General features: G+C 44.7%; 1 protein-coding gene across 1 annotated transcript; it reads left to right on the top strand.

The window, feature by feature from the left end:
- Positions 1 to 23,450: 23,450 nt before the first annotated feature.
- On the top strand, positions 23,451 to 28,674 carry LOC125520678 (SEC12-like protein 1). Its single transcript, XM_048685641.1, has 10 exons — positions 23,451 to 23,797; positions 23,929 to 24,029; positions 26,039 to 26,171; positions 26,515 to 26,606; positions 26,826 to 26,925; positions 27,011 to 27,083; positions 27,163 to 27,283; positions 27,636 to 27,755; positions 27,869 to 27,939; positions 28,021 to 28,674. The coding sequence occupies exons 1-10, from the start codon at positions 23,639 to 23,641 to the stop codon at positions 28,161 to 28,163; spliced, it is 1,113 nt and encodes a 370-aa protein (XP_048541598.1). The 5' UTR covers positions 23,451 to 23,638; the 3' UTR covers positions 28,164 to 28,674.
- Positions 28,675 to 67,898: the final 39,224 nt, after the last annotated feature.

The following is a 67,898-nucleotide window of genomic DNA, read 5'->3' as shown; positions in this document are numbered from 1 at the left end:
GATTAGTGTTGAACCTAAATAAGTGTTATTTGGTGTTTGCGTTGAGCATGAATATGATTTGATCATGTTTATTGCAATACGGTTATTCATTTAAGTAAGATAATAAATTGTTGTTCTGTTTACATGAATAAAACCTTATATGGTTACACACCCAATGAAAATGGTTCGTTGGATCTCGATGGTAGTGATACACATATTCATAATATTGAAACCAAAAGATGCAAAGTCAATAATGATAGTGCAACTTATTTGTGGCACTGCCGTTTAGGTCACATTGGTGTAAAGCGCATGAAGAAAATCCATGTTGATGGGCTTTTGGAATCACTTGATTATAAATCAGTTGATGCTTGCGAACCATGCCTCATGGGCAAGATGACTAAGGCTCCATTCTCCGGAACAATGGAGCAAGCAACAGATTTGTTGGAAATCATACATACTGATGTATGTGGTCCGATGAGTATTGAGGCTCGCGGCAGGTATCATTATTTTATGATCTTCATAGATGATTTGAGCAGATATGAGTATATCTACTTGATGAAACACAAGTATGAAACATTTGAAAAGTTCGAAGAATTTCAGAGTGAAGTGGAGAATCATCATAACAAAAATAAAAGTTTCTACGATATGATCGCAGAAGGAAAATATTTGAGTTACGAGTTTGGCCTTCAGTTAAAACAATGTGAAATAGTTTCACTACTCATGCCACCTGGAATACCACAGTGTAATGGTGTGTCTGAACGTCGTAACCGTACTTTATTAGATATGGTGCAATCTATGATGTCTCTTACTGATTTACCACTATCGTTTTGGGGTTATGCATTAGAGACAGCTACATTCACATTAAATAGGGCACCATCTAAATCCATTGAGACGGCACTGTATGAACTATGGTTTGGCAAGAAACCTAAGCTATCGTTTCTTAAAGTTTGAGGTTGCAATGCTTATGTGAAAAAGTTTCAACCTGATAAGCTCAAACCCAAATCGGAGAAGTGCATCTTCATAGGATACCCAAAAGAAAATGTTGGGTACACCTTCTATCACAGATCCGAAGGCAAGATATTCATTGTTGAGAATGGATCCTTTCTAGAGAAGGAGTTTCTCTCAAAAGAAGTGAGTGGGAGGAAAGTAGAACTTGATGAGGTAATTGTACCTGCTCCCTTATTGGAAAGTAGTTCATCATAGAAATTTGTTCCTGTGACTACTACACCAATTAGTGAGGAAGCTAATGATGATGATCATGTAACTTCATATCAAGTTACTACCGAACCTCGTAGGTAAACCAGAGTGGTACGGTAATCCTGTTCTGGAGGTCATGTTACTTGACCATGATGAGCCTATGAACTATGAGGAAGCGATGATGAGCCCAGATTCCGCGAAATGGCTTGAGGCCATGAAATCTGAGATGAGATCCATGTATGAGAACAAAGTATGGACTTTGATTGACTTGCCCATTGATCGGCGAGCCATTGAGATTAAATGGATCTTCAAGAGGAAAACGGACACTGATATTAGTGTTACTATCTACAAAGCTAGAATTGTCGCAAAAAGGTTTTCGACAAGTTCAAGGTGTTGACTACGATGAGAGTTTCTCACTCGTATCTATGCTTAAGTCTGTCCGAATCATGTTAGCAATTGCCGCATTTTATGAAATCTGGCAAATGGATAAACAAAACCGCATTCCTTAATGGATTTATTAAAGAAGAGTTGTATATGATGCAACCAGAAGGTTTGGTCAATCCTAAAGGTACTAACAAAATATGCAAGCTCCAGCGATCCATCTATGGACTGGTGCAAGCATCTCGGAGTTGGAATATACGCTTTGATAAGTTGATCAACGCATATAGTTTTATACAGACTTGTGGTGAAGCCTGTATTTACAAGAAAGTGAGTGGGAGCACTACAGCATTTCTGTAAGTATATGTGAATGACATATTGTTGATCGGAGATAATGTAGAATTATTCTGCAAAGCATAAAGGAAGTTTTGAAAGGAGTTTTTCAAAGAAAGACCTCGGTGAAGCTGCTTACATATTGAGCATCAAGATCTATAGAGATAAATCAAGACGCTTGATAAGTTTTTCAATGAGTACATACCTTGAAAAGATTTTGAAGTAGTTCAAAATGGAATAGTCAAAGAAGGAGTTCTTGCCTGTGTTACAAGGTGTGAAGTTGAGTAAGACTCAAAACCCGACCACGGCAGAAGATAGAGAGAGAATGAAAGTCATTCCCTATGCCTCAGCCATAGGTTCTATAAAGTATGCCATGCTGTGTACCAGACCTATTGTATACCCTGCCCTGAGTTTGGCAAGGCAGTACAATAGTGATCTAGGAGTAGATCACTAGACAACGGTCAAAATTATCCTTAGTGGAATAAGGATATGTTTCTCGATTATGGAGGTGACAAAAAGGTTCGTCGTAAAGGGTTACATCGATGCAAATTTTGACACTGATCCAGATGACTCTAAATCTCAATCTGGATACATATTGAAAGTGGGAGCAATTAGCTAGAGTAGCTCCGTGCAGAGCATTGTTGACATAGAAATTTGCAAAATACTTAAGGATCTGAATGTGGCAAACCCGTTGACTAAACTTCTCTCACAAGCAAAACATGATCACACCTTAGTACTCTTTGGGTGTTAATCACATAGCGATGTGAACTAGATTATTGAATCTAGTAAACACTTTGGGTGTTGGTCACATGTTGATGTGAACTATGGGTGTTAATCACATGGTGGTGTGAACTATTGGTATTAAATCACATGGCGATGTGAACTAGATTATTGACTCTAGTGCAAGTGGGAGACTGAAGGAAATATGCCCTAGAGGCAATAATAAAGTTATTATCTATTTCCTTATATCATGATAAATGTTTATTATTCATGCTAGAATTGTATTAACCGGAAACATAATACATGTGTGAATACATAGACAAATAAAGTGTCACTAGTATGCCTCTACTTGACTAGCTCGTTGATCAAAGATGGTTATGTTTCCTAACCATAGACATGAGTTGTCATTTGATTAACGGGATCACATCATTAGGAGAATGATGTGGTTGACTTGACCCATTCCGTTAGCATAGCACTTGATCGTTTAGTTTGTTGCTATTGCTTTCTTCATGACTTATACATGTTCCTATGACTATGAGATTATGCAACTCCCGTTTACCAGAGGAACACTTTGTGTGCTACCAAACGTCACAACGTAACTGGGTGATTATAAAGGTGCTCTACAGGTGTCTCCAAAGGTACTTATTGGGTTGGCGTATTTCGAGATTAGGATTTGTCACTCCGATTGTCGGAGAGGTATCTCTGGGCCCACTCGGTAATGCACATCACTATAAGCCTTGCAAGCATTGCAACTAATGAGTTAGTTGTGGGATGATGTATTACGGAATGAATAAAGAGACTTGCCGGTAACGAGATTGAACTAGGTATTGAGATACCGACGATCGAATCTCGGGCAAGTAACATACCGATGACAAAGGGAACAACGTATGTTGTTATGCGGTCTGACCGATAAAGATCTTCGTAGAATATGTAGGAGCCAATATGAGCATCCAGGTTCCGCTATTGGTTATTGACCGGAGACGTGTCTCGGTCATGTCTACATAGTTCTCGAACCCGTAGGGTCCGCATGCTTAAAGTTCGATGACGGTTATATTATGAGTTTATGTTTTTTGATGTACCGAAGGAGTTCGGAGTCCCGGATGAGATCGGGGACATGACGAGGAGCCTCGAAATGGTCGAGACGTAAAGATCGATATACTGGACGACTATATTCGGACATCGTAAAGGTTCCGAGTGATTCAGCTATTTTCGGGAGTACCGGGGAGTTACGGGAATTTGTATTGGGCCTTAATGGGCCATACGGGAAAGGAGAGAAAGGCCTCAAAGGGTGGTCGCACCCCTCCCCATGGGCTGGTTCAAATTGGACTAGGGAGGGGGGGCGCACCCTTCCTTCCTTCTCCTTTTCCCTTCCCTTTCCTTCTCTCCTACTCCTACTACTTGGAAGGGCTCCTAGTTCTACTAGGAAAGGGGGAATCCTACTCCCGGTGGGAGTAGGACTCCCCTAGGGCGCGCCATAGAGAGGGCCGGCCGTCCCCTCCTCCACTCCTTTATATACGTGGCCAGGGGCACCCCATAGACACAACAATTGATCTCTTGATCTCTTAGCCGTGTGCGGTGCCCCCCTCCACCATAATCCACCTCGGTCATATAGTAGCGGTGCTTAGGCGAAGCCCTCGTCGGTAGAACATCATCATCGTCACCACGCCGTCGTGCTGACGAAACTCTCCCTCAACACTCGGCTGGATCGGAGTTCGAGGGACGTCATCGAGTTGAATGTGTGCAGAACTCGGAGGTGTCGTGCGTTCGGTACTTGATCGGTTGGATCGTGAAGACGTACGACTACATCAACCGCGTTGTGCTAACGCTTCCGCTTTTGGTCTACGAGGGTACGTGGACACACTCTCCCCTCTCGTTGCTATACATGACCATGATCTTGCATGTGCGTAGGAATTTTTTTGAAATTACTACGTTCCCCAACAAAATTCTCATAAACTTGATTTTAGCCTTTTTAGTATTTGGATCCAAACATGGGTGAGGCTAGCATGTTTTAGTCCCACTACTTATAGTCATGGGACTAAAACGTATCCAAGCACCCTCTTAGTTTTATTTGAGGGGTGGGTTGTGCTGGACACCATTATTGTGACTAGCCTTTTTAATAGTACTTTATGCATAATTTGGCGACGAGCGCTCTCTATATGTACCACCTTTTTTTAATTTCAAGTTTTGCTCCATGGCGCAATCCATCGATACTACTGCTGTACAAAAGTATAAATTTTTTAAAAGGCTAGAGGGCGGGGCAGTCTAGCTTGGTCGGTTTCACAAGAGGCGAGGGACTTTGTGATTTGACGGCTCATTACTGCTGGAAGGCGGGGCCTTGTGATTTGACTGCTCGTATAAATGCGCCGATGACCTGATCGAGGAGGAGCAAAGAACCGTGCGGTATACTCAAGTTTTCCACTGGAGTAGTACTGCGACGGAGGAGCACGAAACACGGCAGCCCAGTGCCATATGGCGATAAAAAATGATCTAATTTGCTAGTCATCTCATTGTTAGCATTGTTCTATTCATTCCCTAAAAAAAACATTGTTCTATTCATGCCTCGCAGAGAACGTGACACGTGCGGTGAAACACCCAAAGCAAAAGATGAAACACAGGAGCAAAAGAAGAAGGAAGATTATCACCCCAAATGATCTAATTCGCCGCGGAGTCATAACTGCTTCTTCATCGACTCCACGACCTCCATCTCCTTGCGCGTCTCCTCCGCCATCTTCGTCATTGTGTCCATGACACGGCATTTCTCGACGCGAGCCTTCATCATCTATTCCACGGCCATATTACGTACCTTGACAGCAGCCGGGTGCTCGATGCGGAGCTTCGCCAACTCTTCCTTCTGTTCCATGGCGAGGGCCTGCAGCATCTTCATCGAGGAACTACTATTCTCATGCAGCTTCTTCCAGCCGGCGTTCTTCTCCTTCAACAGGTTGATCTCGTGGCAGAGCTTCGCATTGTCCTCCCGAAGTCGTAGGATTTCGCCGGTCGCCTTCTTCTCTGAGGCAATGCTCTTCTTCAGCAGCATCACCAAGCCGGCGGTCAACTCCCCCTGCTGATTGAGCTCAGCGGGCATGTCGTCGAGGCTCTCCTTCAGCAACTCCATCAAGCCTTGGATGAACTCCTTCTGCTTATTGAGCGGATCGGGCATGCCGTCGAGGGATAACGACTCCAGCTCCGCCAGCTCGGCATGTTCGCCTCCGCGGCTAGGGCGCTCCTGGGAGCCATCGCCTGCCAGTGAGAGATCTTTCGAGGTCTCTGCGTGGTGGCGAGCCCTCTCTTTTTTTCTGCAGCCTTGGTTGCCGCTCCCTTGTTATGAGTAGTTCTCGACCTAGAGCTCTGCTCACCGGCCATGGCAACGACGGATGAAAAAAAAGCACTAATGAGGAGGAAAGGTAGAGTGATTTTCGGTTAGGTAGTTCCCCTTTTTATAACCTAAGTACTAGCACTAGTACTAATACCTGCATAGTGGGAACACGTTCAGGTTTGGTACATACTACTAGTAGGTGTGAGCAGGCTTTCGAATGTGATGGGAACAAGGTAAAGATTAATTGATGGTTTTGGTTTCGAGGCCCGAAACGGCTCCCGATGAGTTTAGCGGAACATAAATTTCAAGTACTACACTACTCAAATGCGTAAATATTATGTTACTGTCAAAAATTGGTACAAAATACGAAGGAGACCAATGGAAGTACTACTAGCAACCCACGATTTAACTACTTGCATGCGCACAGTGGAGTAATAATGTCTTTCTTCCGCCCTCACGTCCACTCAATTTGCATGCGCTGTATTAATTGACCATCAATGAAGTGAACGACTTTACACGCGTCAAATTATCACATGGGGTGGATCTTGGTAAAAAATTGCGTCCGCCCATGTACCCGCGTGTGCGTGCGAGGAATGAGTGTGTGCATGGAGTGCGTGCACATCTTCGCTTCGTGCATGTACCGCCAGTATGGCTCAGGGAGGACGAGTACATTCTTCTGGAACCAGCAGCACGTCATTGTGATCAATCCACGCAAGGAGGTCGCGACAACGCCTACACATGTGCCACATGGCTTCATGAACTGTAAGAGAGACACTGTGTAGCGTGCCATTGGTATTCTAATTTACGTATTTTTCACATACTCGAAGTACTAGTAAGGTACACGTGCATTGCACGCATCAGATTTTGCAACCAAATTATGAATAAATACCACACTATAGCATGTAAGCTCTGAGTCATATATGCCTGATGTAGCCCTTCGTTTAATTCTTATAGTTCATCTCATTCAAAATCAATTAGTTTTTATAAAAATGCTAAGAACGCGGGAATAGGAAAAACATGGGATTATAGTGGAATGTCGTCTTGAATCCTACGGGATTGTACGAGTGTTTGATTGTGCATAGAAAAAACGCAGAATTCTTTCAAAGAGATTTGAGTGAATGGGATGTTCCCTATGAAATCTAGTGCAAATGAATCATATGGAAAAATTCCTATGGTTTACAATCCTATGAATCAAACAACCAAGATAGGAAAAATTCCTAATGATTAGAATCCTCCAAAATTCCTTTGAGAATCCTTTGAATCAAAAAAGCCCTTAATCTATTTTATGATTCATGGAATTGTGTGTTGTAAAGCATAAAGTAAAAAACAAAGAATGGCAATTCAACTAGAAAAAAGTTTGGGAAGTAATGATACGGAAGATTCTAAAACAAAAGAGAACCACTGTTGTTTTGAGGTTTGTGCATTATGCTTAAGTTCAACCATGGAGTATGCTAGATTGTACATGTGGCAAAATCCGGTGGGGGCTAGAAGATGGTGCGAGGGGCCGAGTGGAGGGAGACTATGAAGGAATGCACAAGTGCGAGATCGATATTTAGAGAGAGGGCGGACACGTGCGCTGATGCGCGCAGTGGCGGAGCCATGAAAAATAAATGAGCTAGGGGGCCAAGCATTGCTAATCCTTTATGAGGAGGGTCAATTCATGAACTTAAACCATTTTTAGTAGCAATTGTCTAATGATCACATTCATATTAGCCTTGATATATAGTGATGTTAGGGGGGAGGGGGGCAGGGCCCTTACTGCCCCCTGTCTTCGCCATTGTGCACGCGTCTGAGAGATGAAGCGGAAGGCATGGATGATGAGAGGGGGGCGTTGGATACATAATTAATGTGGGTGTATTAGCTATATATGTTAATCCTATATAGAGAGGTATAGATTGATCGATGTGGACGTGGGAAAGAGGGTGAGACCTCACTGGATATATCGATTGATCGGTTTGTGTGGAAAACTATGAAAGACCTAGCTATATACACACATACATAGAGGAACATCGATTGTTGCGCATGCACGCGTGAGAGATAAAGAATGCCCGATATGATGGAGAGGGGGATGTGTGTTGGTGTGTGACTTCATGGGAGACCGACCTGAAGAAAAAGATTGCATGCATGCGATGGATAATGCCAACTGGTAGTGTGTGTGCATGCATGCGCGAGAGAAAGTTAGTGGTACAATTATAAAGAGACTACTATGTGGGTGTAAAAGAATAGCTGAATAGGTGAGGTCACAATCAATATAAAGTTGAATTCAAATATTTGAATAAGAGATCCTGATGTTTGAAACCCATGCATGCATGAATATAACGGAGATCTGCGCGGTGTGGTTTGGAAACGAGTATGTTGTAATGTATACACATTGAACAAGGTCAGACTGATTTGAATTTGAGATACCGATGGCAGACATCATTTGGCCACGTCACATCCGTGCATGGACACACTATTCTAATTGGAGATGATGGGCAGTATATATATATATTATATTGTGTGCGGGTAACTTTAACTTTGAAAGATGGTCGTTGGATGAGGCGAATCCGATGGTCCAAAGATGGCAAATTTGAGCACTACTGGCCGTTGGATATCATCTAGATTCCACCAGATTTCGCCACATGTATAATCTAGAAGACTCCATGGTTGAACTTAAGCATAATGCACAAACATCAAAACACAAGCACTTCTTATTTGTTCTAGAATCTTCCATATCAGAATTGCCCAAATGTTTTTTACATGATTTGCCATTATTTGTTTTTACTTTATGTCTTACGACGCACAATTCCATGAATCTTAAAATAGATTAGCTTTCTTATAAAAACTAGATGATTTTGAATGAAATGAACTATAAGAATTAAATGAACATCTACATCATGCATATATGACTCAAATCTTGCATGCTATAATGTGGTATTTATTCATAATTTGGTTGCCAAATCTCATGCGTGCAATGCACGTGTACCTTACTCTAGTCTAAATGGTGTTTGTGTGTGTTGTGCATGTTGAGATGCAAATTGTCTTTTTTTGGTACACGTTAAGCTTATTCTTCCGAAATTTCATGCCGCGCCTTGTTATGCCGAAAATTCAAGCTAGCGTCTCTGTCTATCATGCTGCGAAACTCCCGCCTCTTCAACCCGCGCCTTGTTAGCCCGAAATATTTAAGATATATCTTTGTCTCGTTGTGCTCCGACAACTCTCTCCATCTCAACCCGCGCTTTGCTATTCCGAAATTACAACGCGCGCGAAAACTCCCACCTCCTGTGAAATCCCGACACGCGAAATGCCCGTGGTACCCATGAACCGAAAGAACCGCCTCAAATCGGTGGGGGTACTTTCGTAACTTACCCCACATTTCGGACAAGCGCGTCTCTAAGCCATGGTTCCCCACTGCCATCCCATCCGCCCACCCATTCGTACACCGAGGCCGCGAAAACCCGCGACGAAACCCCACACCCTGATCCGTCCGCCACCCAGCCGGAGTCTCTTCCCCGACGACGTCGTCCACAGCAACACCTCAACGTCCCTCATCCACCGTACCGGATGAGGATCTGTCGTTGATCTCATCCTCCCGCCGGTTCAGCCACACCGTCCTCCACCTCCAAGGAGCTGCCCCGACGTTCCCCTCATCTTTCGCGCCACCTCCATTCCCACACCGCCGTCTTCACCTGCACCATTGGAAGAGCATCATCATCACCGTTTCCTCGGATGAAGCTGCGGCCTAATCGGCGCCACCAAAGAGGTTGTACACTAATCGCCGCATTTTCTTCTTGATTCGATCTCACGGTGCTGTCGGCGCTTGGTCCCGAGCCGACACGACGCGGCTCCATCCACGGCGGCGTCGCCAGCCACTTCCTCCACGGCGTCGCTCCCTCGGCGGCGACGTCCACATCAGTAGGACCTGCTGCTGCTTTAGCTCTCGCTCGCGCTGCTGCTCTGCTCTTGCTCTCGGTCCCCTGCCTGGTCTGCTCTTGCTATTGCTCTTACTCTCGCTCTTGCTCTTGCTTGCGATGCTGCTCCGATTTAGCTACACTTCACTCTGATGCTGCCAGGGTGAAGGAAGAACAAGCCGCAGCGGGGAGGGGGGCTCGCCGGAGAGGTACCCCACTATCTATCTTAGGGTTCAGGATGGGGGCGGTGGTCGCCGGCGGTGGTGGGGCGTTGGCAGCGCAGTGGCGTGGGGATCACCGGAGAGAAAGCCTCGGCACGGGGGGGGGGGCTAGAGGGATGGCCGGGGCGGCGGCGGACCGGCGGTGGGGAGTGTTTTCGGGGCGGGCGGGACGGCGCACCGCCGGCCGCGGGCGGCGGGGGGCTGCTGTTTGGCCGGCTCAAGGGGGTGGAGGTTGAAGATGAACCGCATGCCCTTGATTTCGTATCCAACGGCTGCAAAATCGACTGACCAGAGATGGAAAAGTCAGTCGACCGACCTGTAGCCTCACCTTGCTAGTGCGTTCAGTTTCGACAGCAAAATTCAGTTTCGACAGCAAAATTCAGTTTCGACAGTTAAGTTCGGTTTCGACAGTTAAGTTCAGTTTCGACAGTTAAATTCAGTTTCGACGGTTAAGTTCAGAGATGAGCGGCTGATGTATTTTACATCTAGCAGTTTGTGTTTATGTATTTTACGTCATGTATTGGAGATTCTATTAGAATTCCACTCAGGTTAATGTTGTTCGTTGTCTCTCTTGTCCTGCTTCAGCCTCGGTGTCGTACAACTCATCGGAGCTGCTCCAACGACGAAACCCTCCATCACAGCGGAGCAGTACCTCGGGCTCCATCTCCAGACGCCTAAGATCTTCTTCCCCTCCTCCGACAGCCAAGTCAGCCGGAGCATCCTCACCGGCCAACCCAATCACACTGAGATCGACATGGCTTCGCTAAAGAGGTTGTACACTTGTTGCATCTCTTTTTTACTCTACATGTTATATATATTGTCCACTGAGCACTCGTAGTAATGGGAAATACGATTATTTTATCCTACTATATGACAAGCAGTAAGGTACCAGGCAACTTAGCTATCCATGATGGACTCTCTTGAACGCCATCATTATTTATCTCTGCGCGTTTGAGCTTTGCATTTGTCGATGGGCCTGGGAGTTGAGCTAGTATGGCAGTGGCCTAGGTCCAAAGTAATAGAAGTAGCACAAATACATTTTTTAGTGTAGGATTTTCCGTGCTCAAGCCTGCCTACTAGAATCGCCAGTGCTTGAAAGGAAAAGTGAATGAAAAACATCGGAATTGGAAAGTTTCCTATGGTACTACTTTTCATGAATTTGGTGCAAAGGAATGGAGCAAAGAAAAACTGTAGGATTTGTTCCTTTAGTGTCTCCTTGAAAGAAAAACCATAGGAATTCTAATTTCCACTTCTCCTCCTTTTCATATTCCTATTCATCAAGCACAAGACTAAGAGATAGTAGCATAATAGTATTATAACCGTACATTTTCTTGTGGTTTGACTTAATCTCACCATGCTTTTTTGCATCCCGTGATCTTCCAATTGTTGTGAATCAAACACCCAGATTGGCAGAAATCTTGTATTTTTAAATTCTCTATTTTGCACGTGCATTCCTATCCTATTCCTGTCTATTTCCTATCCCTGCATTGTTAGAATCCTCAAATTCAAACAAGCCATTACTCAATTACTTCTGTTATAGATAGGTGTCAAAGAAAACCTTGTATGGTTTGTCCTGCTCCTGCGGCGTTGTGTTCAACCCCAGCTCAGCTCCTCCAACGACAGAAGGGTTCACCACAGTAGGGATCCGCTCTCCAGACTGTCTTTCACCGCTTCAGATCTTCTTCCCCACCGCCGGCAGCCACGGCAACTGCATTACCATCATCAACTAAGCAGATGACCTTGAGGACTACACGGGTCCGCAAGAGAGGTCGCACTCTTCCGTGTCTGCTTACGTTATGCGTCGCTTAATATGATGACATGCTACATTATCGTCGTGTTCACCTATTAGACTCCTAGTCAGGTCCAAACTAATGTTGAAACTTGAGTTTTTAAATGGTTGTGGGGTACATATTGGGGCAGCAATCAGTACTATCTGTCTACTATCTGGTTAATCCCCGGTGTCTACTATGAGTTTCATGTTGGGTGCAAATAAACATTAAAGGAGCCATTATCTGTATTTTTTAACTAAAGCTGTTATCTGCCTGCTATCATTGGTTTTGGGTCTATCCACAGTTTGCTACCATCACTCTGGATTTGTGCATGCACTCCTTACATAATCTCACTATGTTTTATTCCTATACATGCCAGTTATTGTACACAATGGAACTGATCATGTAAAGCAAAAGAGACGAGCCTTGCGTGGCAATAAAATTTCATGCAGATGTCGTTCCATGGTGGGCGCAAAGGCAGCCCCCCTCCACCCATTTCAGATCGTAATCAAGAGGAAGATAACTGTTATGAGGGGGATTCAGAAGGAGAAGACCACTCCTATTTACCCCATGAAGTCTTCGCTCTAACTTGGCATGCTGATGTTGGTAATATCATGCATATGGTGCCTTGCATTGCTTACTGTATACATTAAAGATGTCATCTGCTTAGTTTAGACATGCTTTGTGTCAATGCCATCTGTTTAGTTTCTTTATCGTATATGTGAATCATGCAATGCCATCTTGTCTAGCCAGGCATCATATATGTGAATTTTGCAATGCCACCCTGGTTAGACAGTCATCTTATATGTGAATTATATCATGCCATCATTTTTTATTACGTGTTAAATTTGTCAACAATTTTAGTACATTCAATTACTCTTCTTGTGCATCAGCCATTTGACACGGTCATGGAAAAATCTGGAGCGGAAACAAGGTCTTCAGTGTAGACAATGCTATCTGACGAAGCGCATGTCTTGCTGGTTACCAATAGCTCCTCAGAGGAGGATTCAGAGATAGATGACCAGTCATATTCCCCTCCCCCCCCCCGAGGTGCATGCCCTAACTTGGCTGGGTTATGTTGCTCATACCGTGCGTATGGTATCTTGTATTGCTATGTCATTTGCTTAGTTTAGACATGCTTTGTGTGAATGCCACCTGTTTAGTGTCTAATTACCATATATGTGAATTATGCAATGCCATCTTGTTGCAAGACATTATATATGTGAATTATGCATTGTTATCTTGTTGCAAGGCATTATGTATGTGAATTATGCAATGCCATGCTGTTTAGGCAAGCGTCATATATGTGAATTATATCATGTCGTCCTTTTTTTGTATTTCTCATTGCTTTTGTCGACAATGTTTGTATATTCAACTGCTCTTCCTGTGCATCAGCCATTTGAATTGGTGATGGAGAAATCTGGAGTGAAAACAAGGTCTTCAGAGCAGACAATGCTACCTGCTGAAGCAGATATCTTGCTGGTTATAGATAGCTCTTCAGAGGAGGATTCAGAGGCAGATGACCAGTCCTATTATCCCCCTAAGGTGTATGCTCAAACTTGGCAGGGTTATATTACTCATATAATGCATATGTTGTATTGCAATGCTTAGTTTTTACATCATATACACAATATTGAATGCCATCTCCTTAGTTGACACATCATATATGCGATTGCCCTCTGCTCACTTCCTTAGTATATAAATCATATATTGGAATTATGTCATGCCATGATGTTTACATAGACATCATGTATCTGAATTATGGCATGCCAACCCATTTTCTAAAGACATAATATAGTTATATCATCTCATCCTGTTTACATAGTCATCCTATTTAAATTATGTCATTCTATCCGTGAATTATATCATGCCATCATGTTTCCATCAACGACATGTTTGTGATTTATGGCATGCCAACCACTTTAATAGACACATCATATAGTTATATCATGTCATCCTGTTTACATAGTCATCATATTTTGAAGTATGTCATTCTATCCTGTTTAGTTAGCCATCATACATGTGAAATTGTGTCATGCTATCCTATTTAATTAGCCATCATATATGTGAAATTATGCCCTACTATTCTGTTTGCTTAGACAACATAAATGTGAATTATTTCATGCCCTGTTTTCTTCCCTACTATCCATTGCACCTGTCTATCTTACAATGTCTGTACATTCAATTACTTTTCTTGTTTATCAGCCATTTCAATTGGAGGGAGTGATGGCAGTATCTGTGGGAGTAAAAACACGGTCTTCAGAAAAGATCGTGCTACTTGTCGATGCAGATAGAACCACGGTTGTACTTGCCCAAGAACCAGCCCCACCACACATAACCCACACTCATGCAGATTGTACCCCTACCCAGTTGGACAGAGAACCAGATACACCCCTTCTAACCCCAACCCCAGCAGATAGACACCCAGTTCCCGTTGACACAGCACCGTCTCCACCACAGAGCACCCAAACACGAGCAGTTAGTAAGGCAACTGCAGTGCCCAAATCACGAGGACCACCACTCCGAACCTGAAGTCAACGCTTAAAGCAGAAGAAGAATTGTTCTCAGGTCAGGTTTCATAGCTATGGTTCATACTACTTTGCTCTTGCATCACTGTATTTACTAATACCAACTAATTTCAATTTGAAGGATGCAATTGAAACTCCAATGGCGCAATAGGTATGTTTTAAACCTGTTTCTTCAACGTGTTTGGCTGTTTGCTGTTGTAACTTGCTCTATGTTGATTTCAGTTTCAATTGAATAAACAGTTATGTTCTCATGCCATGCACATTACAAGTTTTGTTATTGTTGTGTAGTTTCCCACACTTATATTCTGTCTATGCTGCTTTGTCTTAAATAGATATGACTCAAACTGTATCTATCTTGATTTGGCAACATAAACTAGAATGATATAGACCATACAGTGACCATACTACATAGATATATGTTTGTTTCCTGCTGTTATCCTGTCCACCTTACTACTGAACTGGTTTACCAAAATGAGTTTCATATACTACATTGTAAACCTGAGATGTGTTTGTTTGTTTCTCTTTTAGAACGCGGATAAAATATTGGAGAAGAGTACCCTGTTATGCAATGGTAAAGGAAGTAATGCAGATAAGGTTCAAGATAGTGAGACATCCCTGTTGGTCTCCAAGAAAGCTGGTAAAAACCATATTGAAGACACTGAGACAACCCCAAAGTCCTGTCTTGATGTAGTGTTCGAGTTACTGGCTACCACTGCTGGCACCAGCTCTTCGAACTCATTGCCTGAATCAGTTCGGCTTCTTGAGTCTCAACTTCAAGTTGAAAGACATCGATCAGATGTTATGCGACAGGAAGCCAAAGGACTGAGGAAGTCCCTGCAGAATTCAGATGCATACTTTCTGGTGCAACAGCAAGCGCTGGAGGACTTAAGCGCCAAACAAGAGAAACTTAATAAGCTTGCTAAGCATCTTGCCAGCATTATGGGTACCCAGGATATTGTTTCTTGAGCTCTTCTGAAGTGGTTTCAGTTCTGGACTTGTTTTGCTGCGGCGTTTATATGCTGCTGTGTTCCCTATATTTGCACTGGTGGCGAACTTTGATGCCCAGTGGATGTAATATGTGTAATAGCCGTGATAGCCTAGTATAAGTTGCTTGCTTATTTATTTCCTTGTTGTCTTGTTTATTTGTTTGCTTGTAGTCAGTGCAGTTCTTTTTCTGCGGTTTGCTAGTGGCTGCAATAACCTATTTTTTAAAACTAGGCCACAATAACCATGGGCTAATATTTACTATAGTGACACTGGGCCTCCTACGGGCCGTAGAAACAGTGGGCCTTCTATGGGCTGTAGAAACAGTGGGCCTTCTACGGGCCGTATCATCAATGTGCCTTCTACGGGCCGTATCATCAATTGGCCTTATACGGGCCGTATGATCGATTGGCCAAACATGGGCCAAACAGACCGCATTCTGGCCGTAAACGGGCTAGAGTTGGAATCGCCCGTTCATGGGCCGACCATAATGGGTCATCGCTAATAGGCCATATTTGATGACGCTATGAAAACGGCCCAACGTATTAACAGGCCACAAACGGGCCGACTGTAACCACGGGCTGAATTTGGCCCACAAGCAGAAAATGACAGTAACAGGGCTGTAAGTAAACGAATGCTAGAAATGAGCCCAAGAATAAATGGGCTATGAGAAGGCCGAAATATAACATGGGCTGGAGACGGCCCAACGGAATAACGGGCTGTTAATGGGTATAAAGTGATACACTGTTCATTACGGGCCAATTTCACCACGGCCCGTTAATGGGTGTAAAGTGATACACTATTCATTACGGGCCAGTTTCAGCACGGGCCGCTAATGGGCCAAGAGTTACAAAGGGCCTCATATGGGCCGAAAGACGTCATGGGCTATACATGGGCCAGAAGTGAAAACGGGCTAGAATCATATTGGATGGCCCAGATGACGCTACTGGGCCTAATTCGGATAGGGCGTAACGGGCCTTGGGTTAGCGGGCTGTAAATGGGCTATATGCGAACAGGCCATTAATAGGCTTTCCATGGGCCGGCCCGCCAACTTTTGACCAAGTCAAATGGGCCGGCCTTTTCACAGGAATGGGCCACTGTTGGGCCATGCCACATGTCGACGTATCATAGGCGCCTACTATCCAGTGAGTGGATGACATCTGTCCCAACGATGAGCCGACACGTGTTTCCTCTAGCCAATGATGATTTTACACGTGGAAAATCCCCATTGGTCGGGGCTGTTAACGGGTTATCGGATCCAAAACCCGACCCGATAGCTTAATGGTGTTCCGTTACGGTGGATGCCACGTGTCGGTCACCCTTGACGAAAGCACTTCTGTGACACGCGATTTATTGTCATGGAAGTGGACACTTCCGTGATGATAATTTTGGTAATGTCATGGAACACTTCTACGACAACATAGGTATGACTATCTTGATTCTGTCATAAATTTGTCATGGATGTACATGCATGACAAAAAAGCGACCTACTGTGACAAACATGTATCATCACGGAAGCGTATTTTTTTGTAGTGACACTCAATACATCTACCAAAGCAGGACTAGGGTTTTATGCATCCTCGTGGCCCGAACCTAGGTAAACGATCTTTGTGCTGACTGTTAATCCTGCTCTTCTCACGACCCCGCGCCCTGGCAACCGTAGTACGGATTCTTGTGATCTCATAGGTGTCGTTTCCCACCGACACTCCGGTATTCGGGAGTTGCATAATCTCATAGTCAAATGAATATGTATAAGTCATGAAGAAATCAATAGCAATAAAACTTAACGATCATTATGCTAAGCTAACGGATGGGTCTTGTACATCACATCATTCTGTTAATGATGTGATCCCGTTCATCAAATGACAATACATGTCTATGGTTAGGAAACTTAACCATCTTTGATTAACGAGCTAGTCTAGTAGAGGCATACTATGGACACTGTGTTTTGTCTATGTATCCACACATGTATCAAGTTTCCGGTTAATACAATTATAGCATGAATAATAAACATTTACCATGATATAAGGAAATATAAATAACAACTTTATTATTGCCTCTAGGGCATATTTCCTTCAGGATGCTCCTATTAAATGCAAGAACAAATTATTATTAGGATCAATGAGTTGCGCAAACTGCATAAGAAGAAGAGAGCTAGCCTTGATAAGTTTATCCCATAATTCTAGTTTAACAATAATCATCCAAAGTTTATCATCCCATCTTGTTCCACTTTGCTTCCTAGCATCTCGCACTGCCCTGTAGTTTCCTTACAAATCGTTATCTTTGTCTTGGATTTGCTGCTTTGTGAAATTAGCTAGTGGAAACTTATGAGTGAACTTATTTGCAATGCTAATCCAGCCTTTAGCCATCCAATCATTTTGACCTCTATAGATGGGCCTGTGGTGGTCAAGCAATATATCTATAAGACCTCGCTCAACCAACAAATGGTAGTAGTTCAATTTCTCTCTACCACTACTTCACCAAAAAAGATGAAAAAAAAATAAAATAAGAATAAAAATTCATGTCCAACTAGTTGTTATAATCAACCCACATTTGCATTGCAATATAATCTCTGAGAATCTTTCCATTGTTTGACTCATGTGATGATGTTGGTTGACATCGTCTCCCTCTAGAACATCAACATATGTTGTTGGTGGAATTAACAATGGTTGGTGATCCAGCCATGCCTCATCATCACTATGAGCTTTAATGATGTTAAAGAATACAACACAAGACACCGGAATCTTGATTTACGACTCTATACAATATTGATTGCCCACTCTTAAGATAGGGAACCATTTTTTGAGAACACAAATGCCTCTTTCAATATGGTTCCAGATAACAGCATGGTGATGGTTGAACAACTCGTTATGGTCAGCATAGCCCGTCAAAGATGAGCGCCTCCTCCTAAATTCACATAGGTGATACCTAACTTGTCGATATGGGTCGAGAAAAGAAGGTGTGTTTGTATATCCTTAATCTACGGGATAAAAAATTATAGTTGGCACATGAAACCCCTTACTAATAGCAGGCTCAGGAACTCCTGCATCTGATGCAGACCCTTCCCACCCACATGATATAAATGTGAACCAACAAAATTTGTGAGATGATTACTTTCCTATTCCTTATTGCGGGAGCCTTACCTTCAACAACAGTGCTTAGTGTATGGGTTCCATATATAACACCAATGAAGTTCTGCACGTTGAAGAAGAAACAACAAATTTGGTAGGTTTAGTAACCTATGTGGAGAAGTTTTGGAAAATCACATAGATGTGGAGATGTGTGTGAAGTTTCACCTGAAAATAAAGGGCATGATCTTTGGGTGGGGCTGGAGCGAACTTGGAATATTTATAAATCTTTGGGCTGGAGTTGGAATTAAGACGAAAAGTTTGTTTATCTTCCTATGAATTGTTTCAGTGATGTGTTTGAAGTATTTTTGTTGATATTGATTACTAGCATTGTGCGAAATCATGTACAAAAATAATCTGAGATAGCCGTAAAAATCTCAGGGTCCACCTAAAACTCAACCCGATACCAACTCTCATGCCCTTCTAATATTTCCTTAACTTTTGCAGCACGGGATAGAGATGATGTATGTACTTGTTGCTTGTCCTTGTAAAGACAAGAATATAGAGCATGGACCAAAATGAAGAATATTTCATCGTCTTCTTCTTGCTCTTGCAAGATAATCTCAATAATCGTATCCCTCCTAGAATGCATCGCTACTACACAATAAAACAAAATTGTTACAATAATAATAACTAGGAAGTGTATAATGCAATAGAAAATACTAAAGCAATAATAATACCATATTTGTTATGACTACAAAGAACCAATAGCTACGAGCCTCGGAAGCTCATGAGTAAATATAAAGGTAATGATATTCTTACATCTAAGTACATAATTAAGGGCAGCAATTTTTTCATAGACTAAAATAAGACCTCTGCAATACTAGGCACAAAAAAATAACAACACAAGAGTTAATCAATCACAAAGAACATTCTGCATAGATTGCAATGTGTATAAACAGAATTAAGAACATTTTGCATAGCTATAACATAACAAACACATAATTAAGAGCGGGTAGTTTTTTCTCTCTAGAATTTAAGCTTCCTCAGTGACCATGTCAAAGGGATGACTGTGTCACATACCTTTGTTGCTCCGAGTCAAATATTCTCAATGACCAGCAAATCAAAAGGCACCCAACAATTGAATACATCGTCTTCGGATAAAGAAACACCTCTATTGTTAGAGCACCTAAATTTGACACACGCTCAAATATTTATCGGTTTATGATACAAAAATTGGCCAGTTTAACATACGGAAGATACAAATTGATTCTGTTCCTAGCTCAACACAAGGGCAAGATCATAACAGTAAGAGAACAAACACAATACCGTAACTGGCACTGGGATTTGGTCTTTCACTAGTGAGATACATAGATAACTAAATAAAGTACACCCACAAATCAACACCTACTAGATATCAATGATCACTCGCCAACCAGGCAAATCGAACACACTATTGGTATTTTAGTCATTCAACAAGTAATGTAGTTCAAATTCATGCGACGTCATAATTTCATATTTAGGCTATAGTTCTCATAGATGTCCTGGTTCAAATTCAGGAAAGATCTGGTATATAATCCCTAGTTAGCAAAGGATAAGAAACTATATGACAAAGAGTGATGTACTGCAAAACAAGCAAATATAAGATGAATTGTTTACACACAAGAATTTTTTTACAAGGCTTAGAAACAGATGTTAAAGTACACACAATTTCTCAAACAGAGACACAGTAGATCAACCACATCAAATGATACTAAACTACAAGCATATAGCACATTGAAGTGCATCTTTCAGTTGCTATCACTAAGACTAGTCTGATCCAAAATAGTAGGTGCCAAAATTATTTCTATTCAAAAGGCAATGACAAATCATGAAATACATTTGCCCTCTTAATAATATATCCAACACAAATGCATCAATCCTACCTCCTTGAATGAACCCACCCACAAACAAATTTGCCCTCTTCAGAATATACTAGAACATTGCGCTTATAGATTAGCATCTTAAGGAGGTAAAGGTGGTTTTGCTCACTTGTGAGGTCAGGATAGTTAGATGCACTGCAAAACCTTCGATGCTCTTCAATACAGCTGCTAACTTGTGATACAAACTTCAGACGGAGGAGGAGGTTCTTCGATATGTACAGGAACTCATTAGTGCATGTACCGGGGAAGGCATCACCATGGAGAAGAAAAATGGTGAGTGGGAGTGGAGGAGGAGAGGATAACCTTGGTGAAAGAGGAGGGTGATCTCTTGGTTGTCGTCTTCACCAGAGGTGAGTGAAGGTTCGTGGCGGAGACGATATTTGGGAAGGGGGAGGATGACGACCCCTGTCATCATCGCTCCCATCGGAGAGGCAAAGCATGGAGGTGTAGGGAGGGAGTGCATTGTTTCCAGTTGCTGGTCAGATGGCTGAATAGAGGAGGGCAGAGTGTTGTTCTTGGATCCTATCGCCGTCACCTCTCGTTCACGAGACCGAGCGAGCATGGATTTCCTCCCTGACCTCTGCACGCATGGAAGGCTCTCCCGGGGAAAGGCCACGGAAAGGGCGGGGTTACCCCTGTCTCATGGGCCTCCAAATGCATCGGTGGATCATCCAGGGCTAACTTGATTCGTGGTTTCTTGGCCCGGGGTATAGGCTGGGATCCCTGGAGAATCCTGTGAAACCTAGGAGGTTGTAGTATGCACGTTGGTAGGCAGACTACTTGTGGAAGGAATCTTTTGCTTCACACGGTATTTGCTTGCCTGTGTTGCATCGTATTCCTCCATCACACACTATTTAAAGCACCACCATGCCTGGCTGAGGAGGAATGTCCGAATCGAACTTTTCCACTAATGCAGGCTCGCGTGGAACAGGAGGTGGGGAAGATTCTCTCCTTTTCCATGCCAAGCTGCATCCTCCTCTCAGAGCACATGCGAGAAACCGTAACAAACAAACAATACACCATGCATGCGATCAAACCCCACCAACCATCACACAGGGGACCAAACTACATGCTTACGCCTTGTTTGCATCCTTTTTTTTTCTTAATCAGGCCCCGGTCAACCTAACTCGTTTGCCTCATGCAGCATGGCTGAATTCCTGCAGTCTACCAGACATCCCTAAAACGACACCTTAGCCTTCCGTTTCAGCTGCAGGTCAACCAATACTTATCTTTGCACAGAGTCAATCAATACTCAAATACTCTCCAAAATCATTGAAGAGCTCCTCTTTGCCGGTACACTGTCAATGGACATGAGTACATCATGGGATACTATTTGATTGGCGATAGGTTACCTTTGTCAGCACCATCTCTAACCTAGTTCACCAGAAGAAGTCTCACTTTGCCCAAAGACAAGAAGCAACTAGAAAGGATGTCGAGAGGGCATTTGGAGTTCTGCGGACCCGTATTGCAGTTGTTTGTGGACTTGCTAAACATTGAGATCTGAATAACTTGTGGGAGCCGATGACATGCTGTGTGATCATGCACAACATGATCATCGAGGATGAGGGTGAGGATGCTGCGCAACTCTGAAATTTAAGAACATGGGTGATCCTGTCGACAGGGCTGGGCCAGCTAAATCAGGGGCCTGTGCGAAACTAAGAAATGAGGCCCTATCTCATAAAAAAATCATTGCTTCATTAGAGATCGGATCTTATAGAAAATGAGCAATTATAATGTATATATATCTCACAGAAAAAATTATAATGTATATAATATAATGTCTTACATAACAATTGGACATATAAAAAATCATACCTATTCAACTCCCGGTTGCTATTTATTTGAAGAACATTATTCTTTTAGTATTCTTTGAAATGAAATCTTAAATGATATCATCGTAATCAGTCTTTTCCAACACTTCATTCTCAAGTGCTATTGTGGCCAAATCATTGAGTCTTTGTTGTGTCATAGTAGTACACATATAGAACTTCAATAGCTTCAGTTTAGAAAAACTTCTTTCTACTAAGGAAGTAATGGCCGATCTCTAAGGAAGTAACGATCCCTGCCAAAATTAATTAGAAAATTAGGAATTAGAAGTAGGAACCGAAGTTAATCGAAAACAAGGACTCACTAAGCACCTGGAGATTGGACTTGGTCACGGATCGATCCGGTGAGGCGACAAGGCGACGAGTCTGAAATTTGGGAGAGGAAGCCAGGAAGGCAACAACGACAGCGGCCTGAATCCGATCGATCTATTGAGGCGAAGGCGACGAGACGATCTTGTTTCCATCAATAGATCGCAGATTGAGCAATTTATTTTTCATGAGAAAGATCGAGCAAGCGAGAAGCACCAGCGCTCGATTGCCTCGATTCAGCCCGAGCTCCAGCGCACAACGGCCCACTGTGACAGCGCCTAGGTTTATTTTCTCAGAAATACTAGGCCTATATAATTTTTTTGCCCCCTCCCCACCTCAAAAATTATGGGCCCTATGCGGGCCGCAGATTCAGCACCACTATGGGCCCGGCCCTGCCTATCAACCTTCCAAATCAGAATCTGACCACATTTGAAGAGTTTATTCAAATGCATGAACAAATTCAGTATCGACCAACTCACGAGCAACTGTAGAAAGATCTGATTAAGTATCAGTGGACGGTTAAAGGGAACAACAATATTGGAATGTAACATTTTAAAATTTGAACTACTGCTTCATGAGGCTATTTGAACCTCCGCACTCTATGTATGCGGCTATTTGAATGTCTAAACTATATGTAAGCGGCTATTTGAACGTGCGGGATTAAAAAAAAGAGAAAGGTCAAATATATGCGGGTAGAGTTGGACGGCGACCTCCCGCATCCGTGTCCGCGGAATGATCCCCCATGCGCGGACGAATGTGGGAGAAAATCTGCGGGCCACCATTGGTGATGCCCTTAGCCTTCCCTTTCAGCTCCAGGTCAACACATACTATTTTCGCACAAAGTCAACCATTACTCAAATGCTCTCCCAAATCATTGAAGCCAACAACACCAAACCCTTGATTGCAATGTATTGTAATGGAGAAGTATAAACATGAGATGGCCCCAGGCTGCGTGGACCACAAAATGTCAACGGATAACCGAGAGCATATCCCTTTGGGGGGCCACGGATAATCCTCCAACCCCCGCATAACAAAACGATTTCCTCCTGATCGGCGCCTCCCTCCTCCGTCGTCCATCCCCACCACTCCCCGTCCCTCCCCTTTTAAACCCCCCACAAAATCTCCCAATTTGAAGCCATCTCGTACGGACCCCATAGCTCCCACCTCCCAGCACGCCCACCAGCGAGCAGAGTACCCCATGGCAGGCGGCGGCGGGAAGGTGGCCTGCGCGGCGTGGATCCGGCGCCGGGAGGACAAGGCCACCCGCGTCTTCGCGGTGCACGGCCGGCCCTCCCCGCCGGCCCTGGAGGTCCTCGGCTTCGACTCCGGGAGCTGCTCGCTCTCCGAGGAGCCCCTGGTGCGTCGCCGTCGCCGCCCGGCGGCCCTTTTTTTGCCTCGATTTTGGTTCGGCTTCAGATTGGACCGTGGTTGACCGTTGACCTGTGTGTGCCCTCTTTCCCTCTTTGGGTTTTGGGTTTTGCGCTGCAGGCGAGGATTGTGCTCGGGGAGGACCCAGGCGACGCGCCGCTCGCCGTCGCGGTGCACCCCACCGGCGACGAGCTCGTGTGTGCCACGGCCAAGGGGTGCAGGTGCGTGCACGACTCTGTTTCTCTCTGCCTGCTCTGTCTGTGCCCTGCTCCCTAGTTTGGATAGTGCTGAATCGAGCTGATCTGAAGGTCTGTGTTACAATTTGTGGCAAGGCTAATTAGATATTTGGATTATCGTGTGGTCATGGCAATCTAGAGAAGGAAACTGGCTTGGTGCTCTAGAGCCACGTGTGTTTGTGTGAATTGAAGCTAAAACTGGAAGGCCGCTGCACTTTATTTATTTTATCTTTATTAGAGCATCTCCAGCCGTTGCGCCCCCAAGACGCGCCGAAAACCGCCGCTTGGGGGCGAGCCGGCGCTATTTTAGGCTTGGGTGCTAGTGCGTTCCCAGCCGCCGCCCCCCTAGGTCGCCCCCAGGCGCCGATATCGGCCCAGTATCGGCGCTTTCAGCCTATTTTCGGCGCTGGATTGGCCCAATTTCCGGCGCAAAACGGCCCATGCTCGACGTGTTTCAGCGCTCATTCAAATAAAATCATCAATAAAATCATCACAAATAATAAAAACACTCATATTTCATTGCACGTCCAGCTAGGCGTTGCCCTTGAGCCTCCATAGGTGCTCCACTAGATCCTGCTGCAGCTGATGATGCACCTGTGGGTCTCGGCTCTCCTGGCGCATGTTGAGGAAGGCCGTCCATGTTGCAGGGAGCTGGTGATCCACTTGGGCAAGAGGACCCTGCCTGTAATATGGTTCAGTGTCAAACACTGGCTCTTCCTGCTCACTCTCAATGATCATGTTGTGCAAAATGACACAACAAGTCATGATCTCCCACATTTGATCTTTCGACCAAGTCTTAGCGGGGTACCGGACAACAACAAATCGAGATTGGAGCACGCCAAATCGAGGAATGGCGAGATAGCGGCGGCGGCGGCGGAGAGGTGGCTGGCGACATCGGTATCAGCAAGGTGTCGGGGAAGGAGAGGAGAAAACGGGGCGAATCAGTGTGACTTTTCGCCTGACAGTGGGGACCCGGGCGATTTTCCCTTCCGCCGGCGCCCCCAAGCGCCCCCCAGTGCGCCAGGTTCGGCCTGGGCATGCCGGGTCGGAAAACGGGCCGATCCGGCGGATTTCGGCGTCTTGGGGGCGCGACTGGGCCGTTTTTTCGGCGCCGGCGCTAAAAAAAACGGCCTGGGGGGCGTCTTGGGGGCGCGGCTGGAGATGCTCTCACTCTTACTACATATTTGCCCGTGATTTACCTGCCATATTAATGTGATTGTGTAAACAAAATGATTTTATTTAGTAAACACTTATTTTAATGGCTAGTATATTATGAAAAATCTAGTCGTTGTGTTGCATTGGAGACTAAAGTGTCTTATACGGCTTCCTTATCTGGGTGGAGGGAGTATTAGAGTGTTGAATTGATTACTATCGGCAGTATTGATTCAAGTTGTCCTTGCACATACTCTGCAAACCAATATCAGTGGTACAATGTTCCCAAACACCTGAAGAGCTTAAATAGAACCACTATAAATTAATTGAGGGATTTAGATTCTGTTGGATGTGTTAGTTCACTACATGTTTATTAAGTTCTGAAGATCTACGAAACCGTCCAAATGTGCAATGCAAGGCAGTGTAGTGTCCAACAAGAACTTTCTCCTCCTGTTACCAGGATTACAATAACAAACATATGCTTCGCGACTTGTTGAGAGAAGATACTTCTTGCACTTTGAATTTCTCAATAGCTGATGTTATTTATAGATTCATAGAAGTAATGAGAATCATAAATGCATGGGACAATACCTGTGTGAGTTGCAGGTGATGTACAGGTTTATTTCGCGGTTCCTGATATTTTTAGCACTGTTGTTTTTGTTATATTTTCTGATGAACTCAAAGTAAGCTTAATTGCTGTGATAAAATTATCGTGAGAGGCTGAGAGCAATACACATATTCTCTCTTTGTTAAATCTGATTTACTATTACCTTCTGTTTTTCCTTTTCTTCTTACTTTCATGAAGTCCAGTACTTTGTAACGAAAGAATGTTAAAATTGCAGGCTATTTAAACTGATTTTTGAAGAGTTCACCGTTCGCTTTATTGAAAGTAAAGCTCCAGCTATCGAATCTGTTGGACTGCAGAAATGTCTTGCCTACAGCACAGATGGTGCTAAATTTGCTATCGGTGGTGAGGTATTAAATTTTACTATGATATTGCCTCCTTTCTGTTACTTGGTTTCATTTTTCTTCTACTCCCTCCGATCCAAATTAATTGACGCTCACCTTAGTCACCAAGTACAACTTTGGATCGGAGGGAGTATTTTTTTAACTATGACATTTGTTAGCTGTGCAAGCTTTCAACGTTAATAGTTACCGTGATTCCATTCCTTTATGCTATTTCTTGGAGCTTGTTCATTTTTTGTGGTTTGCTTTGCCGATGCATTTTCTTTGATAGCACTATTCTTGTAGCTAAATTTTCGGAGATGTGGCTACTGCGTTTAATTTTCTCAATAGTATCTTTTTTGTACTACTCTAGGATGGGCATCTAAGAATATTTCATTGGCCAAGCATGAAGGTGCTCTTAGATGAACCCAACGCTCATAAATCCTTCAGAGACATGGATATCAGGTTAGGCCAAGTCAAAGAGTATTTTTCCTTAACAGAATGAACTACAGACTTGATGTAAGCACATACAAGTACATTGGCATTATCTCAACTAAAAACACTGATAATGTAATGCTAATCCCAGACATGCAAGTCAAGTGTTATGGTCCTTGGCTATCTTTTCTACACTTTATTCAGTAAACAGCATGTACTGATATTAGGCTGTTGCCTTCTCTCTTGTAGCTTAGATTCAGAGTTTTTAGTTTCATCGTCTACTGATGGTACTGCAAGAATTTGGAAGATAAATGAGGGGGTACCATTGGTCAACTTGACTCGATCTTCGGTACATATTATACGTTTGTACATTTCCTGTTTCCTTGTTTCTACGTCAGAAACTTATTCTCTGATGCTTTTCCTTTTCTATGCAGGACGAGAAGATTGAGTGTTGCCGCTTTTCTAGGGATGGCATGAAACCATTCCTGTTTTGCACAGTTGCAAAAGGTATGCTTTCTATCCAAGTCAAGAAAATAAATGTATGCATCTGCCCAGTTTAACTGGATATGTTTTCATCATTGGACAGGTAGCAAAGCTGTGACTGTTGTTTGGAACATAAGTGATTGGTCTAGAATTGGGTATAAAAGACTACTGGCAAAACCTGTCTCCACACTTTCAGTTAGCTTGGATGGGAAGTTTCTGGCTTTGTAAGTGGATAAAATACTCCTTGTGTTTTTTCTTTCATACAGTGTTGCAGTTGTGAGATTTCCTTTACCAAACCTAGGAAAATCTCGTATTCTATGTTCTCCTATTACTGTCTGGTCGAGTACTTTACTCTGGTTGTTAGGGGCTATCAGGCTATCATATAGGTTAAGCTCAGTGTGTTGCATGCCCTGAAAAGTTCATGAACACTACCCCTTCCATTAAGCTGAATACATAAATAATGACAGCATCAGCTGACATTTTGTTTTATTTGCTAATAGGTTGTTTCCTTGTATCGGTTACCATCTTTGACTTCCATTGCTTCTGAAACCTGACATGCTTCTGTATTTCTTTCAGAGGAAGCCACGATGGTGATTTTTGTGTTGTGGATGTAAAGGAGATGGAGATTTCTCACTGGAGCAAGAAGGTCCATCTTGGTTCCCCTATATGCGGAATTGAATTTTGTCCTACTGAAAGGTAAGGACTTATATATCATAAAGAACTGGGAATAATAGCCATTGCAAGAACAAATTTTCAGAAGTTTCTCCTTGTTTCCGCTATTAATTACATCATGCCTACTGATATTCCAGAGTTGTAATCTCCACATCGCCACAGTGGGGAGCAGAGCTGACAAGACTGAATGTGCCTGCTGACTGGAAAGGTATATTTCTAAGCCAAATTGCTGTCTGGCACTCAAGTGATAGGCTTTACTGACCAACCTGTTACTCTTTCTGTTTTGCAGAATGGCAAATCTGGCTCATACTCTTGGCGCTCTTCCTTGCATCAGCCATCCTGTTCTACGTATTCTACCAGAACTCCGGTTCCTTCTGGAGCGGAACGCCCCGACGGGACGTCATCGACCTACCAAGCCATGCAGAGTTCTGAACGAGCCTCCTCGGTCTCCTGAAAACCAAAACTCCTGGTGAAACTGTTCACCAGTATGATTCCCTTTCAAGCAATCCAGCACTGCAGTGTTATTTATTTCATTCATACCAAGAGCTCTTTCTTTCTTTATTAGTGTAGTCAATGTTGTATCAATCCAGTTGCGCGCCTATCTATCTGGTGACGTCAGTATTTATCGGGGGAACACTGTAAAATGACACTGTAAATGATAATAGTTCGAGAATGTCATCGAGTGTTAGTGGGACATTCAAGATCGCCAACTGAAGTCGACTCCTCGACACAAGTTTTCTCGCCGTCGACTTGGAGTCTTTTCATCCCTGCTGATGATGCAGCGCCATAGTGGCTATCTGGTATATACCCAGTTTGTTGCAGTTTTATTTCTATTGTCTGTTGCACTTTGAACCCCGTTTAATTCTGATCCTTATGATCGCTTGGTCTGTAATGTACTATGCCTTTGGTGGCCTACCCGTAATGCTAGTTTATCTTAATTACTTCTGGTTTGGTGCTCACCTAGTTCATCCATGAAAAACACCACTCTATTGTCTCCTGGGTTTTGTGCCCGGGCTTGGCCAGCCGGGCAAGTGTGCAGACATTTTGTCTGAACTATTGCAGCTCAAACCACATGCTGTTTTTCTTTAGAAGCTGCAATCCCCCAATTAAAGCCAGATCTTTCCTTCGAGATGAATCGTCGGGTGGAATTCTTTCCTCCTTCGCTCAGAGCCATTGGACGATCATCAGCTCAGAGAACGAGACTTCACACTAAGGGCATCTCCAGCCGTTGGCCCCTCAGGAGGGGCAAAAAATCGCCCCCTGGGAGCGCACCGGCGCTAAACCGCGCACTGGGGGCGTGATACCCCCCAGTCGCGGCCCCCCACGGGTTTTTAAAAGTCAAATACGACGCAAACACGACTCAAATTTAACGCAAACATCGACGAGTTCGTTCAAATTTAAACATACTTTACAAAAAAGGGAAAAACTACCGCGGGCTACCCCCGCCGTATCCCTCGCCGCCCGCCCACGCGGTTCTACATGCCGAGGAGGCGGTAGAACCGCGTGTAGTCACCGCCGCCGTCGTCGTCGTTGCCCCCGCCGACGCCTCCGCCGTCCTTGCTGCATCCCTCCCCCGGTTGGCGCGGCGGGTTGGACGGTCCGGGGGCGTCGTCATCGTCGTCGCTGAGGACCACGACGTCGTGCTCGTCCTCGCGCCCACGCTTGCGGGCGGCGATCTCCTCCAGGGCCCGGCGCTACCGGACCATCTCGTCGCGGAGGTAGTCGTCCCGCGCCCACCGCAGGGCGTCCTCGTTGGAGAAGCCACGCCGGGCTATCTCCTCGTACTCCACGGGGAGGCCGGGCTCCGGCTTAGGCTCCGGCTTGGGCTCGCCGAGGACGAAGTGGCCGGTGGGGGAGGCGTTGTCACCGATGCGGACGCCGGAGCTGCGGGTGCGCGCGCTGACAGGCGCGCCCTGGGGCTCCGGCTTGACGGGGCGAAGGTGGAGGCAGGGGGAGCCGCCGGACGAGGAGGAGGACCCCCCGGTCTCCATGCGCCTCGGGGTCCAGGAGCTTCCCCGGCGGCGTGTGAAGGACGGGGGAGCGGGGTACTCGAGGCGCGGTGTGTTGCCGCCCTCGATGTACTCGAGGACGGCCTCCAACGTGCGCCCGGGCACGCCCCACCACCGACGCCGGCCGACGGCGTTGAGCCTGCCGGAGGGCTCGACGCCGTTGGTGGCCTCGAGCTGCTCGGCGTGACGGCGGCGGAAGTAGGGCTCCCAGAGCGGGCTGTCGGGGACGTACCGTGGCCCCTCCCTCGCCGCACGCGGCAGGGACGAGCGGATGCGTGCGATCTCCGCACGCCGCGCCGCGCCGGTGGGTATCGGGGGCACCGGCACGCCGCCGGCGCTGATCCTCCACGCCCCGGGTACCCGCATGTCCGGCGGGACTGGGTACTCGGCCTCGAAAAGGAGGCGAGCCTCGCTCTCGTGAAGATGGCGGCGTCCGAAGCCGTTCGCTGTCGCGCCGTCGCCTGGGAAGCGCTCGGCCATGGGTGCTGGAGACGACGAGAGAGAGGAGAGGGAGGAACGACGACGGCGAGAGAGAGGAGAGGGAGGAACGATGACGGCGAGAGAGTACGAGTCGCCGAGTGCGCTGGGGCACGTCTTATATAGGCCGAGGCGCCGCCCGTGCGCGAGCCGCCGTGAGTACGCGTGGCGGGCGAGGGAGGGCGAGGGACGCGCGTCATCCGGTCTTCACTGCGCCGCCCGTGAGGCATCAATGGCGCAGGTTGACCGGCGCGGCAGCGCGGCAGCTTTGGCATTGATTCGCCGCGGGAAAAAAGGCGATGAGGACGACGAAGGGGCAAGAAGAGGGTAGAGTCGCTGACGCGGCGAGCCCGCGGCTGTTTCGCGCCAAAACAGTTCGCCCCGGCGTCCCCGGGCGCCCCCCAGCGCGCCGGGTTCGGCTTGGGTCCGCCAGCGCTGTTTTCGGCCCAAGCTGATGAAAATCGGGCTCCTGAGACGCGACTGCACCGATTTTTTGACGCCGGTGCAAAAAAAATGTCTGAGTGGGGCGCGGCTGGAGATGCCCTAACCACCACGCTGCACTGTCTGCAGTGTACTGCACCGATCAGTATCACAAAACGTTTATGCCCCATACTGACCACACTCTCAAACCTTCCTTCCTTGCTGAGCTCACCTCAATCCGGCCCACCAAAACTCTCCTTCGCTGATACTTGGTGATTTTAACCCTATGCGGTGGAGGAACAGAAAAATAATCGCTTCAGGCAGGCGGAAGCCGATCTCTTTAACGCTTGGCTCAACTCTCTCGCACTCGTCAAAATCCCGCTACTTGACAGAAAGTTTACTTGGTACAACAAGAGAGACGAAACCACACCTGAGAAGATTGGCAGTCTTCATTAACAATGTGTGGTCCCTAGCTTTTTCCAAACACTACATTAACCTCTCTCACCTGTTTCATTAGCGATCATGCCCCCCTTCAGGCCATTTCCTATTTGGCGCCTTAAGCACGGGTTTTAGGCCATTTGGCAAACCGGTGCATCCCCGCCCAGACTGCACTAGCTTCTATATGGGTCAGCCCAAGTAGTATTTTTCCTTTTTTGTATAAACCTTTGAAAAAAGAGTGCGCCCAATGAGATTAGAACACCAAATCTCTTTGCTTAGTGCAAGCCGAGGTAACCAACTGGGACATTGGGACATCACTTGTGCTGTGCCTAGTCTACTTCTTTTTCCTTTTGTAAATATAACGCTGAAAAATTGCAGCGTGTTATTCTCTATATGTTCTTTCTTTTTCTTGTTTTTTGGACGTTTAAATTCGTTTTTTCGTTAATTGTGTGAAACTTTGTTTTTCAAAATTTGTTAAGTTTTTTCTATATTGATGATTTTTTTTTCAAATTCAATGAACGTTTCCGAAAGCGATGATTTTTTTTTCAAATTTGTGAATTTTTTTCAAAGTTGCTGAACATTTTTCAACGATGAACTTTTCAAAATCAATGATTCTTTCCTACAAATCAATATTTTTTTAAAAAATCAATGAAATGTTCCTAAAATTTGAACTTTTTTCAAAACCCGTGAAGTATTTTAAAAAATCAATGATATTTTTAAAAAATCGAGGAAATTTTCTTAATTTTGTGAGCTTTTTTAAAAGTTGATGAAGTTTTTCCAAAATCGATGATAATTTTTCCCCAAATGGATGAATTTTTTTATAATTTTTTGTAATGCATAAAAAAATCGTAAGTTGTTTTTCTGCAGGCCAACAACAAAAAAACGAAAAGAAAACAAGCCTGCGGCCGAGCAAGCGAAGCGAGCGGGCATGCAGCTGGAGCGAGCGGGAGAGCAAAGTCCCGTTGCTGGGCTGCGACTGGCTTGGGCGCACGTGAGCGCCAGTGGGTTCAAGGGCGCAGAAGGCGCCGTATAGGAGCTCCCCCCTTCAGATACACTCCGTCCTCACGCACTTTTCGGTCTTGAAAATGCATGGGTGGCCCATCCGCAGTGCGGCCCAATAATCAGTGATGCTTGGATTGAACAACCAACATTGCCGTTGATCCGGCAAAAATAGATAACTGTTGCTCTAAAGCGAACAAGGCTGCTCGAAACTTTGTTCCTCTCCTAGTCAGTGAAAACAACTGTAAATTGTTATCTCAATAATTGACACTATTGAATAGCGGCGATTTCTCTTCATGCCCGAATTACACCTGCAAACGTTGGTGATCCAAATTATTGATTGCACAATTACTGAAAAGGTCGCTTACTAGAAGCAAAGGGGCAAAGTGCGAGCAGTACTGATAGGTGACGAAAGCACAAGATTCTTTCGCCTCCACCCATTATCGAAAAAAATAAGATCTCAGCCCTCGAATACGACGACACATAATTCACGGATCATCTACCAAAAACTGCAATCCTCACTTCCTACTACACACAACTTCTTGGACCCGTGCAAAGCACCAACCGGGAATTGTGATCTCCACGAGCTATACCCATGGTTTACTATTTCAGTTAGAGAAAATTTAGCACCAATTGAAATCACCGACATTCAGTGAATTTCGGTGATTTCAGTTTGCATTTCAGCCAAATGATGGAAATATTCACTTGAATTCAAAAAAAAGAAATTTTTTAAAAAATATTTGAATTCCTGTGCACTACTAAAATTACTGAAATATTTTGGCCGAAATGTAATTATTTCAGTGTGAAATTTAGTGAATTTCATTGAAATCTCACAGAAAGTGGAAACCATGGCTATACCCAAACGCGGTTCCATAACTACACTATCTCGATGCTCCCTTTTGCACCCAGGAAATCAACGACTCCATCTAACAAATGAACAAGGATGCAAGCCCTGGGCCTGATGGGTTTAGACCTGGATTTTACCGAAAGTTTTGGCCCATCACCAGACCGCTATTCGAACTACTTTTCACGCGCTTCTATGATCTTTAGATTGACAGTACGTCCATAAACCAATCTTTAATGGTGTACTCCAAAATATATCTTATATATCTTTGCGGAGGAAGTAGCTTCCAAAAACGAAACTACAAGGACTGCTGACGCCTTCCGTCGAGTTTCGTTGCAGAAGTGCCCCATCAAAATCATTGGAAAGGCCCTTACCAACAAACTAAAGCCAATCATTCCACTGCTTGCCTCAGATGATCAAAAAGGTTTTCTATCAGGTAGATCAATATCGAAAAACTTCCTCTATGCAGCTAACCTGCTTAACTGTTGCCACAGATCAGATCATCAGACGCTCATGATGAAACTTGACTTCAGATAAGCCTTTGACTCTGTCAGTTGGGATTCTCTCCTAAAATCCTTTCAATTAGGGACTTTCCTGAATGTTGGTCCAACTGGATCAGTGAATGGATGCCCTGGTCCATGGATAAACTACAAGCAAGGGCTCCCACAAGGGGACCCCTCTCAGTCTATTTACTCATAATCGTGGTAGACCTACTCAAATGCATGATTGAGTTGGCACATTAAAACAATGAGCTTAACCACACGATCAAAATTGATCTCCCACCAATTGTTCTCCAATATGCCGACAACACACTCATTCTGCTCAAAGCCACACCAATGGCGGCCCAAACCTAAATCAAATTCTTGACGATTTCGCTGCATCCACGAATCTCCATCTAAACTACAATAAAACAACCTTTCTAACTTTAAACGTGACCCAAGTCTTGCCAACGCACTAGCCTTTGATCTTCAAACCACATTAACTAATTTCTCTCAAACATATCTTCGCCTCCCACTCTCACCAACTAAACTGACAATCACAACCTTCCAACCTCTACTTGATAATTTTGATAGATACCTTTCTGGTTGGGCTGCTCTGCTCCTGACAAAAGGGGGGCACATAGTGCTACTCTTTGCAGTACTGGACTCTCTTCCAACTTATTTCATGGGCTTCTTTCAGCTGCCAAAAATCCTCATTAATTTGACTGACAAAAATTGTAGGTGCTTCTTTTTGTCAAACAAGGACATATGCACTGGGGCTCAATGTTTGGTGGCATGGGACAAAGCATGTACTCCCAAAACAGCAGGTGGTCTAGGGGTTAAAACATTCGTGCATAAAATTTTCTCTTATGATGAGATTTGCTTACAAATTCTTGCATTCCACAAACCTAATTTGGAAGCATTGGATCCTAATCCTACCTCTGTTAGAATAAATCCGAGGCACTTCGTCGATCATCCGAAGATCAAGCAATCACACGAGCACGACACCGAGATTTGTTAACGAGGTTCACCGATATGGTTACATTCCCGGGACCTGACTACGGGCGCTCCTCCCCGTGACACCGTCACAATACCGTATCCGGTCGCTCTGGACACCGGCACATGCCGTCGGCTTCCCCTACATTCCGGTGCTATTATGTTGGCATAGATTACATCGTGTGTCTACCCCCGATATATATGAGAGGCCTAGGATACAAGTGTCCTATTTTGGACGCAACTCCTACCCTGTCTACACACAGTCCAAAACCAAGTCCAACTGTAACCTACCTTGTACGATGATATTCGACACAACTCTAACAAACTCCACCTTGGCGAATATTCTCCGCCACCTTGGATTCATCCGTGCGTCGAACCTCCATGTACATTGGACTTGAGATACGCCATGAGCACCGCTGCTACTCTCAGACTCCATATGACTCCACCTGCAACTGTAGTCCCTTCTCGTCTTCTTCACAGTCAACACTCGAGCAAAATTAAGTCTCTCATTACTCTACTTTGTCCTCCCAACTTTCGGAGTTTTCGTTCAAACGCCATCACACACCGGTAATTTATGTGCGTGAAAATGAACAACTCATATATTGGATGTCACATACAAGAGTTACCTGAACTCAACATCACCGCTCTTTCTTGATCGTCTATCTGAAACTTGAAGGAATTTCACCGTTGCCCTGTGTCACTCTGAGTCAAATTCATAGTTGTCTCATCCTTTTTTCCGTAAGTCTTTGACATGTCCCATAGCTATAGCAGTCTGCCTCCTTCTGTACTTGTCATCCGCACTTTGCCATGTGCACTGAACATAACAGAATATACGGCCATGTACTCTCTCAGCTTTTGACAATTTTAGACTCTCTGCCACTTTCTCAGATTCTCCATGGTCAACTCCTGTCCATCTTCCGGCACCGATAGACCCAGTCACCAACTTGAATTCGGTACTCATCAACACTGCTTCAGCACCCTCTACACAATTTGTCTGACCACCAGTGCCTTGGCCTGTCGCTGTGTCCCGTGCTTACCGCATGCCTCGCCGCTATCATCGTGTCGAGCCTCTGTTGTCCTGATCGAGTCTCTTAAGGTCGCGAACCCACACCACTCAACCCCCACTGCAGAGAACCACCGGTCATCACCGACCGATGCCGAGTATCACGTCTCCATCAGACCACTGGTACCCAGTCCGATCCACGTGTCTCTCGCTATCCCGCTGAAATAGGCTTCGACTCTCCATGCATTTACGCCGTAGCCCCCCCATCAGCACAGAGTGTAGTCATCCATTATACTCCAACTCCACCTTCAACATGACTCCATGTAGCTGCGCCTTGCTACCCCGTGCCCTGTCGACTTCAATCCCCCTTGTGTGCACCGTCTTGAATCAACCTTGCGCCATAGTCTGTCGAAGCCGCACAAGCCCTCAGGCCTGCACCACGTGTTTCCACGCCTCAGAAGTCGGACACCATCAGCATCACGCTCCTATGTCGTCGTCGCTGAAATCACCGCCGTCTTCTGCTTTGACCGACATCCCAGTCGATCCATCAGACATTCCAGTCTGACCCAGCCGAAATTATCCGACTGCAACCATGCTCCACCCTGCGTCGTGTCCGCCCGCACATCTCCGTGCATCGCTTGACGCATTGTATGCATGATCCTGTCACGACGCGCTCCAGACTGCTCCAAGCCTTGCACACGTTGTCCCGACGTGCTTCCGCAGCTTATCTCCGCGCGGCTCAGGGTCCGCACCTCGCTTGCCTATTTGTGCACCTTCATAGCCTTGTGTGTGTACATGCTTCCATCACCATCCGAGTACGAAAGAAACACCCAAAAAATTCCTTGCTAGCCTTCCTTCTTCACGCGTGTATATCACAGAGCCCAAACAAGTTGATCATTCAACAACTGCACTCCGTCCACTACAAAACACGTTACTAGACTGAACCTTTTTCTTTTCTGTCCATGCTCAGATTGATGAAAGATTAGGCCACACGCCCACAGTGCCTGGTCGTGTGCACACATCGCTGCATCCCGCACCGCATCAGCCTCGTGGCTACACCTGCCACGCCAGCGTCCAGGCAACATCCGGGCTGTCGCGTTCCACTGCCCTGCGCCCCGCCATTGGGCTTCAGCTGGGCCACACGCGTGTCCCGCCTTGCACCGCTGCACGCAAGTAGCTCACGCGATCCTCTGCCTGGCCTCCTGCCGCACTCGGCCGCCGCCCTGAAGACTCCTGCTGCTCCACGTCTCTGTCCGATCTTGCCGAGATCGCTTTTTTCCTTTAACAAATCTCGTTCAGCTCCTGCAGCACGTACCAGCATCCGAGCCACAGCGCGCCTCCGCGTACCTCCGCCTAGGCGTACGGGGACGCCAAGCCTGGCCTACGCCCCCACCGCTCAGCTGAGCCCAACACAGCCTGGTCAGCCATGTGCTCCCCGAGCAATCCGCCTACTGCTGTTTACACGATACACCGCCGCTCTGCCCTCCGATCTTACCGAACTGGCTTTAGCATCAAGCTGTACGTTGTTGCCATGTGATCCGCGGATCTGACGACGTCTCCAGATCACTCCCGTCCGCTGCGACTTCACGCTAACGATGATCATGACATTGAATCTTCCTCCTCTAGATCAACAAAACCACGACCTTCTCGTAACCTTGCTCTGATACCACTTGTTAGAATAAATCCGAGGCACTTCGTCGATCATCTGAAGATCAAGCAATCACACGAGCACGACACCGAGATTTGTTAACGAGGTTCACCGATATGGCTACATCCCCGGGCCTGACTACGGGTGCTCCTCCCCGTGATATCGTCACAATACCGCACCCGGTCGCCCTGGACACCGGCACATGCCGCCGGCTTCCCCTGCGTTCCGGTGCTATTATGTTGGCATAGGTTACATCATGTGTCTACCCCCGATATATATGAGAGGACTAGGATACAAGTGTACTATTAGGACGCAACTCCTACCCTGTCTACACACAGTCCAAAACAAAGTCCAACTGTAACCTACCTTGTACGATAATATTCGACACAACTCTAACAACCTCCTTACCCAATCTCTATGGGTTCAAGAGAAACTTACTTAGCAGAATTAGTCGACAAAAATCTTGAACCTCTCAGAGAATTAACTAAATGCACTGTCAACAGTGGCACCTTCACCTTCTTTTGGTAGATAAATGGGTTACATCAGCTCCACCGGGCACTGCATTTCTAGCAATTTACTCACACCACCTCAAACAACATGCTTTTGTTAAAAAATGCATGAAAAGATCAGCCCACTAACCTATGTTGCAACAAAGGAACTTGCAATGCTTCCGGTCTTTCTACAAGGGGTACTGCTCACAGAATAACCGGATCGAAGAACTCTTGTCGGCAACGCACTCTTCTCCACCAAAACTTCCTACTCCATGTTATACAACACGGTCGGACCCAGCTCTAGGCAAGGTTTGGTCATCAAAAGTGATAGACAAAGGGTTTTGGGGTTATAGGCTTCGACACCTGAGAGGGTCGGCCACGATAACATATATATAACAAGGGGGTACCTCATCGGGTATAGATACATTGTACAGAGATTACAATACGTACAACTCTACAAGTCTAACACCCTCCCTCAATCTTAACCGTGATCTGAAGAATTCAGAAGATTAAGATTGCGACGACATCCCTCAAACTGAGGTAGTGGCAACGGCTTTGTGAATATGTCAGCAAGTTGATCCTTTGATGGGATGAACTTGATCTAAAGCAACTTCTGTGAAACTCGTTCTCTGACAAAGTGATAGTCAACTTCGATGTGTTTCGTTCGGGCATGAAATACCGGATTTGAAGAAAGGTACGTAGCGCCGATGTTGTCACACCAAAGAGCAGGTGGATGATGCTGAGAGACTCTCAACTCTCGAAGCAAGGACTGAACCCAGATAAGTTCAGCGGTGGCATTAGCAACTGCTTTGTATTCCGCTTCAGTACTACTATGAGACACTGTAGCTTGCTTACGAGCACTCCAGGCGATCAAATTAGGACCATAGAACACTGCATATCCCCCCGTGGATCGCCTGTCATCGGGGCTACCAGCCCAATCTGCATCAGAAAACACAGAGAGGGCACCGGAAGGAGCAGATCGCGAAGATGCAGGCCTAGAGCAGCAGTCAAGCGAACATAGCGCAGAATGCGCTTCACAGCAGTCCAGTGAGTATCCCGAGGAGCATGAAGAAACTGGCACACGCTGTTCACCGCATAAGATATATCAGGACGAGTAATCGTCAAATACTGTAAACCGCCAACAATACTGCGATACGTTGTAGCCTCATCCGAAGGAAGAAGGGTACCATCAAGTGCAGAGAGTCTATCAGAAGCTATCATGGGAGTGGTAGCAGGCTTACACTGAAGCATACCAGCACGACGAAGCAAATCCAGAGAGTACTTCTGCTGAGCGAGAGTCAGACCGGCATCAGAATGAGAGACCTCCAAGCCAAGGAAATAATGAAGCCGACCAGGATCTGTAATGGCAAAATCACTACTCAAAGCAGAAACAAGACGATCCGCAGCAAGAGCCGACGAGCTGATCAATATGATGTCATCGACATACACCAACAGGTACATAGTGACCGTAGGACGCTGTAGCATGAACAAGGACATATCAGCTGTGGAAGGAAAAAATCCATGTGCACGGAGGGCAGAAGCTAGGCGCGCATGCCAAGCACGTGGTGCCTGTTTAAGACCATAAAGAGCCTTCACCAAGCGACACAAATGTTGCGGACGAGCAGGATCAACAAAACCAGGCGGCTGACGCATATAGACCTCTTCATCAAGAACACCATGCAGAAAAGCATTCTGAACATCGAGCTGTCGAAGAGACCACCCACGAGTAACCGCAAGAGACAAGAGCAGACGAATAGTCGTAGGCTTGATCACAGGACTGAAGGTATCATCATAATCAAGACCTTGACGTTGTTTGAACCCACGAGCAATAAGCCGAGCCTTATACCGTTCAATAGAACCATCAACATGTCGCTTAACTTTGAATACCCACTTAGAATCAATAATATTGACACCACTATGCGGAGGAACAAGACGCCACGTACCATTTTTGAGCAATGCCTGATACTCTTGTTCCATTGCAGATCGCCAGTGAGGAATACCCAGAGCTGCTTGATAATGACGGGGTTCAGCAGAAGGATCAGTTGCAGAATGAGCTATACAGGCCGCGAGCCAGGCAACCGTGCCATCGGTGCGTTGGAGCGGTCAAAAAATACCACTCTTGCTGCGACGACGTCGCCCCGGAAAACAAGGCTCCTGTCGATCTTCCTCCTTGGAGCAGGTTGGACAGGAATGGCGAGGCGAAGACGGACGCGCCCGCCCCGATCGGATCGGTGAGCGACGCAGGGGCCGAGTAGGGATCGGCGAGCAAGGTGGTGGCGGCGGACATAGTCGCCGCGCCGGAGAGGGCAGCGGCGGCGGCCTCGGAGGAAGCAGCGGAAGACGACATGGCTAGGTCAGGATCGCTAGATCGCATCTGATACCATGATAGACAAAGGGTTTTGGGGTTATAGGCTTCGACACCTGAGAGGGTCGGCCACGATAACATATATATAACAAGGGGGTACCTCATCGGGTACAGATACATTGTACAGAGATTACAATACGTACAACTCTACAAGTCTAACAAAAAGTACCAAACAAAATAAAGGTTTTTAGATGGCTACTCTTTTATGAGAACTAAACACCTGCAAAAATCTAATAAAGAAAAATATTGTCGACTTAGAGGAATGCCCCCTGTGCATGCAAGCATCTGAAGAAAACACTCACCTCTTCTTGATCTGCCCCAATGTGAGAGCCATCTGGTGAGCCACTGGTATCAACCATAACTGCAGAGACATCAAGGACCTATGGTGCTTCAAGCTACAAGCTTGCCTTCCATCATCTCAACAAACTTTTATGATGTTGTAAATTCTTTGGGGAACCGGGACTCTGGGAATGCCTGGGTTTTATGGAAAATTTGCCTGTATCCGGCAGATATAACTAAAAACATTGTTGGCGAGCTGATCCTTTGGACACACAGACTAAGAAAAATAGAGCAAAAGGAAGACGGTGTCCAGTGCCATGTGTTCTTCTCCTCTCGGTAAATGATTGTCCTATAAACTCCACTGAAAATTCAGGTGGTGACCAAGGGGGGTGGGGGGCGTTTACAAAAAAGGTCATTTTCCCCTACTTTTATCAAAATGTTTATTGTATTTGTGGTGCAGTAACCATGGTAAATATGCAAGTTTAATTTGTTGGATTGTGATTTTGGATTCTGGTTTTGTTGCGAGCTAGAGTTTATTAGTCGAACCTGTGTTGTAGTTATGTGGAGAATCAGTGTGATACAAAAGCAAAGATAATTATCAAAATCCCTCCTAAGATTGTTAAGCAAACATGCATGCATGTGCGTGAACGGGAACAAAAAAAGTTTCACGTGGTCGTAATCGTAAGCCCCCAACACATGGAAATTACACATCCTCTATTTCAACACGTCACCCCATCTGTGTCGCCGTTTATCTTCCTGTCCATCCTCTCTCTCCTCCCTCTATGTATGTGTGCTATAATTGCAATGAATGGCCAAATATCAAGAGCTAAAGTGATAATTAAAAACCTATCATCCACAAATATTATCATGATTTGCAGCAGTTGAAAAGTTCATGAAAACAAACAAATAATTGTTTGGTTGAAAATTATAATTCCCTTCGAAACTAAAAGAACGGATATGAAGAATCATGATTATCTAACGAAATAATTACGGAAATACTAATCGGAGAACGTTTCCTCCGTAGTTTTAGAAGAAAAATGTCTTCCCCTGAAGAAAAATTTCTTTCTTTGAAGAAACTGTCATGCTCTTGAAGAAAATGTCATGCGAATCTAAAGAAACTGCCAACAAAAATATTCGCAAATACCATCCCTCCCAGCAAATGTTCGCCAATTAGGCTAACATTGATGCTGGGATCTATGTAAAAAGGCCTTAAGGTACTCTAAAGTTCAAAAGGTAAATATTTGAAACATACATACTTTGCTACATTGATTTGCCGAAAAGTTATGTATTGTGCACCAACTAAAGGAGAAACTCAGAGTCCTACAAACATATTGAGAGGCAAATCAGTTACATGGCGACGGAGGCAGGATTACCTAAAAAGTAATGTAATGCCTGTGCATTGTCACTGGACAAAAAATTGCATTGTTGAGCATGCGACTGATATGCTGCAGTGTCCATAGTTGACTGTAGAAGAAACCTATCGATGCATTTGTTCTTCTATCATAACCAAAATTATTTACAACACATTACACATGCACAACTCAAACATGCAGTTTGCTGGAAAAAAACACATGAAATGCTTGCTCTTGCAATTTGCTATGAAGTCCTCTCTAATGAACTGCAATCGCCACATTTCCTATAATACGAAAATTGTTCCGCTCAGATAGTTGTAACCGAACAAACCAACCAACACCACTCCCCCATCTCATCTTTCTCACTCTCGGCCAGTCTCCCAAAATGAGTAAAATAGTGACCAGCACCACCGCGGCAGGCCAGTAGCAAGGGATAAGGGCGGCGGTTGAATTCCTTACACTTTGTTTCCCTCGGTATCCTTTATCAAGTATCTCTTCATTTCTCCTCATCCATGTTTCGGTCACATAAAGTGCTAGCTACTTTCGTATATCCAACATGCAGTTCCAAATAGTGTACCCAGATAGTACAAACACATTGTGCAATTGTGCATATATGGTCACCAGTTAGAAGTATGCCTTTCGAGGACTCCATGCCACGAGATAAGAGACATGGAGCTGAACTTAACCCACCACATCAAGAGTCGGCATGGGAGGTATTAGGAGGTGCAAGTGTGCCTCAGCTAAGTTGGTGAGGAGCGGTGAACCTTGCCGTGGTACGAGTAACCCTGAGGTGTCAACAAAGCTCACCCATGAAGGAAGAAAAATTCGGATCCAATGATACTGCTCCACCGGGTTATGGGCGCCTCGTCTTGCCTCTCAAAGCAAAGCGTTGGGACACCAACGCAAACTCTGTTCCATCGACATTTGGGTGGATCAAAGGTGTGGGGTGCGCCTTCTTTGCTAGGCTTGTGCTTTGATTGGCAGATATACGTGAGCCGGTCGATCCCAAACCATGCTCAACAAGCTGTAGAACCATTTGGTCGTACTATGAGCCTTCTCAACTAAAATATCATTACTTCTTACAGGACCTGTTGACACCTGATTTTGGCAAGATACAGATTGCAATGAAGATGGTCTCGAGTGAATGGGTTTTCAACATGAAAAGATTCACGTCGCCGAGTGGAACCACTTTGATGTTTCGGTTATATTCATTCGACTTTATCTTACATACCGAAACTATACTCCGAGTGGCATAATTCAATGTTCCGAGTGGTTTTTGGCCAATCACGTCTTCAAGATGACCTCGGATGAAGGAGCACTCTTAAGGAATTGTCTTCGTCTCGTCGAGGCAATCGATTTTGATATATAAATCATCTCAATCCGAGTTCATATGCAAAAGTTAGAGGCAATACACTGCAGACCGAACTTCAACGGAAATATGGCGCGAGGTGCCAGACACTTGTCTGATAGGTTGCGCGAGTAATTCGGCCATCAAGACGGCCTTGAATCGAAAAACCTTCAACACGAAAAAGTTTTGTCTCGTCGAGCCGATCGTTTTTCATATAAAAATTGTCTCAATCCGAGGTCGTATGCAACCTGGAGAGGCAAATCAAGATCAGGCTGTGTTTTCAGTCGGGAAATCCGAGTGAAAAGTTTACCATCCGAGTGAAAATCTACCGATCGAGTAAAAGGTCGAGTGAAAAACTTATCGATCGAGTAAAAGATTGGCTTCCGAGTGAAAATATAGTAATCCGAGTGAAATTATCACCCGAGTGAAGTTATTCCGAGTGGAAAGATTACCATCGGAATGAAAACTTGACGTTCGAGTAAGATATTGCCTTCCGAGAGAAATATAGTCATCCGAGTGAAAGATTGTCTTCCGAGTGAAATTATAGTCATCCGAGTGAAAGATTGTCTTCCGAGTGAAAGACTCTAACATCCGAGTGAAAAGGTTCAGTCGGACGAAAAACTCTAATATCTGAGTGGATGAGCTCGGATCCGAGTGAAACTGAAGATGTGCCCGAAAGGTAATCCAGATGACCTCGGATGGAAAAGTGATCAACAGGGAAGTTGTGTGCATCGTCAAAACGGTGAACTTTGGTTTTGGAGTCATTATCATATAAGATAGTATACGGCCTGTAGGTTCACTACGAGACTCGGACAATCCAGTCCGTTACATGACCGAGTCCGACTGGATATTAAAGATGGCTTCGTAGAATATTCAAGATGGTCTTATTTGGAAAAGTGTTCAACATAAGGATTGTTCGTCTCGTCGAGGCACACAAGTTTCATATTTGGTCCGTCTTGATCGGAGGTCATATGCAAGCTTGGCGGCCCGCGCAAGGAGGAAGACAGAAGTTGGGCCAGATTCAGACTGAATCCGAGTTGGAATAGAACTAGGACTCTAGGACGTGAATTGATGTAATTTTTTGTAAGGAAAGCCTAGATGAATCCTTTGCTTGTACGGGAAGTCCAGCCGCCTCTTATATATGTTGCGGGTGATGGCCGATTGAACAACACACAATCGAACAAATCAATATACTACTTTTTCATCTACGTTTTATCTCTCCGCCGTTTTTCTATCTCGTTCTTCGCTGTTCTTCGTGTTTGAGAGCTGTGAATCCCGAGGCTCTAGGGGCGAGCGAATCGACCTAGGGCAGCCCATAGCCGCCGCATTCCCAGACGGGGTCCCTCCCGGGGGTGTGGGGTTTTCGGGTCTGCAAAAGCGCCTGTCGACTGTCTTGCGTATCGCGCTGTCGGTCGGGTTTCCTTCGACGTGAGCTGTGGTGCATCACCCACGGCGTCGAGGGTGAAGGAAATATGCCCTAGAGGCAATAATAAAGTTATTATTTATTTCCTTATATCATGATAAATGTTTATTATTCATGCTAGAATTGTATTAACCGGAAGCATAATACATGTGTGAATACATAGACAAACAGAGTGTCACTAGTATGCCTCTACTTGACTAGCTCGTTAATCAAAGATGGTTATGTTTCCTAACCATGAACAATGAGTTGTTATTTGATTAACGGGATCACATCATTAAGTGAATGATCTGATTGACATGACCCATTCCATTAGCTTAGCACCCGATCGTTTAGTATGTTGCTATTGCTTTCTTCATGACTTATACATGTTCCTATGACTATGAGATTATGCAACTCCCGTTTGCTGGAGGAACACTTTGTGTGCTACCAAACGTCACAACATAACTGGGTGATTATAAAGGAGCTCTACAGGTGTCTCCAAAGGAAAATGTTGGGTTGGCGTATTTCGAGATTAGGATTTGTCACTCCGATTGTCGGAGAGGTATCTCTGGGCCCTCTCGGTAATGCACATCACTTAAGTCTTGCAAGCATTGCAACTAATGAGTTAGTTGCGGGATGATGTATTACAGAACGAGTAAAGAGACTTGCCGGTAACGAGATTGAACTAGGTATTGGAATACCGACGATCGAATCTCGGGCAAGTAACATACCGATGACAAAGGGAACAACGTATGTTGTTATGCGGTCTGACCGATAAAGATCTTCGTAGAATATGTAGGAGCCAATATGGGCATCCAGGTCCCGCTATTGGTTATTGACCGGAGACGTGTCTCGATCATGTCTACATTGTTCTCGAACCCGTAGGGTCCGCACGCTTAAGGTTTCGATGACAGTTATATTATGAGTTTATGAGTTTTGATGTACTGAAGGAGTTCGGAGTCCCGGATGAGATCGGGGACATGACGAGGAGTCTCGAAATGGTCGAGACGTAAAGATCGATATATTGGACGACTATATTCAGACATCGGAAAGGTTCCGAGTGATTCGGGTATTTTTCGGAGTACCGGGTAGTTACGGGAGAAGCAATGGGCCTTGATGGGCTTTAGTGGGAAGAGAAGAAAGGGCCAAGGGGCTGCTGCGCCCCCTCCCCTCTGGTCCGAATTGGACTAGGGAAAAGGGGGCCGGCCACCTCTCCTTCTCCTCCACTTCCTTCTCCCTTCCTCCCCTCTTGGTGGACTCCTACTAGGACTTGGAGTCGTCCTAGTAGGACTCCACATCCTGGCCACACCAATTGCCTTGGCGGGCCTCCTCCTCCTCCATCCTTTATATACTGAGGCAAGGGGCACCCCATAGACAGAAGTTGATCCACGTGATCATATTCTTAGCCGTGTGCGGTGCCCCCTTCCACCATAATCCTCGATAATATTGTAGCGGAGTTTAGGCGAAGCCCTGCTGCAGTAGTACGTCAAGATCGTCACCACGCCGTCGTGCTGACGGAACTCTTCCCCGACACTTTGCTGGATCGGAGTCCGGGGATCGTCATCGAGCTGAACGTGTGCTAAAACTCGAAGGTGCCGTAGTTTCGGTGCTTGATCGGTCGGGCCGTGAAGACGTACGACTACATCAACCAAACGCTTCCGTTGTCGATCTACAAGGTACGTAGATCACACTCTCCCCTCGTTGCTATGCATCACCTGTTGGAAATATGCCCTAGAGGCAATAATAAAAGCATTATTATTATATTTCCTTGTTCATGATAATTGTCTTTATTCATGCTATAATTGTGTTATCCGGAAATCGTAATACATGTGTGAATAACAGACACCAACATGTCCCTAGTAAGCCTCTAGTTGACTAGCTCGTTGATCAATAGATAGTCATGGTTTCCTGACTATGGACATTGGATGTCATTGATAACGAGATCACATCATTAGGAGAATGATGTGATGGACAAGACCCAATCCTAAACATAGCATAAAGATCGTATAGTTCGTTTGCTAGAGTTTTTCCAATGTCAAGTATCTTTTCCTTAGACCATGAGATCGTGTAACTCCCGGATACCGTAGGAGTGCTTTGGGTATACCAAACGTCACAACGTAACTGGGTGACTATAAAGGTAGACTACGGGTATCTCCGAAAGTATCTGTTGGGTTGACACGGATCAAGACTGGGATTTGTCACTCCGTATGACGGAGAGGTATCACTGGGCCCACTCAGTAATGCATCATCATAATGATCTCAAAGTAACCAAGTGTCTGGTCACGGGATCAGGCATTACGGTACGAGTAAAGTGACTTGCCGGTAACGAGATTGAACGAGGTATTGGGATACCGACGATCGAATCTCGGGCAAGTAACATATCAATTGACAAAGGGAATTGCATACGGGGTTGCTTGAATCCTCGACATCATGGTTCATCCGATGAGATCATCGTGGAGCATGTGGGAGCCAACATGGGTATCCAGATCCCGCTGTTGGTTATTGACCGGAGAGTCGTCTCGGTCATGTCTGCCTGTCTCCCGAACCCGTAGGGTCTACACACTTAAGGTTCGGTGACGCTAGGGTTGTGAAGATATGTATATGCAGTAACCCGAATGTTGTTCGGAGTCCCGGATGAGATCCCGGACATCACGAGGAGTTCCGGAATGGTCCGGAGGTAAAGAATTATATATAGGAAGTGCTATTTCAGCCATCGGGACAAGTTTTGGGGTCACCGGTATTGTACCGGGACCACCGGAAGGGTCCCGGGGGTCCACCGGGTGGGGCCACCTGCCCCAGGGGCCACATGGGCTGTAGGGGGTGCGCCTTGGCCTATATGGGCCAAGGGCACCAGCCCTAAAAGGGCCCATGCACCTAGGGTTTGGGGGAAACCCTAAAGGGGGGCGCCCCCTTGCTTGGGGGGCAAGCCCCCCACCCCTTGGCCGCCGCCCCCTAGGAGATTGGATCTCCTAGGGCCGGATCCCCCCCTAGACACCCCTATATATAGTGGGGGAGATGGAGGACATCACACCTCAGCCTTTTGGCGCCTCCCTCTCCCCTGTTACATCTCTCTCTCGTAGTATAGGCGAAGCCCTGCTACTGTGACGCCCTGCATCCACCACCACGCCGTCGTGCTGTTGGATCTTCATCAACTTCTCCTTTCCCCTTGCTGGATCAAGAAGAAGGAGACGTTACGCTGACCGTACGTGTGTTGAACGCGGGAGGTGCCGTCCGTTCGGTGCTAGGATCTCCGGTGATTTGGATCACGTCGTGTTCGACTACCTCATCCCCGTTCTTTGAACGCTTCCGCTCGCGATCTACAAAGGTATGTAGATGCATCCGATCACTCGTTGCTAGATGAACTCCTAGATGGATCTTGGTGAAACCGTAGAAATTTTTTTGTTTTCTGCAACGTTCCCTAACAGTGGCATCATGAGCTAGGTCTATGCGTAGTTCTTCTTGCTCGAGTAGAACACAATTTGTTGTGGGCGTAGATGTTTTCAACTTTCTTGCCGCTACTAGTCTTATCTTGCTTCAACGGAATTGTGGGATGAAGCGGCCCGGACCAACCTTACACGTATGCTTACGTGAGACCGGTTCCACCGACAAACATGCACAAGTTGCATAAGGTGGCTGGCGGGTGTCTGTCTCTCCTACTTTAGTTGGAGCAGATTCGATGAACAGGGTCCTTATGAAGGGTAAATAGAAGTTGACAAATCACGTTGTGGCTTTCACGTAGGTAAGAAAACGTTCTTGCTAGAACCCTACTTCAGCCACGTAAAACCTGCAACAACAATTAGAGGACGTCTAACTTGTTTTTGCAGCAAGTGCTTTGTGATATGATATGGCCAAAGTTGTGATGAATGATGAATGATCGATACGTGATGTATGAGATGTTCATGCTATTATACAAGGAATCACAACTTACATGTCGATGAGTATGACAACCGGCAGGAGCCATAGGAGTTGTCTTTATTTTTTGTATGACCTGCGTGTCATTGAGAAACGCCATGTAAATTACTTTACTTTATTGCTAAACGCGTTAGCCATAGTAGTAGAAGTAATAGTTGGCGAGCAACTTCATGGAGACACGATGAGATGGAGATCATGATGATGGAGATCATGGTGTCATGCCGGTGACAAGATGATCATGGAGCCCCAAGATGGAGATCAAAGGAGCTATGTGATATTGGCCATATCATGTCACTATTATTATTTGATTGCATGTGATGTTTATCATGTTTTTGCATCTTGTTTACTTAGAACGACGGTATAAATAAGATGATCCCTCATAATAATTTCAAGAAAGTGTTCCCCCTAACTGTGCACCGTTGCGACAGTTCGTTGTTTCGAAGCACCACGTGATGATCGGGTGTGATAGATTCAACGTTCACATACAACGGGTGTAAGACAGATTTACACATGCAAACACTTAGGTTGACTTGACGAGCCTAGCATGTACAGACATGGCCTCGGAACACAGAAGACCGAAAGGTCGAGCATGAGTCGTATAGAAGATACGATCAACATGAAGATGTTCACCGATGTTGACTAGTCCGTCTCACGTGATGATCGGACACGGCCTAGTTAACTCGGATCATGTTATACTTAGATGACTGGAGGGATGTCTATCTGAGTGGGAGTTCATTGAATAATTTGATTAGATGAACTTAATTATCATGAACTTAGTCTAAAATCTTTACAATATGTCTTGTAGATCAAATGGCCAACGTTATCCTCAACTTCAACGCGTTCCTAGAGAAAACCAAGCTGAAAGACGATGGCAGCAACTATACGGACTGGGTCCGGAACCTGAGGATCATCCTCATAGCTGCCAAGAAAGATTATGTCCTAAGCACCGCTAGGTGACCCGTTCCCACAGAACCAAGACGTTATGAACGCTTGGCAGACACGTGCTGATGACTACTCCCTCGTTCAGTGCGGCATGCTTTATAGCTTTAGAGCCGGGGCTCCAAAAGCGTTTTGAGAGACATGGAGCATATGAGATGTTCGAAGAGCTGAAAATGGTTTTTCAAGCTCATGCCCGGGTCGAGAGATATGAAGTCTCCGACAAATTCTTTAGCTGTAAGATGGAGGAAAATAGTTCTGTCAGTGAGCACATACTCACTATGTCTGGGTTACATAACCGCTTGACTCAGCTGGGAGTTAATCTCCCGGATGATGCGGTCATTGACAGAATCCTCCAGTCGCTTCCACCAAGCTACAAGAGCTTTGTGATGAACTTCAATATGCAGGGGATGGAAAAGACCATTCCTGAAGTATTTGCAATGCTGAAATCAGCAGAGGTAGAAGTCAAGAAGGAACATCAAGTGTTGATGGTAAATAAAACCACTAGTTCAAGAAGGGCAAGGGTAAAAAGAACTTCAAGAAGGACGGCAAAGGGGTTGCCGCGCCCGGCAGCAAGCTGCTGGAAGAAAGCCAAAGAAATGGACCCAAGCCCGAGACTGAGTGCTTTTATTGCAAGGGAAAGTGGTCACTGGAAGCGGAACTGCCCCAAATACTTAGCGGACAAGAAGGCCGGCAAAACAAAAGGTATATGTGATATACATGTAATTGATGTGTACCTTACTAGTACTCGTAGTAGCTCCTGGGTATTTGATACCGGTGCAGTTTCTCACATTTGTAACTCAAAGCAGGAGCTGCGGAATAAGCGGAGACTGGCGAAGGACGAGGTGACGATGCGCGTCGGGAATGGTTCCAAGGTCGATGTGATCACCGTCGGCATGCTACCTCTACATTTACCTATGGGATTAGTTTTAAACCTCAATAATTGTTATTTAGTGCCAAGTTTGAGCATGAACATTGTATCAGGATCTCGTTTAATACGAGATGGCTACTCATTTAAATCCGAGAATAATGGTTGTTCTATTTATATGAGAGATATATTTTATGGTCATGCTCCTATGGTGAATGGTTTATTCTTAATGAATCTCGAGCGTAATGCTACACATATTCATAGTGTGAGTACCAAAAGATGTAAGGTTGATAATGATAGTCCCACATACTTGTGGCACTGCCGCCTTGGTCACATAGGTGTCAAACACATGAAGAAGCTCCATGCAGATGGACTTTTAGAGTCTCTTGATTACGAATCATTTGACACGTGCGACCATGCCTCATGGGTAAAATGACCAAGACTCCGTTCTCAGGAACAATGGAGCGAGCAACCAACTTATTGGAAATCATACATACTGATGTGTGCGGTCCAATGAGTGTTGAGGCTCGTGGTGGCTATCGTTATGTTCTCACCCTCACTGATGACTTGAGTAGATATGGGTATGTCTACTTAATGAAACACAAGTCTGAGACCTTTGAAAAGTTCAAGGAATTTCAGAGTGAGGTTGAGAATCAACGTGACAGGAAAATCAAGTTCTTACGATCAGATCATGGAGGAGAATACTTGAGTCACGAATTTGGCACACACTTAAGAAAATGTGGAATAGTTTCACAACTCACGCCGCCTGGAACACCTCAGCGTAATGGTGTGTCCGAACGTCGTAATCGCACTCTATTTGGATATGGTGCGATCTATGATGTCTCTTACCGATTTACCGCTATCATTTTGGGGCTATGCTTTAGAGACTGCCGCATTCACTTTAAATAGGGCTCCGTAAATCCGTTGAGACGACACCGTATGAATTATGGTTTGGGAAGAAACCTAAGCTGTCGTTTCTAAAAGTTTGGGGATGCGATGCTTATGTCAAGAAACTTCAACCTGAAAAGCTCGAACCCAATCGGAAAAATGCGTCTTCATAGGATACCCTAAAGAAACTATTGGGTATACCTTCTACCTCAGATCGAAGGCAAGATCTTTGTTGCCAAGAATGGATCCTTTCTAGAGAAAGAGTTTCTCTCGAAAGAAGTAAGTGGGAGGAAAGTAGAACTTGATGAAGTATTGCCTCTTGAACCGGTAAATGGCGCAACTCAAGAAAATGTTCCTGAGGTGCCTGCACCGACTAGAGAGGAAGTTATTGATGATGATCAAGATACTTCTGATCAAGCTCCTACTGAAATTCGAAGGTCCACAAGGACACGTTCCGCACCAGAGTGGTACGGCAACCCTGTCTTGGAAATCATGTTGTTAGACAACGGTGAACCTTCGAACTATGAAGAAGCGATGGCGGGCCCGGATTCCGACAAATGGCTAGAAGCCATGAAATCCGAGATAGGATCCATGTATGAAAACGAAGTATGGACTTTGACTGACTTGCCCGTTGAACGGCGAGCCATAGAAAATAAATGGATCTTTAAGAAGAAGACAGACGCGGATGGTAATGTGACCATCTATAAAGCTCGGCTTGTCGCTAAGGGTTATCGACAAGTTCAAGGGGTTGACTACGATGAGACTTTCTCACCGGTAGCGAAGCTAAAGTCCGTCCGAATCATGTTAGCAATTGCCGCATTCTACGATTATGAGATATGGCAAATGGACGTCAAAACGAGCATTCCTTAATGGTTTCCTTAAGGAAGAATTGTATATGATGCAGCCGGAAGGTTTTGTCGATCCTAAGAATGCTGACAAGGTGTGCAAGCTCCAACGCTCGATTTATGGGCTGGTGCAAGCATCTCGGAGTTGGAACATTCGCTTTGATGAGATGATCAAAGCGTTTGGGTTTACGCAGACTTATGGAGAAGCCTGTGTTTACAAGAAAGTGAGTGGGAGCTCTGTAGCATTTCTCATATTATATGTAGATGACATACTTTTGATGGGAAATGATATAGAACTCTTGGACAGCATCAAGGCCTACTTGAATAAGAGTTTTTCAATGAAGGACCTTGGATATGGCAAGCTGCTTATATATTAGGCATCAAGATCTATAGAGATAGATCAAGACGCCTCATAGGTCTTTCACAAAGCACATACCTTGATAAGATATTGAAGAAGTTCAATATGGATCAATCTAAGAAGGGGTTCTTGCCTGTGTTACAAGGTATGAAATTGAGCTCAGCTCAATGTCCGACCACGGCAGAAGATATAGAAGAGATGAGTGTCATCCCCTATGCCTCAGCCATAGGTTCTATTATGTATGCCATGCTGTGTACCAGACCTGATGTAAACCTTGCCGTAAGTTTGGTAGGAAGGTACCAAAGTAATCCCGGCAAGGAACACTGGACAGCGGTCAAGAATATCCTGAAGTACCTGAAAAGGACTAAGGAAATGTTTCTCGTTTATGGAGGTGACGAAGAGCTCGTCGTAAAGGGTTACGTCGACGCTAGCTTCGACACAGATCTGGATGACTCTAAGTCACAAACCGGATACGTGTATATTTTGAATGGTGGGGCAGTAAGCTGGTGCAGTTGCAAGCAAAGCGTCGTGGCGGGATCTACATGTGAAGCGGAGTACATGGCAGCCTCGGAGGCAGCACATGAAGCAATATGGGTGAAGGAGTTCATCACCGACCTAGGAGTCATACCCAATGCGTCGGGGCCAATCAAACTCTTTTGTGACAACACTGGAGCTATTGCACTTGCCAAGGAGCCCAGGTTTCACAAGAAGACAAGGCACATCAAGCGTCGCTTCAACTCCATTCGTGAAAATGTTCAAGATGGAGACATAGAGATTTGTAAAGTACATACGGACCTGAATGTAGCAGATCCAGTTGACTAAACCTCTCCCTAGGGCAAAACATGATCAACACCAGAATTCCATGGGTGTTCGATTCATCACAATGTAACTAGATTATTGACTCTAGTGCAAGTGGGAGACTGTTGGAAATATGCCCTAGAGGCAATAATAAAAGCATTATTATTATATTTCCTTGTTCATGATAATTGTCTTTTATTCATGCTATAATTGTATTATCCGGAAATTGTAATACATGTGTGAATAATAGACACCAACATGTCCCTAATAAGCCTCTAGTTGACTAGCTCGTTGATCAACAGATGGTCATGGTTTCCTGACTATGGACATTGGATGTCATTGATAACGAGATCACATCATTAGGAGAATGATGTGATGGACAAGACCCAATCCTAAACATAGCACAAGATCGTATAGTTCGTTTGCTAGAGTTTTTCCAATGTCAAGTATCTTTTCCTTAGACCATGAGATCGTGTAACTCCCGGATACCGTAGGAGTACTTTGGGTATACCAAACGTCACAACGTAACTGGGTGACTATAAAGGTATACTACGGGTATCTCCGAAAGTGTCTGTTGGGTTGACACGGATCAAGACTGGGATTTGTCACTCCGTATGACGGAGAGGTATCACTGGGCCCACTCGGTAATGCATCATCATTATGAGGTCAAAGTGACCAAGTGTCTGGTCACGGGATCATGCATTACGGTATGAGTAAAGTGACTTGCCGGTAACGAGATTGAACGAGGTATTGGGATACCGACGATCGAATCTCGGGCAAGTAACATACCGATTGACAAAGGGAATTGTATACGGGGTTGCTTGAATCCTCGACATCGTGGTTCATCCAATGAGATCATCGAGGAGCATGTGGGAGCCAACATGGGTATCCAGATCCCGCTGTTGGTTATTGGCCGGAGAGTCGTCTCGGTCATGTCTGCATGGTCTCCCGAACCCGTAGGGTCTACACACTTAAGGTTCGGTGACGCTAGGGTTGTGAGATATGTATATGCAGTAACCCGAATGTTGTTCGGAGTCCCGGATGAGATCCCGGACGTCACGAGGAGTTCCGGAATGGTCCGGAGGTAAAGAATTATATATAGGAAGTGCTATTTCGGCCATCGGGACAAGTTTCGGGGTCACCGGTATTGTACCGGGACCACCGGAAGGGTCCCGGGGGTCCATCGGGTGGGGCCACCTGCCCCGGGGGCCACATGGGCTGTAGGGGGTGCGCCTTGGCCTATATGGGCCAAGGGCACCAGCCCCAAAAGGGCCCATGCGCCTAGGGTTTTGGGGAAACCCTAAAGGGGGGCGCCCCCTTGCTTGGGGGGGAAGCCCCCCAACCCTTGGCCGCCGCCCCCTAGGAGGGGCCGGCTCCCCCCTTAGACACCCCTATATATAGTGGAGGAGATGGAGGACATCATACCTCAGCCTTTTGGCGCCTCCCTCTCCCCTGTTACATCTCTCTCTCGTAGTATAGGCGAAGCCCTGCTACTGTGACGCCCTGCATCCACCACCACGCCGTCGTGCTGTTGGATCTTCATCAACTTCTCCTTTCCCCTTGCTGGATCAAGAAGAAGGAGACGTTACGCTGACCGTACGTGTGTTGAACGCGGAGGTACCGGCCGTTCGGTGCTAGGATCTCCGGTGATTTGGATCACGTCGTGTTCGACTACCTCATCCCCGTTCTTTGAACGCTTCCGCTCGCGATCTACAAAGGTATGTAGATGCATCCGATCACTCGTTGCTAGATGAACTCATAGATGGATCTTGGTGAAGCCGTAGGAAAATTTTTGTTTTCTGCAACGTTCCCCAACATCACCATGATCTTGCGTGTGCGTAGGAATTTTTTTGAAATTGCTACGTTCCCCAACAGTGGTATCAGAGCCTAGGTTTTTATGGTTTGATGTTATATGCACGAGTAGAACACAAGTGAGTTGTGGGCGATATAAGTCATGCTGCTTACCAGCATGTCATACTTTGGTTCGGCGGTATTGTTGGATGAAGCGGCCCGGACCGACATTACGCGTACGCTTACGCGAGACCGGTTCTCCCGACGTGCTTTGCACACAGGTGGCTTGCGGGTGACAGTTTCTCCAACTTTAGTTGAACCGAGTGTGGCTATGCCCGGTCCTTGCGAAGGTTAAAACAGCACCAACTTGACAAACTACCGTTGTGGTTTTGATGCATAGGTAACATTGGTTCTTGCTTAAGCCCGTAGCAGCCACGTAAAACTTGCAACAACAAAGTTGAGGACGTCTAACTTGTTTTTGCAGGGCATGTTGTGATGTGATATGGTCAAAACGTGATGAGATATAAGTTGTTGTATGAGATGATCATGTTTTGTTAAAGTTATCGGCAACTGGCAAAAGCCTTATGGTTGTCTCTTTATTGCATAAGATGCAAGCGCCAAATAATTGCTTTACTTTATCGCTATGCGATAGCAATAGTTGCAAGAGCAATAGTTGGCGAGACGACCGTGTGACGACACATTGATATAGATCAAGATGATGGAGATCATGGTGTCATGCCGGTGACGATAGAGATCATGACAGTACTTTGGAGATGGAGATCAAAGGCGCAAGATGATGATGGCCATATCATGTCACATATTTTGATTGCATATGATGTTTATCTTTTATGCATCTTATCTTGCTTTAATTGACGGTAGCATTATAAGATGATCTCTCACTAATTATCAAGAAGTGTTCTCCCTGAGTATGCACCGTTGCGAAAGTTCTTCGTGCTGAGACACCACGTGATGATCGGGTGTGATAGGCTCTACGTTCAAATACAACGGGTACAAAACAGTTGCACACGCGGAATACTCAGGTTATACTTGACGAGCCATGCATATACAGATATGGCCTCGAAACACGGAGACCGAAAGGTCGAGCGTGAATCATATAGTAGATATGATCAACATAATGATGTTCACCAATGAAACTACTCCATCTCACGTGATGATCGGACATGGTTTAGTTGATTTGGATCACGTAATCACTTAGAGGATTAGAGGGATGTCTATCTAAGTGGGAGTTCTTAAGTAATATGATTAATTGAACTTAAATTTATCATGAACTTAGTCCTGGTAGTATTTTGCAAATTATGTTGTAGATCAATAGCTCGCATTGTTTCTTCCCTGTGTTTATTTTGATATGTTCCTAGAGAAAATTGTGTTGAAAGATGTTAGTAGCAATGATGCGGATTGGATCCGTGATCTGAGGTTTATCCTCATTGCTGCACAGAAGAATTATGTCCTTGATGCACCGCTAGGTGACGGACCTAGTGCAGGAGCAGATGCAGACGTTATGAACGTTTGGCTAGCTCAATATGATGACTACTTGATAGTTTAGTGCACCATGCTTAATAGCTTAGAATCGGGACTTCAAAGACGTTTTGAACGTCATGGAGCATATGAGATGTTCCAGGAGTTGAAGTTAATATTTCAAGCAAATACCCGAGTTGAGAGATATGAAGTCTCCAACAAGTTCTATAGCTAAAAGATGGAGGAGAATCGCTCAACTAGTGAGCATGTGCCCAGATTGTCTGAGTACTACAATCGCTTGAATCAAGTGGGAGTTAATCTTCCAGATAAGATAGTGATTGACAGAATTCTCTAGTCACCATCACCAAGTTAGTAGAACTTCGTGATGAACTATGATATGCAAGGGATAACGGAAACAATTCCCAAGCTCTTCGTAATGCGGAAATTGACGAAGGTAGAAATCGAGAAAATCATCAAGTGTTGATGGTAGACAAGACCACTAGTTTCAAGAAAAGGGCAGAGGGAAGAAGGGGAACTTCAAGAAGAACAGCAAGCAAGTTGCTGATCAAGTGAAGAAGCCCTAGTCTGGTCCTAAACCTGAGAGTAAGTGTTTCTACTGCAAAGGGACTGGTCACTGGAAGCGGAACTACCCCAAGTGATTGGCAGATAAGAAGGATGGCAAAGTGAACATAAGTATATTTGATATACATGTTATTGATGTGTACTTTACTAGTGTTTATAGCAACCCCTCAGTATTTGATACTAGTTCAGTTGCTAAGATTAGTAACTCGAAACAGGAGTTGCAGAATAAACAAAGACTAGTTAAGGGTGAAGTGACGATGTGTGTTGGAAGTGGTTCCAAGATTGATATGATCATCATCGCACACTCCCTATACTTTCGGGATTAGTGTTGAACCTGAATAAGTGTTATTTGGTGTTTGCGTTAAGCATGAATATGATTTGATCATGTTTATTGTAATACGGTTGTTCATTTAAGTAAGAGAATAAATTGTTGTTCTGTTTACATGAATAAAACCTTATATGGTTACACACCCAATGAAAATAGTTCATTGGATCTCGATCGTAGTGATACACATAATCATAATATTGAAACCGAAAGATGCAAAGTTAATAATGATAGTGCAACTTATTTGTGGCACTACCGTTTAGGTCATATTGGTGTAAAGCGCATGAAGAAACTCCATGCTGATGGGCTTTTGGAATCACTTGATTATGAATCAGTTGATGCTTGCGAACCATGCCTCATGGGCAAGATGACTAAGACTCTGTTCTTCGGAACAATGGAGCGAGCAACAGATTTGTTGGAAATCATACATACTAATGTATGTGGTCCGATAAATATTGAGGCTCGCGACAAGTATCATTATTTTCTGATCTTCACAGATGATTTGAGCAGATATGAGTATATCTACTTGATGAAACATAAGTCTGAAACATTTGAAAAGTTCAAAGAATTTCAAAGTGAAGTGAAAAATCATCGTAACAAGAAAATAAAGTTTCTACGATCTGATCGTAGAGAAGAGTATTTGAGTTAGGAGTTTGGCCTTCAGTTTAAAACAATGTGAAATAGTTTCACTACTCACGCCACCTGGAACACCACAATGTAATGGTGTGTCCGAACGTCATAACCGTACTTTATTAGATATGGTGCGATCTATGATGTCTCTTACCGATCTACCACTATCATTTTGGGGTTATGCATTAGAGACAGCTGCATTCACGTTAAATAGGGCACCATCTAAGTCCGTTGAGACGACACAATCTGAACTGTGGTTTGGCAAGAAACCAAAGTTGTCATTTCTTAAAGTTTGGGGTTGCGATGCTTATATGAAAAAGTTTCATCCTGATAAGCTCAAACTCAAATCAGAGAAGTGCGTCTTCATAGGATACCCAAAAGAAAATTTTGGGTACACCTTCTATCATAGATCCGAAGGCAAGATATTCGTTGTTTTGAATGGATCCTTTCCAAAGAAGGAGTTTCTCTCGAAAGAAGTGAGTGGGAGGAAAGTAGAACTTGATGAGGTAACTGTACCTGCTCCCTTATTGGAAAGTAGTTCATCACAGAAATCTGTTCCTGTGACTACTACACCAATTAGTGAGGAAGCTAATGATGATGATCATGTAACTTCAGATCAAGTTACTACCAAATCTCGTAGGTAAACCAGAGTGAGATCCACACCAGAGTGGTACGGTAATCCTATTCTGGAAGTCATGTTACTAGACCATGACGAACTTGCGAACTATGAGGAAGCGATGATGAGCCCAGATTCCGCGAAATGGTTTGAGGCCATGAAATCTGAGATATGATCCATGTATGAGAACAAAGTATGGACTTTTATGGATTTGCCCGATGATCGGCAAGCCATAGAAAATAAATGGATCTTCAAGAGGAAGACGGACGCTGATAGTAGTGTTACTATCTACAAAGCTAGAATTGTCGCAAAAGGTTTTCGACAAAGTTCAAGGTGTTGACTACGATGAGAGTTTCTCACTCGTATCTATGCTTAAGTCTGTCCGAATCATGTTAGCAATTTCCGCATTTTATGAAATCTGGCAAATGGATAAACAAAACTGCATTCCTTAATAGATTTATTAAAGAAGAGTTGTATATGATACAACCAGAAGGTTTTGTCAATCCTAAAGGTGCTAACAAAATAAGCAAGCTCCAGCGATCCATCTATGGACTGGTGCAAGCATCTCGGAGTTGGAATATACGCTTTGATAAGATGATCAAAGCATATAGTTTTATACAGAGTTACGGTGAAGCCTGTATTTACAAGAAAGTGAGTGGGAGCACTACAACGTTTCTGATAAGTATATGTGAATGCAATATTGTTGATCGGAAATAATGTAGAATTATTCTGCAAAGCATAAAGGAGTGTTTGAAAGGAATTATTCAAAGAAAGACCTCGGTGAAGCTGCTTACATATTGAGCATCAAGATCTATAGAGATAGATCAAGACGCTTGATAAGTTTTTTTTTCAATGAGTACATACCTTGACAAGATTTTGAAGTAGTTCAAAGTGGAACAGTCAAAGAAAAGGTTTCTTGCCTGTGTTACAAGGTGTGAAGTTGAGTAAGACTCAAAGCCCGACCACGACAGAAGATAGAAAATGAAAGTCATTCCCTATGCCTCAGCCATAGGTTCTATAAAGTATGCCATGCTGTGTACCAGATCTATTGTATACCCTACACTGTGTTAAGCAAGGGAGTACAATAGTGATCTAAGAGTAGATCACTGGACAGCGGTCAAAATTATCCTTAGTAGAATAAGGAAATATTTCTCAATTATGGAGGTAACAAAAAGGTTCGTCGTAAAAAGTTACGTCAATGCAAGTTTTGACACAGATCTGGATGACTCTAAGTCTCGATCTAGATACATATTGAAAGTGGGAGCAATAAGCTAGAGTAGCTCCGTGCAGAGCATTGTTGACATAGAAATTCGCAAAATACTTACGGATCTGAATGTGACAGACCCGTTGACTAAAATTATATCACAAGCAAAACATGATCACACCTTAGTACTCTTTGGGTGTTAATCACATAGCGATGTGAACTAGATTATTGACTCTAGTAAACCCTTTGGGTGTTTATCACATATCGATGTAAACTATGGGTGTTAATCACATGGTGATGTGAACTATTGCTGTTAAATCACATGGCGATGTGAACTAGATTATTGGCTCTAGTGCAAGTGGGAGACTGAAGGAAATATGCCCTAGAGGCAATAATAAAGTTATTATTTATTTCCTTATATCATGATAAATGTTTATTATTCATGCTACAATTGTATTAACCGGAAACATAATACATGTGTGAATACATAGACAAACAGAGTGTCACTAGTATGCCTCTACTTGACTAGATCGTTAATCAAAGATGGCTATGTTGCCTAACCATGAACAATGAGTTGTTATTTGATTAACGGGATCACATCATTAAGTGAATGATCTGATTGACATGACCCATTCCATTAGCTTAGCACCCGATCGTTTAGTATGTTGCTATTGCTTTCTTCATGACTTATACATGTTCCTATGACTATGAGATTATGCAACTCCCGTTTGCCGGAGGAACACTTTGTGTGCTACCAAACGTCACAATGTAACTGGATGATTATAAAGGAGCTCTACAGGTGTCTCCAAAGGTAAATGTTGGGTTGGCGTATTTCGAGATTAGGATTTGTCACTCCGATTGTCGGAGAGGTATCTCTGGGCCCTCTCGGTAATGCACATCACTTAAGCCTTGCAAGCATTGTAACTAATGAGTTAGTTGCGGGATGATGTATTACAGAACGAGTAAATAGACTTGCCGGTAACGAGATTGAACTAGGTATTGGAATACCGATGATCGAATCTCGGGCAAGTAACATACCGATGACAAAGGGAACAACGTATGTTGTTATGCGGTCTGACCGATAAAGATCTTGTAGAATATGTAGGAGCCAATATGGGAATCCAGGTCCCGCTATTGGTTATTGACCGGAGACGTGTCTCGGTCATGTCTACATTGTTCTCAAACCCGTAGGGTCCGCACGCTTAAGGTTTCGATGACAGTTATATTATGAGTTTATGAGTTTTGATGTACCGAAGGAGTTCGGAGTCCCGGATGAGATCGGGGACATGACGAGGAGTCTCGAAATGGTTGAGACGTAAAGATCGATATATTGGACGACTATATTCGGACATCGGAAAGGTTCCGAGTGATTTGAGTATTTTTCGGAGTACCGGGTAGTTACGGGAGAAGCAATGGGCCTTGATCGGCTTTAGTGGGAAGAGGAGAAAGGGCCAAGGGGCTGCTGCGCCCCCCCCCTCTGGTCTGAATTGGACTAGGGAAAAGGGGGCCGGCCACCTCTCCTTCTCCTCCACTTCCTTCTCCCTTCCTCCCCTCTTGGTGGACTCCTACTAGGACTTGGAGTCCTAGTAGGACTCCACATCCTGGCCGCACCAATTGCCTTGGCGGGCCTCCTCCTCCTCCATCCTTTATATACTGAGGCAAGGGGCACCCCATAGACAGAAGTTGATCCACGTGATCATATCCTTAGCCGTGTGCGGTGCCCCCTTCCACCATAATCCTCGATAATATTGTAGCGGAGTTTAGGCGAAGCCCTGCTGCAGTAGTACATCAAGATCGTCACCACGCCGTCGTGCTGACGGAACTCTTCCCCGACACTTTGCTGGATCGGAGTCCGGGGATCGTCATCGAGCTGAACGTGTGCTAAAACTCGGAGGTGCCGTAGTTTCGGTGCTTGATCGGTCGGGCCGTGAAGACGTACGACTACATCAACCAAACGCTTCCGTTGTCGATCTACAAGGTACGTAGATCACACTCTCCCCTCGTTGCTGTGCATCACCATGATCTTGCGTGTGCATAGGATTTTTTTTGAAATTGCTACGTTCCCCAACAGAGGGTACACGTGATGTGTTCGTGTGTCAACACACTTTTTGGCGACTCCGCTGGGGATCGAAGATCAATCATCATCATCCACCATGTCCGATCTTCCCAAGCCATCTGAGGTAGATGCCGATAACATCATTAAGCCCAGTCTTGATGAGATATCGGCTGATCATCGCCAAGTCTATGAGGAGTACAAGAAGGCGCGCGAGGAGAAGGACCTGCAGGAGTTCCTTGCAAAATTCAAGAAAGATCGCCAAGGCAACATCACTCCGATTGAAGAAATCAAGTTCCCTCCTCTTCAAACTGAACAGGTTAAACCCTCTGTAAGTACTGCCTTTTCTCCTGAGCAGTGGGCTGAGATTGAAAGTCGTATTGCTGATGGTAACAATCTAGTCTATCAAACTTTTATAGAAAATACTAATGCTCAGAAGAATATATCTCAATCGTCTAGTGGTAATAATGGTGCAGCTGCTAGTGTGCAAAACCCTAATCTGGCTTTACCTATTGCATCGGCGCCTCCCGTGCCGATGACTTATTATCCTACCCAAACAAATCAGATTGTGGCTACACCCATTAATCCTGTTATTTGCATAACAGGTTCGGTGGCAACGCCGAACCAAACTCTACCTACAGCTACAACCACTCGACCACTACCAAATTATGGGTCGACATACATGCCACAATTCCTACCTACAACTAGTAACCATACTCTTCCTATGTCACTGCCACAAGCTTCATCGTCCACTACAGATGATGGTCTAGCTAATCTTAGAGAGGAGATGGCTAAGATGCTTAGAGAGAATTTTGGAGTTGAGTTACCTCGGAATCGGATTTACCAAAAGTCGTACCCCGAGTACTTTGATGCCATCCAGTGCCCTCCGGGATATAAGATTCCAGATTTTGTTAAGTTCAATGGAGAGGGCACAAAAAACACATGGGAGCATGTTAGCCAATACTTAGCACAACTAGGTGAAGCAGGCTCACTAAATGAGTTGAAAGTGCGTTTGTTTCCTTTATCTTTAACTGGTACTGCATTTTCATGGTTTTCTTCTTTACCACATGGTTCCATTCGGGTTTGGTCGCAGCTAGAGCAGAAATTTCATGATCACTTTTATAGCGGCGACAATGTACTCAAGTTATCACATCTAACATCGGTTAAACAGAAGCATGATGAATCGGTCTCTGATTACGTCAAGAGATTCAGAGAAACAAAAAACCGGTGTTTTAGTTTGGTGATAACCGAGAGAGACTTGGCAGACCTAGTGCTGAGTGGTTTGAGAACTCCCATTAGAGAAAAACTAGAAGGTTATGAGTTCTTAAATATCAACCAAGTCTTACAAAGGGCTTTGGCTCAGGAAAGCCGAAGCAAAGATCTCAAAGAAGTGCATAGATACAAAGCCGATCGTCCAAAGATGAATATGGTGGAATATGATAGTGATCACTCAGACGATGAGGGTGATGTTTTTGCTACTGAATTTGTTTGGCCATCTAAGGCCAAACCCTTTACTTGCAATGATCTGAAACCGATTCATAAGAATCGTGATGAAGAGATGAAGTTTACTTTTAACATTGCTAAGTGTGATAGAATATTTGATGCTTTGTTGCAGGCTAATATTATTAGAATATCTCATACTTTACCGCCATTTGAAGAGCTAAAACGGCGTGCTTATTGCAAGTATCATAATTCTTTTTCTCATGCTACTAACGATTGCAATGTTTTTCGACGACAGATACAATCGGCCATTAATGACGGACGATTCAATTTTTCCGAGATGCAAGTTGATAAACAACCTTTTCCAATGAATACCATGGATTTGGAGGGAAAGAAGCAACTCATTCGGCCTGAGGTAGCCGAATCTGCTAATAAAGCTAATATCATTATTGGTGAGCCCAGGAAAGACAAGGAAGGCAACACGGTCTTGGGGAGACATATTGTGCTTGATAAGCAGCCCGATGGCAAGGAAGTAATCAAAATCACCATCAAGAATCCTACACTCGGGGGGCAACCGCAAGTGCAAGAAAATACTCGAGTTAAATTTGTCAAACCCAAGAGTCCAGAAGTTGGCAAGTGGAAGAGGAATGAAGCTAAAGTGCAACGCAAGCGGATCAAGCCAACTTTTGATATGTTGCTATCCAAATATGCTAATCAGTCGGCTGGTCCCAGCTCTAACCGGCCATCATACTTGAAGCGACCAAGGTCACCATCAGATGATATGTTCAGTCAGTATATGAAACTGAGTGGACCAAAGGCGTTGTTTCCAGAAGAGCAAAGACAAACTGTTTGGGATCGACTTGAATACTCATATAATGGCCGACTGAACATCGGTAACTATCGGTCGGCTGGTCAAAAAATGTGACCGGATGGAAATTATCCGAGTGTAAGAATGCACCTAGGTGGTAGCTATCCGAGTGAAAAAAATGTGGTCGAGTAGATTCCATCCGAGTGATATCCATCTGAGTGGATTCCATCAGAGTAAAAAGGTGCGCCCGAGTGGAAATTTCATGCATTTGGAAAGTCGAAAAGAATGGCGTGTTAAATCACCAAGTGTTGCAGCAGTTGAGTCGGGAAAAGGCAAGGAGAAAATGGATGTCGACTCACTTATCTTGGGCACCGAAGCATTCACCATACAGCAGCCGATTGTGCATAGCAATCCGACTGAGTCGATACTTGCTATCGCGCCAAAGCACTCGGCTAATGACCATGAGGAAAGCACCAGCTAGGTAAAAACGAGAAATCATAAATACACTCAGCCCAAGCAAGTGGTGTCCTCCAGGGCTAACAAAGACACAAAAGAGGAAACTACAAAGGTTAAGGAGTCAAGAGATGGCAGAACAGGAGGCCGAGAAACAAAGGGATAAGTTGTTCAATGACACTCGACCCATGGTTCCACCAAAACAAGTGTGGAGGCCTAAACAAATACAAGATACAGCAGCTTCTACATCTATCACATCAATACCTACATCACCAAAGGAGGACGATGCAACAGATATGACATCGTCTGCGACACTTCTTACTTCTCCTTCACTCGGACAAATTTCAGAATTGGTGGATGCACTCGAGGAGGAGGCTGATATGTTGGACTATGAGTCTATGCCGGTTCATGAAGGTATGGATATCAATATGGTGTATTACTTACCTGCTGAGTTTCGTGCTGTAGATGAAGAAGGGGAGGTCGCTCAGCTGGATTTTGTCCCTAAAAACGCAATATTCGAGAAGTCAAAAGAACCAGTAACGCATCTTAAACCATTATATCTCAGAGGTCATATCAATGGGTCGCCGCTCACTCGGATGCTTGTTGATGGTGGTGATGTGGTAAATCTTATGCCCTATTCGGTCTTCAAGAAATTGGGTTTGCCTGATGAAGAATTGATCAAGACCAATATGGTGCTCAACGGATTTGAAGGCAAAGAGAAAACTGAAGCCAAAGGTGTGATGTATGTGGAGCTTACAGTCGGAAGCAAAACTTTGGCTACTGCATTCTTTGTCGCTGAGGTGCAAGGTAACTACAACGTCATACTAGGCCGCGATTGGGTTCATGCAAACCAGTGCGTGCCATCCACTATGCACCAGTTTTTGATTCAGTGGGTTGATGATGAAGTGGAAGTTATTCATGCGGATAACTCGGCCTGTGTTGCTTTGGCCGATGCATCGGTGGATTGGCAACATCCCAATGCTACTTGCTTGACGGGACGTGACTTATCAGAATTTGATTTTCTCAGTGCGACCAAGAATGGTTTTGTGCCCGTCTCTTTAAAGCCGAGTGAATGCAATCGGCTCCAAGGTATGATATGTTTAAATGGATCCTAATTCTGAGTGGTTACAAAAACGTCTTGTAAAGTATCGGTCCAATGAGAACGATATGTATGAGTCTATAGAGGAGTTGGATGACATGGATAAACTTGGACAAGGTTTTACATCAGCCCATCTGTTAGAAGAGGTAGATATTGGAGATGGTTCAGTCACTCGACCGACATTTATAAACAAAAATTTGAAAGCCGATTGTAAGGCTAAGGTAATCGAGCTATTGAAAGAATATGTTTGTTGCTTTGCATGGGAATATCATGAGATGCCAGGGTTAAGCCGAGAGCTAGTGAAACATCGGTTGCCTATAAAGGCCGGTTTTAGACCTTATAAACAGTCGGCCAGAAAATTTAATCTGAAAACATATGACCGGATCAAGGAAGAGATCGGTCGACTGCTTGAAGCTAATTTCATTCGACCTTGCAGGTATGCCGAGTGGATTTCTAACATTGTCCCAGTAGAGAAGAAAGGATCTGGCAAGTTGAGGGTGTGCATTGATTTCAGAGATTTGAATAGGGCTACACCCAAAGATGAGTATCCTATGCCAATAGCCGATATGCTTATTAATGATGCTTCTGGACATAAGGTTATTAGCTTTCCAGATGGTAATGCCGGATACAATCGAATTTTTATGGCCGAAGAGGACATGTACAAAACAGCTTTCCGATGTCCTGGTTTCCTTGGTTTATTCGAGTGGACAGTGATGACATTCGGATTAAAAAATGCTGGAGCCACGTATCAAAGGGCTATGAATTTAATTTTTCATGATTTACTCGGTGTCATACTTGAAGTTTATATTGATGATATTGTTGTCAAATCGGATGCTTTTGAATCTCACTTGGCCGATTTGCGTTTAGCTTTCGAAAGAATGAAAAAGTATGGACTGAAGATGAATCCTTTAAAGTGTGCATTTGGTGTATCAGCTGGCAAGTTTTTGGGTTTTATTATTCATGAAGATGGCATAGAGATTGATCCCAAAAGGATAGAGGCCATACATAAAGTGGAGGCTCCAACATGCAAGAGAGATATGCAAAAGTTTCTTGGCAAGGTCAATTATTTGAGAAGGTTCATAGCTAATCTGTCAGGGAAAGTTGATGCATTTACTCCTATCCTTCGGTTAAAGAATGATGCTGATTTCACTTGGGGGGGCAAAACAGCAAGAAGCATTTGATATGATCAAGAATTATTTGTGCATTCCTCCGGTGATGAAAGCACCCAAGCATAGGGAACCCTTCAGACTTTACATTGCAGCAGAGGAAGGAGTTATTGGTGCTGTTCTAACTCAAGAGACCGAAGGAAAAGAGCATGCCATCACTTATTTGAGCAGCCGCCTATTGGACGCAGAGACAAGGTATACATTTATTGAAAAATTATGTCTATGTTTATATTATGCTTGCACAAAATTGAGACATTATTTAGTACCGAGTGCTTGCATAGTAGCTTGTCAGACCGATGTCATTAAATACATGTTGCATAGACCAATTCTTAGTGGTAGAATTGGCAAGTGGGCTTATGCTTTGATTGAATATGATTTGGCCTATGAATCTCTAAAATCCATGAAAGGCTAAATCGTTGCTAATTTTATTGTTGAACATCGGATTGATGACAAGCATGATGTTGATATAAACCTTGTCTCAATAGTACCGTGGAGATTATATTTTGATGGTTTAGTTTGTACCAATGGCCAAGGTGTTGGTATTGTTTACATATCTCCTCATGGTGCTGTTTTTGAAGCCTCATGCCGCTTAGAATATTTTTGTACAAACAATCAAGCCGAATATGAAGCATTATTATTCGGCCTAGAGATGTTACTTGCTATAGCTGTTACACATATTGAGGCTTATGGTGATTCGTTACTAGTGGTGCAACAAATATCCAAAGTCTTTCAGTGTTTGGACGAATCACTTAATGTTTATCTTGATAAATGTCTAGATATAATTTCTACTTTGGATTGCTTTAGCATTGCTCATATATCTAGACATGACAATTGGAAAGCAAGTAAATTGGCACAACAAGCATCCGGATATCATGTTGATCATGGCATGTTTCATATCTCTCAAAGACCGATGTCTTGTCTTGCCAATATGGGAGAGGCCGAACCTGAACCCATTGATTCGGCCATTAACAAAAAGTCTAGTGTAGGTGACAATCCCAACTGGAGGAAGCCCATTGTTGATTACTTGTGCAATCCGAGTGAAAGGGTGGATAGGGCTGTTCGGCGTATGGCTTTCAAGTATACAATGAGAGATGATGGTCTTTATCGCCGAACAGTCGATGATGTTCTTCTAAAGTATTTGGATGAGGACCAGGCAAGAGTTGCTATGGGAGAGGTACATGAAGGCATTTGTGGCACTCACCAGTCGGCTCCCAAGATGAAATGGTTATTGCGACGTGCTGGATTTTATTGGCCGACTATGATTAATGATTGCTTCAGATATTATAAAGGGTGCGAAGCTTGTCAAAATTTTGGTGATATTCAATTGGCTCCTGCTGCTATGTTGCATCCTATTATCAAGCCATGGCCT

Source organism: Triticum urartu, chromosome 7 (assembly GCF_003073215.2).
Source record: "Triticum urartu cultivar G1812 chromosome 7, Tu2.1, whole genome shotgun sequence".
In the NCBI taxonomy this organism is placed as follows: Eukaryota; Viridiplantae; Streptophyta; class Magnoliopsida; order Poales; family Poaceae; genus Triticum; species Triticum urartu.
The sequence above is the reverse complement of the archived record's forward strand: the minus strand, read 5'-3'. Positions and strand labels throughout refer to the sequence as shown.

Bases quoted from the DNA above. Each gene is read 5' to 3' on its own strand.
- LOC125520678 (XM_048685641.1), top strand. From the start codon at position 23,639: ATGGCAGGCGGCGGCGGGAAGGTGGCCTGCGCGGCGTGGATCCGGCGC. The intron at 26,172-26,514 runs GTATTAAATTTT...GTACTACTCTAG, and splicing joins AATTTGCTATCGGTGGTGAG to GATGGGCATCTAAGAATATT. The intron at 27,756-27,868 runs GTAAGGACTTAT...CTGATATTCCAG, and splicing joins GAATTTTGTCCTACTGAAAG to AGTTGTAATCTCCACATCGC.